The 72,089-nt window shown below is 34.9% G+C and overlaps 1 pseudogene; it reads right to left on the reverse strand.

Moving 5' to 3' along the window:
• Positions 1-29,217: 29,217 nt before the first annotated feature.
• LOC101018901 lies at positions 29,218-31,547 on the reverse strand (annotated as a pseudogene).
• Positions 31,548-72,089: the final 40,542 nt, after the last annotated feature.

The raw sequence follows: 72,089 nt of genomic DNA on the forward strand, positions 1-72,089 counted from the left end.
AACCACAATTAGAGAATTTTACTTTAATGTGTTCACAAATGATTTATAATACCCAATATAATGAGGAGTTCAAAATAACATTATACAATCATAACTATACCTCTTATTACATTGACAATATTCATTTTACATTATAAAGAAACTCCAGACTTCCTTACATTTCTCGAATGGCTCTTAGATCTAATGGGGAAAAGATGCCCCATGTACCTTCTACACATGCTATATACCTACCAGAGCACCTCAAGTGTATCTTACCAATAAAATTGAAAAGTCAGATGAAATGGAGATGTTTTTGCTTATTTTGTTTTGTTTGGCTTTTAATATTTTCAAGATGTTTAGTCTACAATTCTATGTTTTCTTTGTGAGCATTTAAGTTGAATGGAAATGTAAACCCAAATTAGAGGCTGGTCATTTCATAGGGGTTATATGTAGGCTGCTACGAACACAAAACATGGGGAGTTTGCTTTTAATTCCCAGGTGAGTAACAGAAGCAGGGGCTAAAGGCATATCATGTATATACAAGGATAAATTTCAAAGGAGTAAAAGGCGTAATAGTAATAGTAATCTTAATAATATAAGGACCTATGAAGAAAACAAAGGAATTTCTTTTTTATGTAAATCAAGGAAAGTACTCCCATTAAGTAGCATTTGGAATACAGAAGCAATGAAAGAGAGAGAAAAAAAAAAAAAAAAAAAAAAAAAAAAAACAGGATAAAATCATTTACAAGGCAAAGTCATCATAAATAAAGTAAAAAAGAAATAAAAACAAAGTTAAACTAAAACATTTGCAATTAATGTCATAGACAAAGGATAATATTCCAAGTTTAAAGAGTTTTTAATGCTTGAGAATAAAAGAATCAAAATCTTAATGAGATACAGATCTGAGAAAGCAATTCAGAGAATTTTAAAGAAAAATACAAATGCCCTTTAAATTTATAAAAAGATACATCTCAGTCAAAACACGATACATATAAATTGAAACAAAAACAAGATATTAAATCTAACTTATTATTGGCAAAACTCCAATGTTTCATAGCATACTCTGCTGTTTGTGTGTGGAAACATGGATTCTTCTATTCTGGCAATATGAAATGATTATGCAAAATGTTATTTTATAGTGGCATTATTTGTCATAACAAAAATTAGAAACAATCCATAATCCATTAATAGAAACCTGAGTAAGTTATTGAGTATAACCACATATTAAACATGCAGTTGTAAAAAGTAATGAGAAGATTTCTTCTTGTCGTATGGATATATGGTTAAGTTTTAAAAGTAAGATACAAAATTGTATGCAAAGAGTTGTATTTACACATATACACATTTTTAACCACAAAAATAAACATTACATTAACTTTTGCAGAAAAAGCATTTGCCTATAGCCAATGTAATTTCTTGATCAAAACTCTCAGCAAACTAGGAATACAAAGTAACTTCCTAAATCTACAAAAGTATCTACAAAAAACTCAGTGCTTAACATCCAACTTAATAGTGAAAGACTGAATATTTGCCTCAAAAGATCAGAAATAAGGAAGTTTAGTCTCACAACTTCTATTCAATATTGTACTGGAGTTTCTAGTCAGTACAATAAGGCAAGAAAAAAGAGGTACCAGAATAGAATTAGCAATTTTGTGGGATACAAAATCAAAATATACATTTTTATTTTTATACTAGCAGCAAACATTAAAAAATTTTAAATGCCAGTTACAAAAGCATCAAAAATATGAAATGCTTATAAATAAATATGGCAGATTTAAAAGTCCAGTACATATATATATATAACATTGCTGAAAGAATCTAAAGAAGACCTAAGTAAATGAAGAAATAGACTATCCTGATGGGTATAAAGATTTAATATCATCAAGATGTCAATTTAACCCAAATAGACCTACAAATTTGATGCAATCTGAATAAAAAACCAAGCAGGGTTTTTTAAAAAATAGAAAATGACAAATTGATTTTACAATGTCTATACAAATTAAAAGGACCTAGAACAGTCTAACCAATATTGAAAAAGAAGAAAACATTTAGAAAACTGACATTACTTAATTTCTTTTTTTTTTTTTTTTTTTTTTTTGAGATGGAGTCTTGCACTCTTGCCCAGGTTGGGGTGCAGTGGTGTGATCTTGGCTCACTGAATCTCCCACCTCCTGGGTTCAAGTGATTCTCCTCTCTCAGCCTCCCAAGTAGCTGGGACTACAGGTGCCTGCCACCATGTCTGGCTAATTTTTTGTATTTTTAGAAGGGATGAGGTATCACCATACTGGTCAGACTGGTCTCGAACAGGTAATCCACTCACGTAGGCCTCCCAAAGTGCTGGAATTACAGGCATAAGCCACTGTGTCCGGCAAAATTACTTAATTTTAAAACTTACAGTATAGCTACTATAATCAAGACAAAAATCAAGACAGTGTGGTACTGGTATAAAGGCAGATGAGTAGAAAAATAGAATGCAGTAGGGTCCAGAGAAAGATTTGCATGTATATTGATAACTAACATATTATTGTCAAAACTCCAACTCTATGGTACGTATGGGAAAACATACATTTTTCTACTCTGGCAGTATAAAATGATCATGCAAAATGTTGTTTCATAGCGGCATTATTCATCATAACAAAAATTGTTATGACATCAACAAAAGAAATGATACTGGAAAATATGCAAGAAAACAACCTTCAACCGATAATTTGCACCATGTACAAAACATTAATTAAAGATGGATAATAGACCTAAATGTAAAATCTAAAAGTATAAAACTCCTGGAAGAAAACATAGGAGTGATAACTCTGTCATCTTGGGTTATGAAATATTTATTTAATATAATAGTAAAACATAATTTATAAGAAAGACATCTTTTTTGCTTGTTTGTTTGTTTGTAGATGGAGTCTTGCTCTGTTGCTCAGGCTGGAGTGGTGCAGTGGTGTGATCTCAGCTCACTGCAACCTCCACCTCCCAGGTTCAAGCGATTCTCCTGCCTCAGCTTCCCAAGTAGCTGGGACTACACCTGGCTAATTTTGGTACTTTTTTAGTAGAGATGGGATTTCACTATGTTGGCCAGGCTAGTCTCAAACATCTGACCTCGAGTGATCCACCCTCCTTGGCCTCCCAAAGTGCTGATATTACAGGCTTGAGTCACTGCACCTGGCCAAAAGACGCTTTTAAGAGAGAGAGGAGGCTATCCACAAATAGGAAGGATATATTTGCAATGTATAAATCTAATAAATTCTTGTATCCAAAATATGAAGAACTCTCAAAACACAAAGAAAATCAACAACACAATAAAAATGGGCTAAATATTTGAATACTTTCTCAGAAAGATATGCAGATAACAAATATGCACATGAAAATGCTAAAATGCAATTGTTAAGCACATACCTATTAGAATGTCTAAAAGTTGAGAAAACACAATTTTTCTATACCGCTGTTGTGAATTTAAAATAGTACAATCACTTTGTATAACAGTTTCACAGTTATTGAAAAAATTAAACATACACCTATCATCTAATCTGGACATTCTACTCCAATATTTGCACAAAAGTAATGAAAGCATATGTACATACAAAATTCTGTACATAAGTGTTCTTTGCAACTTTATTTGTAATAGCCTTTAACTGAAAATAATTTAAATATCCATCTGCTGATGATGGATAAAGAAATGTGAGTCATGCTTGCTATGGAATACTACTCAGCAATAAAGACATATTAATACAAACAGTATTGATCCATCTCAAAATCATCCTGGCAAGTATCAGAACTCAAACACAAAACACATGTACTATACAATTTCAATTATGTGCAATTCTCTAAAAGGCAAAACTGTAGAGACAGAAAGCAGATCAGCAGTTGCCTAGTAAATGGGCATAGGATGGAGAAGGAGCTGGTGGCAGGAGTGTGGAGGAAAGGATTATACAGGCTTAAGGAAATTTGGGGGCATATGAATGGGCATAGGATGGAGAAGGAGCTGGTGGCAGGAGTGTAAAGGAAAGGATTATACAGGCTTAAGGGAATTTGGGGGCATGATGATTATGTTCATTCTCTTGATTGTGGGGATGATTTCATGGGTGTATAGATGTGTTGAAACTTATCTAATTGTACACTTTCAAAATGTGTAGTTTGCCAAATGTTAACGATACCTCAATAAAGCTGAGAAAGTAAAATAACAAGAAAAATGACACAGGAGCTCACAAATCCAGCTTCCAGTGGCCAGATATAGAACAATCTGATCATTGGAAAGAATAGTAACTACAGTGGATTGACACATATTGAAATAGAAAACCCCTAATTTCAAAATGATACTCATGAAAGAGATAATGGGGAAAAAAGGTAAAAAAAGTTGTTAATATTCATCCTATAGTTTTTCTATGCAAACTGTTTCAGGATAACCAAATCGATCAATCTGAGTATAAAAATTATTACTTATAGAAAGAAATTTTTCAGCTAATAAATGATAAATGTGAAATAACTGTTTCAGGCAAAGTTCATTAATGAATAAAATGTTAGATAAATGACAATCACTCTGTGACTAACCAATCTGTAACTTCCAAATAAAGTAGAGGGAAGGAAGATTCTAAAAGATAATTTAAAAAAGAACTTCTACAGCTCAAAATATTTATTTATGTTCTTGACTGAATAGAGTTGCTTTCAGCTTTCTTACTATTATCTTTGTGTGTGTTAGTATTTACTAAATTACTATACACATTTCTATCTTATATGCTGTAGAAATATATTTTACATGTCTTTCTAATATATAAATAAATATTACATAAAATGTATAATTCTATTTAAATAGAGTTTTGGAATAGAAGTGATTCTCCAAAAGATGATCTATTTATCTTTTCAAGAAAGTGAAAACTTTAAAATTTAGATGCATAAAAGACAGTAAAACTGTGATTTGTTTCCAGAGAATTAACAAAGCATAGAGCAAATGTAATTAATTATTAAATTCAGTAGGAAATTAGATGAAAGTATGACCCGTAATCTAAAAAGTAAAAGTCTGCTAATTAACACTCAGACTCAGAAGACACTTGAAATGGTTTCTTACAAATACAGCTTTATTGTATACGCAATGAAGAAAATCCCGTTTTTGTCAGATTTGCCCTCATTTCTGGTAAATTATATGTATTCAAATACACCTATTTAAATATTTCTATTTAAGGAGCCTAGGAAAATAATTTTTCATTACATAGAATCATAAAAATGAAAGAATATGTTCTTCTGCCTTGTTGGTTTATTTCCCCCATGAAACCTCATTTGATACTGTACTTTAAGTGAAAATGAATGCCCCCAAATAGGTCGTTTGCAAGGCTTTTCTTTCAGTTTCATAAAAATCTGCAGTAATGGGCTCTGGTACAAAGGCTTCACAAATGTAGTGGTTAGAATATTTTTCTTTATTCTTCAAAAATATTTCCGTTTGCTCATTTTGCGTGAAAATTGTGAAAGGAAAATAAATCTTAGGGCCTCCAAATCAGTAAGCTAAAGGGAAAAGTCAAGCTAGGAACTGCTTAGGGCAAACCTGCCTGTTGTTCTATGCAAAGTCACCTCTCTGCTCACCAAGATAAATGCATATTTGATTACTTCTTTCGGAGAGGCTAATCAAAGAATGCAACCATTTGTCTCTAATCTACCTATGACCTGGACACCCCCTCCCTGCTTTGAGTCTTCTGATCTTTGCTTCGAGTCGTCCCGCCTTTCCAGACCAAACCAGTGTTCATCTGACCTATGTTGACTGATGTCTCAAGTCTCCCTAAAATGCATAAAACCAAACTGTGCTCTAACTGCCTGGGGCACATGTGGTCAGAACCTCCTGAGGCGGTGTCGCAGGTGTGCGTCCTCAACCTTGGCAAAATAAACTTTCCAAATTAACTGAGACCTGTCTCAGATATTTGAAGTTCATAAAATCAAAAGTGTTTTTGTATTCTCCTCAGTAGTGCTCAACAAATAAATATGGAATATCATTAGAATAATGAATACTGTTTGCCAATTGTTTAATTTGTGACAGACATATGCACAACATGCTCACCTTACAACAATCTCAGATGAACTTGCCATCTCCATTTTATAGTGGGTGAGACTACACAAAAAGTCTGAGTAGACCCTTCCCCCCCAAAAAAAATCCAACCTCAACTGGGTTAGGAAACACTCTTCAATCACAAACCTACGTGAGGCAATTTTCAGCCACCACTGGGCCCTCACTCCTGGGTGGCAAAATTCATGTTTGTTCCTGACAAGACAACAATGAATAACATACAGGCTTCGCTCCCTACACACGTGGAATGAGGGAGCAAGCAGGTGACATATTATTCAAAAATTCCTCTATCTCACTTAGGCTCCTTTTCCTCTCTTATTAAATGCAATTAACAAGATAGCAGGGTTACTAGAAGAATAAACTTAGACAATGTATGTGAAACATCTGCCACATAGTAGGCACTCATGAAATTTCTGTTCTCCTCTATTCTATAAGTCTGTAAAAAGGAAGAGATTTAGAACAAAGGAAAGAATTCTGAAGGCAAGTTAATTTTTAAAAACATCCAGTGACGTTTATTTATGACCGAATTTCAATTTAAAGAGTAAAATACTTCACATTCTCAGTAAAAAGTCTAAAAAATCACTAGTACACAAAAATCACTCTTAATAAAATTACTTTAATGACTGGTGGTAAATGCGCTCTTGAATATTGGACGATTTGAGAAGAGCAAAGTGCTTTATTCTTACAAGGATCATTTGTTCTGTATTTGACAAAAACGATGAACATTTCATTCTGTTTTACTTTTAAATGGGTATTATTGTCTTTGATATTTGACACTGTCAAGTAAAATGTCACACCAATCAGAAAAGCACATTCATACTTAATAGGTAGACTGCAGAACAGAACGTACCTTTGACTGATTTACGGCTTGAAAATCCTACATAAACAATGTTGATATTTCCGTTTTTACCAAGTATCAGCACAAGACATTTCACAACTGTTGTTTAAGCAAAACACAACTGTTCATCGCTATAAAAAACAGTAGCAAGTAACAGAATGTGAGTTTAAAAAAAAAATACTGCGTATTTACTAAAAACGAGTAGTTGTTACAGTAGTATGTTTTAACCTTTAACTTGGTAAACTTTATGTTCATTAACCATCAAAACATACTGTTTGAATCTGAAGTTGTTGGAACTGAGGGCTATGATTTAGAATATTTTTGTACAATGTTTACTAGCTGTATTTTTATGAGTGAAAGTGATCATTAGCATATGAACCTTGTAAGTATAGATCCTAAATGCTCTTTCTTTGTCAGAGTCTTGAGAGCATCTTCTCCTGAACTTGAATTCTGAATATCTTGATGTTGCTTGTTCTCATTTAAATGTTGATATGGTCAGCAAGTTTAATTGCATAACACCTTTCATATTAAGCTTATTTCTAATTAAGTACTTCAAAATAAAGAACAAACTTTCTAAACATTTTACAGGTCTAATGTTGCTTTACAATCATGTGAAGAGATTTTGAATACCCAGAGACAGTTTCATGTGAAGAAATTGTTCTTATTCTCTCATCTTTAGACTGATGTATTAGAAATTACACCTCTTTCTCTAAGCTAGGACTGCTTTTTATGAGGGGAGTGTGTGTGTGTCTGTATGTGTGTGTATGTGTGTGTGCCTGTGTGTGTCTCTGTGTCTGTGTGTGTGTTGTTGATCAGGTTATCGGGACAGGAATTCAAGAGGAAATACATTCCCTTGAGTTCTGGGGAACTAAGACAGATTTATGGAATGTATTTGTGTGCTCAAGCATATCAAGACCTGCATAAAAACCAGTGCATTCCTGAAACTCAAAATCATTTAGTAATCTCTCTTACATCCCATCTCCTTATCAAGGAGAACCACCCCACAATCATCACTAAAGCTTCAAAAGCCTATCATTTAAAACAAATCTCTAGGCAATCCCTTGTTTTTAATATCAGAGGCTTATTACTTGTGCTTTAAATATAGACACTAATATGGAAATTTGGATTTTAAAAACCTTATGTTTATATGCACATATACAACTAAAGCAAAGGCTGTTAAACATCTTTGACTTTTTAATTGCAATCTCTCTGGGCTTTATGTCTTTAAAAAAAAAATCTAGTAAAGCCAACAAACAGGAGTGTCAAACTAAAGGTCAGACTAATACCTGGGAAGGTGCAGCAATGGATTTAATGGGGGCAAACTGATTAAACTAAGTCAGCTTAATTCAAAGCAGCAGGAGCAACAGATGCTGTTGCCTTTGTTTATTTTCTCTTGTTGCCAGATGGAAAAGGAGAAATAAATACTAGAACAGAGAAGAAAACTGCTGAGTTGTGCTTCTACTCCATCTTAGCTTGCTGCAAGATTTCAATATGCAAAGTGCTCTAGCGATCTAAGCAAAGTGGTTTGTTTTGGAGTGGACTTTCCATCGCTGGTAACTGCCTCTACCTTAGAAATAGAAGTAGCAATAGGATGGAAATCACCTATATAAAGCCCAGTTGTTTTATCTCATGCAAAATGAGGTAATTATAATATATTAGATTTTCTGAAAAGTCTTAAGGCAATTATGAATGTATGCATGCCTACGCTAGACTGTATGTTTCTTGAAGGCAAAGATTCTCTCTTGTTATTACTATACTTTGAGCAACCTGCATTATACACACAGTGGATACTAGTGAGTAAATGGCTAGGATTCAACATGGAATCAATTTTGTTTTCCCAATATTATTGAAGAATTATTGGGTACTCATTTTACACCTGTTGTAAGAGTCCTCTTTTGCACTTCTTTTTGTAATAGTATTGTTGAGGCCCTGTAACCTAAAGTGGCGTCCATTAATTTTGAATTTAATAATTATTTATCCAGGAGTTAGCATAAGCCAGGAAAGTTTAGGCAATGGAGATACAGTAGTAAAGAAAACACTAAAGCTCATGGAACTTATCTTACAAGCAATGAACACAATAAACAAATGAGATAGTGTTTATCTTAGCTTGGAATCCCTAGGAAATGAAGTCAAAGAGTAATTGCTGACTCTTCGGTGAGATGTGTAATACTATGGAAGGAGTGAAGGAAAAGTTCAGTGTGTTAGGAGAGAATGGGAGCAAAAACATGATAATGTGTTATCCAGCTAGCCACTGCTTCACTGTCACTATCGTTCATCTAGGAAGGATCATTCTGGAGAGGATTGAGGGAAAACTAGGGCCAGTCATTGGGAGATAGGAAGGGAAATTATCTGCCTCACTTTAGCTCCCTTATTGTTTTCTAAGCTCTCATTGGAGAAAGTTCCCCCAAGGGAGTTGTGAAAGTGGCAGAAATGGTTAAATCCCGATTTCAGTACTTCTGGAATACATGGTGCCTTGGAGCAGCTGCTGGGGAAGCCAGATCACGTCGTGTCTCATGGTATGGAGCTTCTTTGGTAATGACCATAACCTCTGTAGGTCATATTGGGAAGACATAGGTGCCATTAAAAACACTTTATAAATGCAGTATTTGACCCAGCACTGAGCATGTAGCCCAAATCAGTGGGCTGATTCATTTCCTGGATATATTATTCTCACCTAAGAGGGAGAAGTCTCATTTTTGAGGTTACTCAGGGTCAATCATGTAATCTTTGGGTTGCTATGTGGGCTTTGAAAAAATATAAATTTTATGAAATTTAGTATAGATTTGGCAATAAATCAAATAAATACTTATAAATAAACTATAAACACGTCATATACCAAATAATGTCTTTCTGTCTCGTAGGCATTAAATAAAACCTTGGGATAAGCACTTAATAGCTTACCTTAGTTTAATTTTGCAAAAAAGCATTCTATAAACTCTAAATATTCAAATTCTATTTTAAAATTATTTCCTTAACTATATGTAAACCACATACAATATGTTAGTGCTGAAAGAAAAATAGAAACTGAGATATTCATCATATATCAATGCAAAGCTAATAAATTAACATACGCCAGAAGGTCTCCTTTCTTTTCTATGGCATCTAATTACTCTAAATATATTAGTGCATATATTTGCATAATTGTTTCACATGTTGCTTAGCACTCTTAAACATCCACTTAAAAGATGTACATACTATTCTATATCATTTAATTCATTGAAGATTTCAATTCATCCAACATGTAATTGAAAATATATACAGTATTTGTGTATGCTTATAGATATATACATATATATATTCAAGTGTTAGAAATGCATCGTGTTTGATAATTTGAATATGCAAATTAGCCTTGATGAACACTGAGAGGGCTTTCTATCCTGGCCTTGTTTTTTCAAATATTTTAACTCATTCATCTCCCTAAAAATCTCTTAGAATATTTTATTGAAACTTTCCTCAAATATATTCCAAAGCTTATATGGTGGTCTACAGGACAGAATCCAACAGGAAGAGAGGTCTACTGTGTTGAAAAATTACAAAACCAAAATTAAAATTTAAGCATGACACAAGTTTACCTTCAGAAATATAGATAAAAATGAAGGAGTAAAAGGAGAAAGAAATAATAATACATGTTAATAAGATACTAACATCTAATCACAACTTATTCTCTCATACCAGTTCAATCAACAAATTGGTAGAGAAAATAATGTCAGACACTTAGGAATGCTAAATACTTGTAAACAAATTCAGTTACATATCTTCAAAAAGTTAGGTTTAATGGTTTAGTATTTTATCTGAGAAAATTGGAGACACTTGTAGAATTTAACTAATAACAGAAATAATTCAGAAAATATTAAGAAACATTGTAAACTATGACAAATTACCTTGATATGCCAAATGTAAGAAAAAGCTAAGTATATTCAAGACACATATAAGCAACAACAAAAAAGAAGTACATATATACATAAAAGGCAACTTTTGAGAGTTTGGGTGAAAATCCCAGAAGACACAATCCTGTATGCCATAATGCTGAATGTTGAAATCCTTAAAGATAAAAGTGTCTAAAGTCAAAAATCCCAAAAAGTATAATCCCAAGAGATCAAAACTACAAAAATATAATTCTGGAAAAGTAATGTTTACAAGTTATTTAGAAGATATTTATTTACATTTTTAAAAGACAGTTTATTTGAAAACGTAAAAACATGACAGAAAACTTTATAGGTCACTAAATAGGCAATAACAATGTACATATTTTTGCAAGCATAAACACTCAGGTATACTAAGGATGTTGCATGAGTATAACAGTTATGAGTAGACAAACTGTATTCATAAAGAGACAGGTCAAAAAGCAAAATGTATAAACACATATCACTATGGTTGGTAATTATGTGCAACCGGCCTTATAACTGCGGTCATTTAAATATTCTGATAGATAATCTGAGTCTTTTGACGAGCTTAATAAAAAAATCTAGATGGGTCACCATGACATATGCAATCACCCAAAGAGCAAAGATCTCAAAAAATTCTGTTTTTCACAAATACAGATTCACAAAAAAGGAAATCTCTCCCTGTGCTGAGAAATTTCAAACAGTTTTATGTTTATGCAAAATACTAACACACAAACTCAACGTTGTGATAATGCACTTTTGTGGAGTCAAATCTGCCAGAAATGTATAAAATTAAGTAGAATTCTCTGAAAGTCTAGACACAATTTATACCTTCAGTATTGGAAATGCTGCAAAGATAAAATATATGGCCTAGCAAATTCGTGCTGTGTGTGAATGGGCAGAAGACGTACACAATTGAATAATTTGACATGGATGATTTCTTGTATTTTTCACCTATATTTTCACTTCTATGATCTTCTACACACTTGTTGCACTTGCATTTTAGAGAGTGATTGTGGTCTATTTTGTAAGAATATGCTATCCATTGAAAGTCTGGTTATTGCTCAGTTGTTGCAATTAAGTGATTTTCTGCTTTCACAGCACCAATAATAATCAGCTTTTAAACTTTTATCTTTCACCATTAAGTAGCCTCATACACTTAACATATCACCGCTTTTTTTGTGAGGGGGCAATTTCATGTTATTGTAAGGAATACAATAAGAAGGAATTAGATTTGGCTTCCCCAATATCAAATCAGTATTAGTCAGGGTTTTCCAGAGAACCAATAGGATATGTATATAGATATATAAGGGGGGATATTTTTAGGGGAATTGGCTCAGATAATTATGGTGACTGAGAAATCCTATGACTGCCATCTGCAAACTGGAGACCCTGGGATATCAGTAGCATGGCTCAGTTCAAGTTCAAAAACCTCAGAGTCAGGAAAGCTGTGGGTGTAACTCTCTATTCAAGGCTGAATACCTCAGGACCCAGGGGGCCACTGGTATAAATCTTGGAGTCCAAAGTTCAATGAGCCTGAAGTTCTGATGTCAAAGGCAGCAAAAGTCTGTCTCAGATCTCAGAGAGAGAATTCACCTTCTGTATTATTGTCTTCAGGTCCCTGGCCAATTGGATGATGCCCACCTATACTGAGGGCAGACCTTCCCCACGGAATCCACTCAGACTCGCACCCTAATCTACCCTGGAAACACCCTCACAGATACACCCCAAATAAAGTTTTACCAGGTCTCTACACATTTTTTAGTCAGTCAAGTTGACCCCTAAAGGGAAGTCCACAAGTCCACCCCTTGTCAACTTGGCACCTGTATACATCTCCTTAACTCAAACTTAATATCCAAATAAAGATAATAACAAAGTAATAGTTTTGGCTAACATGATGCAACCACCCTGCATACAACCAAAAACACATTCATCCTTTCCCCAGAATCTAGCTTTAATGATTTCAACGTTCAGGAGTTTAATCTTTCAGCATTGTAATTTTCAGGATTTTAAACACTAGGGATTTTAGACTTTAAGGATTTTGACTTTTTAGGATTTCAACATTATGGATTACGGCATTAGGAATTGTGTCTTTTGGGATTATGATCAATACCAACCTTTTGGAACACGAGTTCCTTAAAAACAGCCAAGTTTATAAGTTTTTAAGATACTTATAGTACTTAATATAAGTATCTGCTATTGATTAAATATTTGTGTCTTCCCAAAATTCATATGTTAAAACCTAATCCTCAGTGTTATTGTATTTGGAGACGGAGCCTTTGAAAGCTGATTAAATCATGAGGGTGGAACCTTTTTAAGTGGAATTTATTCCCTTATAAAAAGAGAATCCAGATAGATCCCTCATCTTTTCTGCCATATGAGGACACAACAAGAAGGCAGCCATCTGTGAACCAGAAAGGGGGACTTCACTAGACACCAAATTGGTTGGCACCTGGATCTTGGTCTTCCCAGTCTCCAGACTGTGAGAAATAATTTTCTGCTGTTTGTAAGCCACCCAGGCTATGGTATTTTGGTAGAGCAGCCTAAACCAAATAAAACACCTGTAAAGTAATCAAATAATGTTATATTGAAAACATAACAGAGCACAGAAGATCCTACGTAAGTTGTTATACTGAAAACCAAACTCCCCAAATGTTGAACTTTGGGAAATTTATGGCATAAAATTCAACAGCTATTTTTAAAGTTTGCTATATAATAGATATTATTTTATTTCCTTAGTAAGAACAGCCATATATAAATATATCCTTTTCCTTATAAAAAGAACACGTCTGTATATGTGAGTGTACACACATACATGTACACACACATATAATATACACATATATACATGTGTACACACATATGTAATACATACACACGCACGTATGTATACACACACGTATATATAAAATAACTTTAACTTTTTAATTTTGGTAGCCTGTGAAATCTCAATAATCTGTACTGAGTTTTGGTAAAACTCAAAGTTAAAAAGAGCACAAGAAATTAGTCTGTAGAACTGTATTATTTACACTGATGTCCGTGGGGACAAATCTTTAATTTCCCAACAGATGGCTCTCCACAATTCCACCATGCATGTCTGACTTTTCCAGTCACATCAGTCCCTTGCTGTTGAAGTCTCTTGTGTCTTACATTATTTTTGTTAACCTACCCTGAATCTAGACTGTTACGTGTTCCCCCAAACAACCATACTGTTTTGGTTGCATATGTTCTTTTGTTGGAAGTATCTAAGAAAAGTTTCCCCCTACCTTGTCCTTCCTCTTTTTTCAATATTTTTAATCAACTGTAATGAATACTGTAGTTCCACGCAGAATCATTTTTAAAAGTCTATCCCTCATACTCCAAATTCTGGAAGTATTAACTGGTGACAGATGATAGCTCTTCCCCACGTTCAGGATTGTCTTTTGCCACCAGGAAATCCCTTGCTCAGCGGCCCCTCACAGCCAATGACAGACTGATAGAAAGAAACAAAAGGTTAGCCTCTGTGTTACAAATTGGCACAAATATATTTTTTTAAATTATCCCATATCCAGGACTCTGAATACTAACTAAGCGTTTTGTCACAACTGCATTGAGGGTCAACTTCACCTTCTGCCCAGTCCAATGTTCCTTACTTTCTTACAAATATGTTACACAAGAACAATCACTCCTCAGTGAATACTCTTCATGCAACTTCCTATCTCAGAAGCCATTTCCAGAAAATCCACTCTAAGAACTTAATGTTCTAAGATATATGGAAAGCAGAGAAGGAACATATTTTGTTACCAGTAAGGATTTTGCCTTAACCATGGCATAGAACTCTAATGAATCAAGCTTGATTGCTTTTACTTATATCGGTGGTAGGTCTAATACTTCAAATTAAGCCTGAAGTTGGTAGACTCTATTGCTCCATTCCTTTTAAGACCAAACTCAAATCTTATTTCTCTCTGCTTTGCAGAATGGAAGAGCCTATAGTAGGTAGAATAGGCCAGTCACTAAGAGGCCTGATCTTGGCTGACTACTCCAAACCTTCGTATGGATGGCATAACAGCCCTTATCACCTCTGAGTTGTTCTTACAATTCCAAGTATATAGAACAAAATAATCTTTAAAAAAGATTGATGGCACATTCGATCATGTCAGATGTATTACGCTGCTATTAATGTTTGGACCTCCAGAAATCTAGTCCACTCAATAAATATGTTTGGATTGCATAAGAAATCAGCACCACTTTTCCTTGGTAAAGTAGAAGTGGAGAGAAAATATGAACTGTTCCTAGCAACTATTGCTGATTGTAAAGTCTATTGCCTAGTGATTTACTTATAGGAACTGATACATTTTAATTAGTATTATTTTTACTATTAAGGTAGATTTCCAGCCAGGCTGTAAGCACCTTTAGAAAAGGACCATGTCCTTCAACTTTGTTTCTCGGATTCAATAATAGCTGTGACATGCTGTTAGGTGTTCAACGCACTGGGTTTTTTTTTTTTTTTAAACAAATAAATAAGACATTTTGATAAAATATGCTTTTACTGAGGCAATTGATAATATTTCAGAAAAATCTAAAAATTGACCCATTTGTATGCTGCTACTGACCTCCTAGCTCTGTACAGCTCTATTCATCAACAGAGTCTAATCTGCTACAGATACAGCTATTTCTCGATTGTGTTTATATTAGAATCTCTATTAAATGTACTCTTAAAGTCAAGATAAATTATTACATATATCTACACGTACAGGTCCACTATAAATGACCAAGAAAATTGTGCGCTACATAGTTTCTTGGAACACCATGTAAATGGCACCTATAAAGTTGTTCAAACAGACAACCCTCTGAATATTCCCTTGGAATGCATTTGAAAAGACATTATGTTATTTTTTCTTACTGTTCATAATGAATTCATGAACAATTCATATTTACTAACAGTGACAAGTGATGTCATTTCTAAATACTCTCATTATACATCAAATTTACCAGAATGAATACTTTGTCTTCTCAAAAATAGAACATGTGCTCATCACCAATATTAGATAATCTTTTGTATTTCCCATATTTCTCAAAGATTATTTACAGTGATTTTATGGTTAAAATTACAATATATTTTTAAGCATCCTGTAATAGAATTCTTCCACTTCTGGAGATGTAAAAGCATTTAAATGAATTATTTTCTCTTTTGTGACAGTTTGAAACAGACATTGTTAGTGTTTGCTTATAGCCTCTCAAGTCTTTCTGTCATTTTCATGCATTACTGGCTCTCAATGTGCTTTCCACCCCGAAAGTCAGTTCCTTCAGTCCTTTACTAGAGTCTTGGCATTAGACTGCTAGGTCTAGATTCGGAAGTGTCTGGAAACGTATGCTTACCCAGGGCAATCACTAACCAAAGCATGATGGTGCAGTGGAATAAATACTCCCATTTTCTTGTTCCTGGACAGGCAACCCCGAAATGCAGGCTACGATTTCTGCAGAGTTCCTGGGGAATTGTGCCAAATTATCTAACAAGGAATTTAGCTAGACATTACACCCTTGTTTAGCTTCCTATATTGTTGTGGGTTTAATTGTGTCCCTCAGAAAGGATACATTGAAGTCCTAATTCCCAGTACTTTAGAAGGCGATCTTATTTTGAAACTGGGTGTGTACAATGGTAAGCAAACTAAAATGATGTTATTAGGGTGATCTCTAATAACTGACTGATAGCCTTATAAAACAGAGGAGTTTGGAAACAGACACACATACAGGGAGAATGCCATGTGAAGATGAAGGCAGAGATGGGGTGATGAATCTACAAGTCGAGGAAAGGAAAGATTATTAGCAAATCACCAGAAGCTAGGAGAAATGTCTGGAACAGATTTACCTTCTCAGTCGTCAGAAGAAACCAACCCTGCCAACACACAATCTTAGATATCAAATATTCAAAAATGAGACAATACATTTGTGTTGTTCAAGCCATCTACTTTGTGGCACTTTGTTGCAGCAGCCCTACGAAGTGAATACACTTCGTTTTCTGCACTACATTCCTATTCCTGCCACTACTCCACCAAGAACATTTCCTACCAAATCATTTTTTATACGAATCTCCATCTCAGTATTTGGTTCTGTGGAATTCAATCTGAGACAACTCCAGGCTTGTATCCTGAATTATTGGTGTATAAAAAAGATTATTAGGAGATAATTGGTGAAGACCAATTGTCTTACTGAACTAAGTAAAATTATTCAGAAATTGATCATTTAGCTTTGATTCTACCTTCCATGAATATTGCACTTTTGTCTCTAAGATGTCACAGTTACCTTGCTAACATATATTCTTTTTCTGTTCTAACAACAGAATTTAGCATTTTTCTCAGTAACTTATTTCTGGATTTAACTTATTTCTATTCTTAAAATTTCTTGGTTTTCTTTTGCATTGGTCTTGGTTTTGTGCCCTGCTTTTCATCTTTGGAAAGCTGCTTTAGATTCAAGCTTATTGTAGATTCCCCCAAACTATCATATGGGATCCACTTGCTGTCTCCTAAGCACGATCATTATGCAGAAGTGTATCATAAAAATGTATTTCAGAAGACTTCAACACTCTTGATACATGCTTTAGAGTTACCTATGAAAATTGTAGGGTCACATCCACCTTTTTCAGCTTTCATAAGAATAGTCTAGAGTATGTCTTTGAGTCTGCTATGCAACTCTGTCCTTCCCGATTCCAAATAGACACAACCACGTTAATTGAAAAGTTTCCATCACTCATATCCTCAGCCAATTTTCTTTCCCCGTCTGAATGAAATCCAGCAATTGCCCATTTGCTTCCTCATGCAAGATGAAATTGTCAGCAAGGTAAATAACAAATTTATTAGATGTCATCCTTTTAGCAGAATTAGATTTCAAACAGATGCTCACAGAGTTCAAGTTCTCCATTATTTGCATACAGATGGTTTTGTGTTAAGTTGGAAATCTTTTTCAAATTTTTAGCCATAATCTTCATTTTGTTCGTGCATGTATGTGTATCAGAGACATTCTTTCAAATCATATGTATTTTATATTTATGTTGTATTTTCTAACAGTCAGATTTTGTTACAACATGAATCCACAACAATATTAATTCTCTTTATTTTTCTTATTTGTAGCCCTACTCACAGACTCTTTACCTGGCTTCATAAATCATGCATGTAACAATAAAGCATAAAATTATAAATGTTCTCAATGTGTTCCTCCTCTGTTACTCTTTTTCATGGAATAAGTTAGAGACATGTATGTTAGTCAGCTTGGATAGTCACAGAAAAATAAGATGGGATGAATGGCTTAAACAACGAAGAATTATTTTCTCACAGTTCTGGAGGCCAGAGGTCCAAGATTGGGGTGTCAGCCTGCTTGGGTTGTGATGAAGGTTGTTTTCTTGACTTTCAGACTGCCACCTTCTTGCTGTGTCCTCACATGGAGAGGCAAGAGAGAGCAAATACTCTGATGTATCTTCTTATAAGGATAATAACCCCACTCTAAACCAAATAATCTCCCAAACACTATCGATTGTGGTTCAGATCTTCACCGTATGAATTTTGGGGGAATGCAAACATTCAATCAATTACATCATGCATTTCTCTTCACATTGCTCTGCTCACCAAGTCGTATTAATACCTATGCTCTTAATACGCTATTGCTATGGTTTGAATATATGTTTCCCCCCAAAATTCATAGGAACCTAAGACCCAATGAGATAGTATTAAGAAGTGGGGGTCTGTCCTCACGAATGGGATTAAGACACTTGTAAAAGGGTTTGAAGAAACTCTCTCAGCCATTTTTACCCTTCAGCCTTCTGCCATGTGAGGAGGCAGCAACCAGTCTCCTTGCCCATTGCTTTGTCATGATAACTAAAATACCAGAAAAATGACATCCTCAGCTATGAATAAAACAGCCAGCTTCCATTTCTTCATTCTTTCCCAAAGTTTTAGCTATCAGTCTGGAAAAATAATTAGTCCACAGATACTCTTAAGTCTTTCAGTTTGAGTTTTTGTTGTATTTTGCTTTGTTTTGTTTTTCCCCCGGGTCTTCAAAGGCCACAGAGATACATCAAGTTTCTCCCAAACAATTTGCTTATTTCAGGTATGGAACAGCACAATTGGATAATGTTGAATATTGCCAGCATGTCAGCCATATTTCAAGTTTATGTCTCTGAGGTCTTAGATATACACATAACCATCCTTTTTTTCCCATTTAATAAAGAAAGACTATCAATTACATTTAAACACAGGTTGCATTTTTTAAAATCATTTCATTATGTTGTCTTGCCAATTAGATTGTAAACTCATTTGTATTATATCTAGCTAATCTATTAAACTATAATAGGCGCGTGCTAGATACCTGATTACTTAACCATGCATGCATTTGAAAAACATACATTAATTCAATGTACTATAAAACAAAGTTTCGGGTCAATTTTGGTGGTACAAATTTGAAATGGGATCGCTGATATAATAAATGAAAGAATATATTTCACTCACCATGGTGCTTTGCAAAAAGCAAACACTTTACAAAAGTTAACCATTGATATTCATAATAATGGTTCTTACCAAAATTAATAATTATTTAATAATAAATTTCTTTCAGTGTGTTATTATTACTATTTTATGATCAGATGTTAAATTTTTGACAATTTAGTAAAGAGTAACTGCAACTTTGACTCTATATTTATCAGAATCCTTAAAGTGGCTGAGGAAGGGAAGTGATATGCTCCCAGCAGCAGATGGGACAGACTAGAAGGCAGAGATTGAAGGCAGGTAGTTTGTAAAGAATTTCACTTTTAAATGTGGATTTTACTCTAATACAAATGTCAACAATGCTGTGTGAAAGAGGAAATGCTTGAGGAATTCTGAATTCATAATGAAGCATCATCTTTCAATGAATCCACTGTGGTCAGACACATAAAACACCTGCTCTCTTTACAGATTCTATGCAGTGCCTGGACTGCCTGAATGTCTTGATTCTATGGTGCTTAAAGCAGAAAATGTCACTATGATTTCAAAGGGATTTAATGGTTAGAAACTGCTATGAATGATAAATTTCCATGTCACCTTAAAATTTCCTAGCTTTGTTAGTTCAAGTCATGTCCTTAATGTAGTTTAATGCTGCTGTTATTACTATTATTTAATATAGTCAATGTATGGACTTAAGAAAACATACTTGCAAGTTTAGCATTTTCCAATCAATATTTTAAATTTATTTGATTAAGAAAAAAAGTGTGCTCTTCAATTTTAAGAATTCTCTCAGTGCTTCCTGAGATTACATTAATGTAATACATTTATCTGTATGTAAAAATAGATTATCTGGTTACCAGAAATAAATTGTAGTAGATCACTGGATTAATTGACATCAGTTTCTCAAGGTAAGATATGACATCTTGCTGACACAATATGGGTAAAAATTCTCAAAACAATTAGACAACATTATAGGAGATGAAATATAGAAGGGTTTAATTTATCATAAATATGAATCAACATTATATTTTCAGTTTATTTTTACAATAAAGTATACATTATATTTCTTTTTTTATAAAATTGTGTTATATTACCATACACAAATAGATTCACATTTGAATGTCTTATAGGGTTCTTAAATATATCAAAAGAAATAAATAAAAGAATGCCATAAGGTTATATCTCCCAGGTAAAATTTCAATACTTGTCTGATAAATATGCATAAACATGTACATTGCTAATGATATATATAGGTCCATATATTTACAAGCATGTGCCATAACTGAGAAGAAAATGTCTTCTTTTGAGAATTACTTTGCTAAAATCAGTGGTATCTTTTACTTCAAATCCAGGTAAAAAAAAATTATGATTACAAAAGCACAGATTTAAAGATTACTTTTAATATTACATAATCTAATCACCTATCATCACAAAAAATAAAAAAACTTGAAGTTCCATGTTTTGGAGCTTTATGTTTTATATCTTGACTCAAGATATCCAAGGTCACAGAGCTAGATTATGATGGAATCATTTGCAGTAGCACCAAGTTTTCTATTTATTTCATTTTACTCCAAAGACCATACTTTTTCTCACAGGCAATACTGTCTCTCTAAAACCAGTGTGTGTTAGCCAAACATGTGTCATCTGCCTATTTAAACACGTGTTCCCTAATTTCATGCAAATACTTGTTCAAAAATTGTGAATATGATAGAACTTCTTAATTTAACAAATATTCTACATTGTGCAAGGCACTGTATAATGTTGGAAAAAATGAATTTGATCTTTGTAGTCTTAACGCTTTCTACCTGAAGTAATGATAGCCTGTGCTATGTGATTTAGTTCGTATGACCTTATTTTATTGATGAAGTGAAATAAGTACAGTTTTTCCCTTTTTACATATGCGGATATACAACTGAAAATGGTTTCAACTTGTACAAATTCATATAATTTACAAATGGTGGACTTAGAATTCATCCTTCCTACACCTGCCTAGCCTTCCAAGGTTCATTCACATTAGAATTCTTGATCTTCTTCACTGATAACTTCAGGACCTTACCAGCTGAAACAGAATAATAGAAATATTATGTATAACCATGTCTTCTACCCAGTTCCTTCTCACTTAATTGAATGTAATTTCAAGCGAAACTACAAGCCCAGGGAGCATGATGCAATTCTTAGCTGCTTGGTCCATAGTACTTCGTTATGTCTCCTTCCTGGCTTCAAAGCTAGCACATAAAGATGAAAGGTGGGTTTCTGAATGATCACAAATTAATAAATTAATAAGTGCCATTGAACTCCATCTTCATGCTGGTCCAGTCCAAAGGACTAGGTTTCTGCCCAGAATCATATGTTTGATAGTTACTTAGATAAGTATTCCAAAGGGAAACCCAGATTGCTGTTAGTAGTGATCCTGGTGAACTACTGCTGCTACTACTTTCTACTTCTATGCTTTCTACTACTACCATTAATTTGATGAGTAAAGTCCTCTTGCTTCTTGCCAGTATCCCTTTCCAGGAAATTTCCAAAAAAAAGTGGCTACAAGTCTATGCAAATTAAATGATATTTTTGTGTCTTTTGAATATTAAATATCAACTATAATTTGTAACCCCTAATATGTGATCTGAAAGCCTCTTTGAGTAAAAGGACATTGACAGTTTCTTGGATTATGAAAGGTTGCCATAGCCGTTGGAGACTACACTGTGACTTACTGCCTGATCACCTGGATTTTATGTGAAGTCATGTGTTCTTAGAAAAATAGACCTTTAAGACACTCCTTTGCTATCTGGCATTTTCAAGATAAGCCTTAGATGTTACAGCCTTATCCTGTATCTATGCAAAGTTTACCCTGTCTCCACCAGCTCTGTGTTTGTGTGCTTACTCTGAAAGGATGGCAAGATTGGCTGTCTAGATGTGGTTGGGCACCTTGGTGTCTCTGCTTCCATAGACTCTGTTCCACTGTTTTGCGTTGGTGGTTGTGGCTTTGTCTTCCTCACTCTAACCGATAAGGCATAGCTGTTCAGAATGGCTTAAGGCTAACTGCAGCATAGCTGGTTTACTTGCAGCTTTGTCTGAATCACATTTTATTTTCTGTTAACTAGATTGAACCACTAACCCACGTCATACTACAATTAATGTTTTATTCTTTATTCCAAGACACTATGCAAAAGTATTCATAAAAAACATTTTTCTGAAATTTAGATACACTATATTTTTAGATTTATCCTGATCTTTAGCCTTGCTAGGCTGCCAAAAGGAGAAATTAAAGAAAAAAAAAAAAAAACTTTTATTTTTACCAGGTACACCCAATCAAGACATATTCATTGCCCTGAAAGGAGATTACAAAACTCATTTTCTATATTTCATTCTCAGTGACTCCATGCTGGTTTTGAATAGTTGTTACTTTCCATAACACAATTGGTTCTGAATTTGGTCTGAGATCAACATCACTCAGTAATCAGTCATTATAAGGAAATTTACTTATCTTCCCTTTTTCCTCTCATTTCATAAATTACTGTTGCTATTGTTAGTTTAAGAAACATCCTGTAATATGTAGCTCTTTTTATTCTTTTTAAAATTCTAGATATCAATTACAGTAGCCTCACTGTCTCATGGGCAAATTCCTTCCTTGTTTTGGGATGTATTTCATTCGATCCAGAATTGCTAAACTTATTCAGAGCAACTATTGCAATCTTTTCACCTGCTTTAAAGTTAAAATTCTCTCAACAGCATTCATTCTATCTTTTCTAGTTCATAGATCACTCACAATGACAAGCAAAGACAAGTAAAATAGAGTTGAGTGTCTTTGCCTTCTCTTTGTCACTTATCAACATTCAATCATTATACCTATCCCTCCCTTTTTTTATTGATTACATTTTTAAAGCCCCTACATATTATTACTTTTTTTCTCAAAATATCTTGCAAAACTTTCTGCCATGAAATTTTCACCCTCTTAGTACTTTTTTCTCTGGGCTTGTCCTGTCTCATATTCTACATATTCTATGTTGGCTATTTACCCCTCTTTACAATTTTCCTACATGACCTTTTATCATTGGAAAATTGTCTAATTGTAAATTCTGGTATCTGATTTCCATAAGCACACAAAATGTCATATTTTAAAGTTAAATTGTGAATGCAGAGTTACATTTGGAAAAGATTGTCTGATTCTCTAATATAGCCGAGAGTAACACTGGCCCTTCAGGAGGCTCAGTTTTTAGCAGCAAAGGTGGGGGAAAGTAGGGAAGAGAATAGAGATGAGGAGGGTGTGAAACAGAAGTTTTTGTTTGTTTTTGTTGTTGTTGTTTTCTGAGACAGAGTCGCTCTGTCACCCAGGCTGGAGTACAATGGCGCGGTCTCAGCTCACTGCAACCTCTGCCTCCTGGGTTCAAGCAATTTTTCTTCCTCAGCCTCCCAAGTAGCTGGGACTACAGGCGCCTACCATCATGCCAGGCTAATTTTTGTGTTTTTAGTAGAGACAGGGTTTCACTATGTCAGCCAGACTTGTCTTGAACTGCTAACCTCGTGTTCTGCCTGCCTCAGCCTCCCAAAGTGCTGGGATTACAGGTGTAAAGAAGCTTTAAGGAATATGCATTTAATAAAAGCTATAAGGGAGAAATACAAAAAAAATTTCAAGCTATGAGATTTACATATATATGTGTATATACATATATATACACATATAAATGCTATATATCCATCTAGTGAATATCTTGACACATAGATCTTTATTAACCAAGAAGAATTATCTTCCCTTTTAAATTGTCCCAGTTACTAGAGTCATTTTTAAATAAATATAGTTTCATTTTCTTGCAATATTAGCTGCTAGTAAATAAAATATGTTTCGATTACTTTCCTATTACTACCAAATAGCTTCTTTTTTCATGAAAGTAAGCATAGGGATAAAAAGTTTTATCCTTCATGTTGTAAGTTTTGCCTTAGATATTCCATTGTAATGTGTTCTAAAATCATTAGTGAAGATATTTTTGGTAGACATTGGAAACTTATTTTCATTTCTTCCCATAAATATGTAACTATAAGTAAATATTTTATGCGTGTTATATTTTAACTATGAATATAAATCAATGGATTTATAAATAAAATATCGAAGCATATGATGAGACCATATGCATAGTTTTGCTTGTATATTTTATGTTTCTTAGTTTACCATCAGTCATGACTGCTGAATACATATTAAGCTAAAGGTTTCTGAGTTTGCTCACAGGGTATTTTATTTTTTAAAAGAAAATTTAATATTTAGCAGTCAGTTAAAATATTGATATTGTCTAAAATTGAACCACATTTTGTTTAAAAGATTTATTTCTCAATAAAATACAAATGAATATTTTTGTTAATTCTGAAAGCTGTGTAACCCAAGTTTTTGACTAGAGCACTTAGGCATATTAAAATACACATTGTTTTGTCATGGCTATTGGTTTCCCTCACAGGGAAGAACTCAGTGGCATTTGCCTAGGGTGCATATTTGCATTGGCTGGCCTGTCAGTAAATTCTAGTTTTAGAGCTGCAAACTGAAGTGTTGCCTGGTTTGGTAAAATTGAAGCTGCAGGTTTGAGCCATTTCAATGATTAGCCTACAAGAAATCTATCAGTCCTGAAATAAAAATGTACTCAGGCAGTACACTTATTCGAATATTAGACTCTAGGTTCATTCAGCAGTCACAACTCTCAAGTGGAAAGTTAATCTCTAGAAGTATTTTGTTCTGTTTTTGTTAGTTTCTATAACAATTGTTAGAAAGTCATATACTCTTTCCTGCCTTAAAGATGTTTCCTGGCTACAAGTACAATCCTTTGCAATGGTATTTTTGAGGGCATGCAAGGAAATATGGAACCTTTATGGACCATTGTCCAGTCTGAATTGGTCATCCACTGTAGGAAGATTACAGATTTGATTTCCATTTGAGTGAAAGTTTGGATTATAGGAGCTCTAAGATCTAAGAGTCCATATAACTGTGATGTTCTTTAACAGGTGTAAAAAATGAGTGGTCAGTGTACGTGTGGAAATTCAAAGAAATGTAAGAAGCTAAGAGTACAAATTATTCAATTTAATAATGAACATCATTATGGACGCCATACCAGTTTAGTTGTTGAGGCTGGCTTTGTCAGGAGCCCAATTCTCTTCTTAATCAGATTCTAGCAGGGGTGAGAAAGAAAGTAGCATTTCTAAAACCTCTGTGCCCAATAAGCCCTACTGCCTCAGCTTTCTTGTTGGAAAGTCAAGAATCCGAGTGAGTGAAACTGTTATATTATTTTTTCATTCCAAACTCTTACTAGAAACCAAACTTTAGAAAAATATGATTAAACTCAATGACTGTGAAGATATCTAACCTAATATGATTCTAAAAATTCTTTCTTATTCCCAAATTTAAGTCCATGCACCCTGTGGTGGAAAGAATCAAGCTCATTATGTTGTTTATTCCAGGTAACTATAAAAAATGGAAACTTCTAAATTTCATACCCAACAATTAGCTACTTTTCTATTCTTTACTACTGTGAGTATAATTGGATTTGAATGAACAGGATAAACATAAGACCAATCTCTTTATGTGGTGGCAGAGCAAAGTCAATAACCTGAATCTAACGTAAGCATTATAAATATACACTTTGTTAAAAATAATAAAATTATTAAGGCAAATATAAATAAACCCACATTAAGATCAGCATTTCATAACTTAATCTCTACATCATTGTTTAATATACACTTTTTTATAATTGCAACATTATTTAATGCTCATTGAAACATTTTCTGTGCCTTTTATTTCTTTTTGGTACTTTTTAAAAATCTTAGTTCATTACTAACATAATAAGCATTCAACACAAGACTATTGGTTGAGGATATTAACAAATATAGTAAGTGAAATAGCTGGTACAACTGTAAAATTAAATTTGAACTATATTTTAAATATTTTCAAGCTATTTAAGTAAATCAAAGTTTAAAAATTCAACAAATTATATCTCAGAGTACTGTGAGACGGTGATTCTTAACCTTCCTACTGTTTAAAGTAAAGATACCCCTTTTCCTGCATGAGGCTAATCCTTTTACTCATACTTGAGATTCTATATCCTCTCACCTGTGTCTAAATTATTTCCACCTCTAATATTTTCTTTTTTTTTTTTTTTTTTTTTTTTTGAGACGGAGTCTCGCGCTGTGTCACCCAGGCTGGAGTGCAGTGGTGCGATCTCGGCTCACTGCAAGCTCCACCTCCCAGGTTCAGGCCATTCTCCTGCCTCAGCCTCCGAGTAGCTGGGACTACAGGCGCCCGCCACCACGCCCGGCTAGTTTTTCGTATTTTTAGTAGAGACGGGGTTTCACCATGTTAGCCAGGATGGTCTCGATCTCCTGACCTCGTGATCCGCCCGCCTCGGCCTCCCAAAGTGCTGGGATTACAGGCTTGAGCCACCGCGCCCGGCCTATTTTCTTTTTTTAATGTATAAAATGCCTAAGATGTGCTTTTTAACTATAGTATCAAAAACAAAAGCGTTTCCCTTCTCTCATCCTTCTGGCCACAATCTATTTTGTCTGATTATTAAACTTTTAATCTAATTCCTCCTTCATAACACCATTGGAACTGATTTATTAAAATGCACACCTGTCTCTGTGTTGCCAAAAGCAAATAATACATTTCCAACCTAATCTGACCTAATCTCTCTATGGTCCTCGAAACTGAAGACCACTCTCATTTATTATGCTATTATCTTTCACCTGGGTCTTTTGGCTGCCATGATATGTCTTTCCTGGGATTTGCCTTTCTTTTTCAGAGTCCTTCTTTGATTACACAGAGTCAGGTTTGTTGGGTATTGTTTTGTCTAAGATTTATCTATAAGCTTTTTCTTCTTTCCTCTGTTTTTCTTTTCTCACCTGGTCTACTTTAATTTTACAGTCCTTTCGCTCGTGACTTCAATGATCTAGAAACCAGTGATTTCTAAATCTGCAACTCCAAGCAAACCTCCCACTAGACCTTAGAAAATGTATTTCTGTTCTCTTAATAGACACCTCTTTATATGTATGTTTAAGTGGTACCTCAGGCTTATGCTCCAAAATGAACTTATAACCCTATAACATCTATTATTTTCCCTTTTTTCATTCTTTTGCTAATGACAAGTGCTCACCTAAATTTATATTCCTCTCCTCGTTCTTAATCACTTAAAATATGTTTCAACCTCCCTTGTGCTTCGGTGTAGCTATAGGACTGATTTACAGCTGATTTAATTTGAGAGGAAGTGATGTGTTCTATTTTCACACATGGTCCCAGACATTCCCAATGCATGCTCCTTCATTTGAATTTTCTTTTAGCTGGTGGGATCTTGTGACAAACTTGATTGCCATAAATTGAAAGCTTGGAAATCCCTGTCAGTTTAGGAACCTAAGTGACTGTTGAACAGAGCTGCCCCACGCAATTACATTTTATGAACAAGGAGTAACCATCTTATTGCACTTAAAGCCATAGTCATATGGGGGAATTAATTTAATTTAAATATCCTGAAACATAGAGATACTTAAGCCCAAAACTTGGATGTCATTACAAATCTTTGAATTTATGTGATCTAATCAATCATGTACATATAGGCACACACATATGTGTGCACACATATAGCTATCTGTTTATCAATTAATCATCTATTTATCCCATTTACCCCCATATAGTCCCATCATTATTTAACTCAGGTCCCCATCTTTTCTTAACACTCTCAATAGATTCTTAATAAGTCTCCCAAAACGCAGCTTTATACCTGCTTACTCCCCATCTCCTTTTAGTCTTTTATTCAAAATAACATTTTTTAAATATGTGCTTAGTTATTTAGCTCACCTACTCAAAATATTTTTGAGAAATGCTGTGTAATCAGTATGTTGAGGAGACATTCATACATTTCAAGAATTACTTGAATTCTGATATTCAGATTTAAGCATGTGAACATATGATGAAACTTTTAAACATACAATTACAGTTATTCATTATAATTTGCTATACTACAAACATTAAATTACAGTTACTCTGGAGCATAAGTCAAAAGGTTTAAAGTAAGCCTGTAACATAACAAAGGAACACTCTCTATAGTATACATGAAAATTAATAGTCCATGTCGAGGCCTCTTTCCTTTGACTTTTAAGTTACCCATCTCTGGAAGTTACTACTTAGGGGCATATTATGGTCCAAAGAGAAAGGAGTAAAAATAACTAGGACTGGTCAAGTTATGTATATGGGTATATATGCGCATGTGGGTGTGGGTGTGTGTGCAGAAGGGAACACGATCCTAGAAGTTCAAGCCCTCGAGAAGCAGCATGTTATGAAAAATTGCTTCTTTAGAAAAGTATCATTTATATCATTGATACCACAACCTAAATTATATTATGCCATCTTCAAGTAACGGTTGAGGCAACAGAATAAATACAGAGGAATCACAATGGAACTTATATAATACAAACAATATACAAACCAACACTTCTCTACAAATTACATTTATTTGTTTCTAATTGCCGGTTAAATACAGTTCTAATTTTATAGATTAAGAATGAAAGTTCATACACTGCAGCCTAGACACATACCTAGCATTTCAGTTCAAGTTTGTTCATGTACACAGATGAAACCAATAACAAGGTTTGGCCTAACAAATGCTAATGGAACTTCTTTTTAAAGTAGTTTTTACAGATATTAAACTTCATCTTGCACCCTGAAGTCATCACACATACAGTGCAGAGTCAGAGATTTTATATTTGCCTTTTTTCTTCATTTAACTTTTGATATGGATTGGCTGTGCCTCCACCCAAATCTCAGTTTGAATTGTATTTCCCAGAATTCCCGTGTGTTGTGGGAGGGACCAGGAGTGGGGGTGGTAATTGAATCATGGAGGCTGGTCTTTCCTGTGCTATTCTCGTGATAGTGAATAAGTCTCATGGGATCTGATGGGTTTATCAGGGGTTTCTGCTTGTGCTTCTTCCTCCTTTTTCCCTTGACACAGCCACGTAAGAAGTGCCTTTTGCCTCCCACCATGATTCTGAGGCCTCTCCAGCCATGTGGAACTGTAAGTCCAATTAAACCCCGTTTTCTTCCTAGTCTCAGGTATGTCTTTATCAGCAGCATGAAAAAGACTAATACAACTTTTAAAACAATACTATAGTTGACTATTGAAGCAAAAACAATAAGAAGCAGTAAGCGTATTATGATTACAGCCCTCCACTCATTCACTGCTGCACATAAAATGCCAACTGTGAGGTTTGACACTGAACACCACCTCTAGGATGATGTTTATAATCCTCATATGCTTCTCCATTGTCATGGTATCATCTTTTCTCATATTTGGATCAAAGTCCACGAGTTCTATCTGATCCATTTCGTCAGTCTCTTCTACTTTCTTCCTCTAAGGTAGGAGTTTTTTCAGCAAAGAAAGTTCATCAGCTGAGAGAAAGCCATTCTCAGGAAAAGTTTACCTTCAATTAGATAATTTGGCAACTCTTCATATGGGCTCCATAAATTGGTATTCCTTCATTTAGCACACCCAAGATGTTTCCATGCTGACAATCTGACCTGGATGAGAGTGATGACTACAGTTCAGTTATTAAGAGTGGAAGCTACGAAATGCTTCAACCAGCTGTATGTCCATACATATGAAAAGTTCTCCTCCTCGTTGAATAAAAACAGCATGCTCCTTCTGATCTAACACAATAGTAATGTCTCCCAGCTCCAATCCTCGTTGTTTGGTCTGTTTCACCACGGAATGTTACCTTGTGGCCATCTTTCATGCTTTTGTCAATATGGACTTGTGCAATCTTCTTTTTGCTATCTTCCTTCCATTGCAGCTTTTTTATCTATCTTCAGGACTGATTTGTTCTCCATGGCCCTAGCACTCTATCCCCACAGATTAAATTTGCTAAACCATTCCAGGTCCTATCTGATGAATTCTTATTTGCATTCCAGTAACTATGCAATTGGGACAGCCCTCTACTGTTCCTTTCTTAACACTTCTGTCTTCACATTTGTCACAAATCACATTTTTTTTTGTTGTTTTATTTGCAGAGCCAGTCTTCTTGCCACACCTTTATATAAATCTTCTAAGGTTATTGACAGCTGACACACATTTTTACCTTTCCTTTCCCTCTGCATACTTCCTCCTCTTCCTCCAAAAATCATATCAAAGATGTCCACAGGAGAGCCAAAAGTGCTACCTGCTCCACCCTCTTTAATTACCTGGTTTTCCTCCTTTGACATACAATTCGCTTTTCTTTGCATCAGAGAGAACTTGATAAGCTGGATAAATCTGCCTAAATTTATCTCCTTCATTCAGGTTCTTATCAGAGTGGTACTTCAATGCCAGTTTCCTATAAGCCTTTTTCTCATGATCTTTTTGAGTGGCATTGGGTTTAACCCCCAAAACATCATAGAAAGGGGGTTCTTTCACCATTTTTTACTGGCAGTGAGTGGGTTGAGGTTGATGTGGAAGGTGTGCAAAGGAACGCACCTAGTAGTTGCGCTCAGATGCAGCAGCCACCGCTCCTCCACCTCTCGCCAAGCATTATGGAAAGTTTCCTCAAAATATTTTAAATATTGTCACATATTTGACCCATCTATCTAGCATGTATTGAGTATTATTACTTATATGTTTATACTTAGGTTGACATATAAATAAGTGCAATCCCTCATTTCAAGAAATGTACATTTTAATGAAAAAAACACATAACTATAAAATAACTGTAAACACATAGATTCTTCCCTTTTTGTATGAAAGATAAAATCCAAACTTCTTGGCATGGCATGAAAGGACCTAGTGAAATTCTAGAAGTTATTAAACAGATGTTTTGGGAGCATTTGGAAGAGAAACCAATGATCGTTTAGGAGCCAGCATGAGCTCACAAAGAATAACTTCTTTTTTGATAGAGTTGCTAGACTGGCAAATTAGGTGAATTTTATAGGCAAACTTTGTTGATTTCAACAAGCCATGTTTATCCTTAGCAAAGCTCTTTCATCGATATCCTTAGAAGAAAATGGGAAAATATTAACTGGCAGGCAAAATACTAGAATATTAATTGCTAATACTTGCTAATCAAAAGTCTTTGTTTGTTACCAAGTTCTTCCCACCTGATCTTACTGAAATTTTCAACAAGTCTTTGAAGCCATAAAAGGAAAGCTAAAACAAATTTAAATAAAGCAAAACTGATGAAAATTATTTTGCTTTTTCTAGCTCATATCTGTGGCAGTATAATCGTTACTAGACACCACTATTTAAAAGGACATCTGCCTCAGTGAGGCTTGTGGCAACTCCATCAAGTGCTAAGAAACACTAAAGACAAGTAATCTAAAGGCAAAATGATAAATAGAAAACAATAAAAATTCTTTTCAAATATTTGAATAATGTGGAAAGGCATAAAATGCAGAAAATGAAATGCAAATCATTTTAAAATAAATATACAAGTAAGCATTCTTAATATTATGAGCATTTTTATAGACATATAAACATAAATAAAACACAACTTTTGAAACTTAGTTATTATTTCATAATGATATTTTCTGATCCTTTTCTGACCCTTATAGTATGCAACCATTTTTTTCCATGTAACTATGTATTTTTAAGAATATACTTTTGACCAGAGAGGTTTTGAGCATGAGAATAGTGTGATCAAAATTGTTCATTATTAGTATTAAACCAGGAGAATTCTGTGAAATGGAATTGATTGTAGAGAAATTGGTGTCAGATGGACCAGTTGTAACCGCACCATCCAAAATGGTAGACAGTAGTTGCATGTGTCTATTGAGAATCTGAAATATGGCTAGCATGAGTAAAGAACAAATTTTTAATTTTGTTTAATTTAATTTAAATATCTACATGTGGTTAGTGGTTAGAATATTGGACAACAGAAATCTAGAACATCTTCATCAACACAGAAAATTCTACTGGGCAGTGCTGGCTCGATACACGTAAGATAATCATGGAAAACAATGATGGGTTAGTGATAGAAAAGAAAGGGACAATTCATATATTAAAAAGAAACATTTAAATGGTTTATTGATGGTCCTTTATATTGATTCAAAATTGGGATTTTAGTGAGCCAAAGAGTCCCTATCTAGGGTGCTGAGCTAATAATGCTTGCAAATAATATCTTTACAGTATACACTTTTAAATTACTTGCTAAAAGGTAAAGATTAAAAAAGCATTTCAGATATACAGTAGCAACAGGTAAATTTAGACCTGTAATTGTGAAATTATTTAATATTTAGTCAATGTTTATTGCATTTGGGCTACTATAGAAGCGCTTAATATATTGTTTTATTTAATTTCCACTTGCAATTCTATGCTACAGTATTATTTCAGTGCACAATATTACTACTATTTTGATTTCACATATGTAGAAACAAAGAAAAAGTTAAATATGATATGGAAATATGTAGAAACAATGAAAATGTTAAATATCATGTGGAAAATTTTGGAACTAGATAACAACAAAGCAGGGATTTCACCCCTCATCTCTTTGACACTAGCATCCAAATTTGTAATTGCTAATCTCTTCTTCATGGTCTATAGGGTACTGCTTGAATAGTCTGATCTAAAACACTCTTTTTTAGGCAAGGGTTAGCGCGACGAGCAGCCACCCAAATATTTGTGATGGGATCAGTTGATACAGACATTTCAAATGCTCAATAAATCTAAATTGATTCATTTTTCTCAACATATAGTCTAAGAACTTACTTGCATTTTTCATTGTAAATATTCAGCATAAATCTATTGAAGCAAAAAAATATAATTAATATAAACTATAAATTAAGATATATAATAGTGTAATACTAATTACTTTAAAATAAAAATTAGTATTGTAAGTCACATTGTAACAACTTTATTTTTGTAAGTTCTGAGAACTCTAAACCTTGTGCATCAATAAAGGTTTCATCATGAATATACTATTTAAATTATTATTTTTTATTTGACAATTGTATATATTATATATTTTTGAAGTACACTGTGATATTTTTATATATGTTTGCGTTGCAGAATGATTAAATTAAGCTAATAACAAATCTATCACCTTGCATATTTATCATTTTTTGTGGTGAAAATAGTTAGAACCTACAACTTGGAAACATGCAATGAGTTATTATTTATTATAGTTACTATTCTGTGTGACAGATTACTAAATCTTATTCCTCCTGTCCAACTGACATTTTTTTATCCTTTGATCAACATCTCCTTTTGTCCTGTTCAACCCCTCTACCCCTCTGAGAAACACCATTCTACTCTCTATTTCTATATATTGGTAGTTTTTAGTTTCCACATATGAGTGAGACCATGCAGTATTTGCCTTTCTGTGACTGGCTTACTTTATTTAGCACAATGTTTATGTATGTTGTTGCAAATGACAGAATTTTCTTCTTTTATAAGGCTAAATAGTATTCCATTGTATGCACATGACACATTTTCTTTAATTCTTTATCCAATGAGGAACACCTAGGTTGCTTCCACATCTTAGCGACTGTGAATAATGCTGCAGTGAACATGGAAAGGTAGATACCTCTTTGGCAAACTTATTTCAATTCTCTTCAATGTATACTTGGAAGTGAGATTGCTGAATCATACCGTAATTCTATTTTTAGTTTTCTGAGGAAATTCCATACTAGTTACCATAATGGCTATATTACTTTACATCCCCACCAGTGTTGCACAAGAGTTTCCTTTTCTCCACACCTTTGCCAACACCCGTTATATCTCATCTTTTTGATAACAATTCTAAAAGCTAAGAGTTTGTGTCTTGTGATTTTAATTTGAATCTCCCTCATAATTAGTGATCATGAGCATTTGTATGACTTTTTTGGGAGCTGTCTATATAAGTTCTTTGCCACTTTTTAATTGGGCTCTTTCTTTTCTTGCTATTGAGACATTTGAGGCTTTTTTTTTTTTTTTTAAGATTAGTCCTTTATCAGATGAGGATGAAGGAATGAAACATCTCCTCCCAGTCTGTGGGCTGTCTTGTCACTCTATTAATTATGTTCTTTGCTGCAGGGATGCTTTTAGTTTGATGCAATCCCATTTGCTTATTCCTGCTTTTGTTGCTGTGCTTTTAGGGTCTTATCCAAGAAATCTTCACCCAGGCCAATGTCCCCTATATTTTCTTCTAGTAGTTTTAGAGTGTCAGGATTTATGTTCAAGTTTTTAATCCATTTTAAGTTGATTATTGTGTATGGTAGGAGATAAGGGTCCAATTTCTTTCTTCTGCATGTGGTTATCCAATATTCCCAACACCATTTATTGAACAGATTATTCTTTCTCCATTGTGTCTTATTGGCACCTTTGTAGAAAATCAATGGAGCATAAACACATAAACATGTGAGTTTATTTCTGGGTTCTCTATCCTTCATCATTGGTCAGTGTGTTAGTTTTTATGTCAGTGACATGCTGTTTTGATAAATATAGCACTGTAGTATGTTTTAAAGTCGGGCAGTATGATGCCTCCAGCTTTGTTCTTTTTGCTCAAGATTGATTTGGCTATTTGGGGTCTTTTGTGGATCCATATGAGTTTTAGGATTGTTTTTCCTCTATCTGTGAAAAAATGACATTGGAATTTTGATATGGACTGCCTTCAATCTAGAAAGTGCTTTTGAAAGTATGGACATTTTAACAATATTAATTCTTCTAATTCATGAACATGGAATATTGTTGCATTTATGTTGTAATCTATTTCAGCAATGTTTTATTGTTTTAAATATACAGATCTTTCACCTTCTTGGTTAAATTTACTTCTAAGTATCTTATATTTTGATGCTATTGTGAATGGGACTGATTTCTTATTTTTTTTTTCCAGATATTTCCTTGTTAGTGTAAAGAAATGAAATTGATTTTGTGTGTGTTCATTTTGCATCATGCAATGGTACTGATTCATCAGTTCTAACAGTTTTGGTGGAGTTTTTAGGGTTATCTATGTATAAGATAATATCATGAGCAAATAGTGGCAATTTCACTTCCTCCTTTCCTATTTGGATGGTATTTATTTATTTACTTATTTATTTATTTTCTTTCTTTCTTTTTTTTTTTTCTGTCTAATTGCTCTGGCTAGGACTTGCGGCACTATGGGCATCCTTGTCATGTTTCTTACTCTAGTGAGAAAAATTTCAACTTTTAACCATTGAATATGATGTTAGCTGTGGGCTTTTCATATATAGACTTTATTGTGTTAAGGTACATTCCTTTTATGCCTAATTTGTTGAGAGCTTTTTATCATGAAATAACTGTGAATTTCATCAAATGTATTTTTCTGCATCTATTGTGAAGATCATATGGTTTTTGTCCTTCATTCTGTAAATATGATATGTCACATGTAACAATTTGTGTGTGTTGAACCATCCTTTTATTTCAGGGATAAATTCCACTCAACCATGTTGAGTAATTCTTTTAGTATGCTGTTTAATTTTTGGTTTACTAGTATTTTGCTGAAGATTTTTGCATTTAGTTTATCAGGGACATTGGCCTGTAAATGTCCTTTATTTGGAGAGTTTTTGTCTGGCTTTGATATCAAAATAATGCTGGCCTTACAAAAAAATCTTGGAGGTATTCCCTCCTTTTCAATTCTTTGGAAAAGCATGAGAAGGATTGGCATTATTTTTTTCTTTATATGCACAACTAAATTAGAATTCTTCCATAAAGTCATCTGGACCTAAGCTTTTTGGGATAGTTTTTTTTTTTACTATTGATTCAATCTCCTTATTCATTATTGGTCTATTCATTGTTACAGTTTTTATTTCTTTTTGATTCTGTTTTTTTAGGTTCAGTGTTTCTAGGAATTTATCCTTTTACTTTTTCTCTTTTTTTTTTTTTTTTTTTTTTTGACGGAGTCTCACTCTGTCACCAGGCTGGAATGCAGTGGTGCCATCTCGGCTCACTGCAACCTCTGCCTCCTGGGTTCAAGCAATTCCCCTGCCTCAGCCTCCCAAGTAGCTGGGACTACAGGCATGTGCCACCACGCCCAGCTAATTTTTGTATTTTTACTAGAGACAGGGTTTCACCACGTTGGCCAGGGTGGTCTCGATCTCTTGACCTCATGATGTGCATGCCTCAGCCTCCTAAAGTGCTGGGATTACAGGCATGAGCCACTGCACTCAGGACATTTCTTCTAGGTTATCTGATTTACAGGCATATAGTTGTTCATAGTAGTCTCTTATGATCCTTTGTATTTTTGTAGTGTCAGTTTTTATGTTTGCTCTTTCATTTCTGATTTCATTTTTTTATGTAATCTCTTATTTTTATTTATTTATTTATTTATTTTGAGATGGAGTCTCATTCTGTCGCCCAGGCTGGAGTGCAGTGGCATGATCTTGGCTCACTGCGACCTCCGCTTCTCCAGGTTCAAGCAATTCTGCTGCCTCGGCCTCCTTTGTATATGGGATTACAGGCGTGCACCACCATGCCTGGCTAATATTTATATTATTAGTAGAGATGGGGTTTCAATGTGTTAGTCAGGCTGGTCTCAAACTCCTGACCTTGTGACACACCCTCCTGGGCCTCCCAAATTGCTGGGATTACAGACATGAGCCACTACACCCAGCTGTAATCTCTTATATTTTCAACTTTGTTCCCTCATACACGTTTTTGCCCCAGTCATTTAAACTTATCACCATCTTTAATCCAACTCCAGAGTGTCCCACACATGTTAATACATACTTTGAATTAATAATTTATTATACACTTTCCTTGTAAAAAAGGATAAAAGATTTTTCAATTACATCAAAAGTAAATTATTAAGGATAAAAATTTTTTGAAGGGTGACATCTTTAATGAAATCATTAGACTTCTTTTTCTGTCCTTATTTGCTGTTAACTATTGCGTAGACCATACTCTGTAGGATTTGCATCTTTCAGAAAGTCTGTTTCATATGGATCTAATCATTAAAACATGCATTTGGTTGGCAGAAACTTCTACTATTTATAGATAAACCCAGAATATAAAAAGCAATTCACATTCAGAAAAAAAGAGGTGAATCAGATGTTTGTTGATGTTATCAAAGATAGTAGTGACACTCTTCTATCCAATATCCACAGAAAAGGAGCTCCCTTTCTCCTATCAGAAATAAAACTATAGACTATGCAGAGAAAAGAGCATTATAAAATTTGCTAGAACAAAAAGGGAACCAAGGGTTTTGAGATTCTATAGGAAATGATACTTGGAATTGATAACGAGAACACTAGATAGGCAGGTTCTTAAAGTAGGGGAAGGTATTATTAAAATAATACCTAAAATAATTAAAAGAGAGGGAATAAAGACTTCTTAATGTGAGGGCACACTCATGTGGGTCTCATTTTGTAAACCTATGTCCTTGCCACCTCCAGGTAAACTCAAACAAGTTAAAGCAAAACCTAATTTATTGACTTGCCTTCCCTCAGCGTCACATAATTTTGGTACAATTCCAGTATGCTTAGATAAATAAATATTTAAAATTGTACTACTGTTTACTAGTGAAAATTAAAATTGTTTTTCCGAACTTAAGAAACAGGCAAGAGTATACAACTTCATGATTTTTAATATGTTTAGGAATTTTCTGATAGTCACTTGGGGGAAAAATAGGAAGAAAGAAATTTGTAGCTGGAATCTCTAATTAGCCCTATCTGACATTGTTAGAGAATGGAATTTTCTTGCTCACAATGTGTGATCAACAGCCACAGATGCATTGTTTATTATTTGGAGTCCACTATATCTGACTAAGAGCCACACGTTCATTGTTTATGATTTCTGATTAATGGTTCACACATGGCATCCTCAGGCACTGGCTCCAAGTTGTCATGACCTAGGTTAAGCCATATAACAATAAAGGTAAGACAATTTTCTGTCCGGAAATATAAATCAGTAGTCTGGATTTCATGAACTTATGCAAACAACTTATTTCATGGGTTCTAAAATTATTTTCCCATACTCTTTGTCAAAACATTTCACACTTTAGTCTTCTTGCTGGTTCCCTTGTTAGCAAAACTTTCACACATGCTTAAGATAAAATTGTCTAAGACATTTGGTTTAATAATGGGTATTGTGCATGGTAGTTTGCAGAACAACTCCTGGATAGTTCTCTAGGGGTCATAGGAAAGGTCATTGGCTGTAACTTCAGTAAACATATTTTGATTGCAAAGAATAACCTTCTTCACACTGACCACCTAGTAACGCCGTTCCATGTGACAACATAACCAAAAGCCTTGTCCACTTCTGTATATACACTCAACAGGAATAGAGTTCCCAGATCAACTCTAAGATAACCAGTTAAATTTGAATTTCAAGTGCATTTTTAAGTATATTAGGTGCATGGGACATACTTATATTTTAAAATTATTTATTGATTATCTCAAATTCAAACTTAGCATGCATGCACTATGACAATACTAGTTGTACAGACAGAGAAGGAAGTAGCCTAGATACAGGTTATATTACTTGCTCAACAATCTTTTCAGAATAGAAGTTCTTTAAGAGATGTATTTAGTTGAAAAGTAGGGATAGGTGGAGCTCAAGATATTAGAACAGAAACAGAGGCACCATAAGGGTAGAAAGCAGTTTGTAGGGGTTAGAATTGGTGACTTCCTTCATGGGGAGATTCAATTCTTACAGAAATGTGAATAGCATATTCAAGCATGTACCCTGCTGCATTGGTGGTCCACATATTACCAGAAACAAACCAACACATAATAATCTGCCTGTGTTCAACTATATACTAGCTGCTAAAAATGGAGGCACTTAAATAATTTCACATGGAAACGATGAATTCAAATCAAACTAGACTTGATTCAAATTGCAAATATTTTCTTCAGTTAGCTGGGAAAAATAGACTATATTATCTAACCTTGCCAAACCTCAATCTCTCATTTTAAATCAGGGAAGCAATTCTTATCTAAGGGCTGTCAGGAGTTTTCCTATAAGTAATACACTCACGTTAGTGCCTGAGTTAATAAATTAAGTACTCAGTGCAATTTACCTAGTATTTACTAAGTAGACGTAGCTATAAAATATAAATAAAATGATATTGTGGCAATATTTTTTATCTAAATAAATATTTCCAACCAAACAAGACTTTACCTTAATTTAACACAGTATCCTTTACTCCTAGGACAGTGATTTGGGGCAGAGTAAATATTCAAAACCTATTTGTTGAAGAAATGCATGTACTCAGATAATTCAATTTAAGCATTCGGCTTTCGTCTTGTGAAAACAACTTAGAACCATGTTCTATCATCTTACCTCAGAAGATCTTTGCCTTTGGGCCCAGAAAAATTGTTTGTATAAAAATTTATTTTAATTTGTATACCTTCTTTAGAGATTTCCACTTCAGCTGGTCTGATTACACTTCAATTGTTTAATACATAATAGAAGTTGCAAAAACTCGTCTGTCGTTATGTGTCAATATATTATGTGGAAAAAAATATTCTATTTTTAACTTTGCCTTATGGAATTTTGTAGCTACCTTATTCACAAGCTATTGTGAACATAAAATGATAACTTTTCATTTACAGATCAACAAATACATTATTATGGAAAGAGAATTTTTACTATAATTGTGTAGTAAATTATAACCAAATTATTGCTAAAATCATTGTTTTAATAACGTAATTATAATTTGCATTACTCATAATAAAAAAAGAAAATATTCATAAAATAAAATGATTTCTTGCTTCCTAATTTCCACATTTAATTTTTTCTTGCCAGCATTTATGTATATGTTGACCATAACTCAGTAGCTAAAAAAGATAAAGGAACTTTCTCTTTCACATCAACAGAAAGAGACTTCTAAATTAAAGATACTTTTTATTTCCAGTCTTTTCATAATAGGAAATTATGATCTATTATTTCACTGGGTTTGGGCTTTTGACAACAAAAGTAAAAACAGATCTGGTAATTCTGAGAATTAAATTGTGTGGATGGGCAATATTAAATTCTGTACCAAAAAGAAAAAAAAAGAAACAGCTAGAGAGAAATTCATATTGATATGAGACAAATGTTTTGATGAAGGCCTAGAAAGAGAAGAATAGACAGTAATCAAGCTAAGTATCATTCATGCACTATACACAGTGCAACCAAAAACAGATGTGAAAGGCTGATGTGAGAGTAATACTAGATAATAAAGCTATTCAATGCCAACTCCCATTTACCTGATTATTACTGGTTCTTTGATTGAATTATATATAAGAAAAGTATGTTGGTAAAGTACTAAATGTATTTCAATTATTAAATTTGCCATCAATCCATTTCCAAAAATAACCAACTGTCAGCATTTAAGTCACCTATAAAGGTCCTGAGTCAGAAGGGCACACTGCAAAGAAAAATAAACCTATAAGTAACAAAGGCTATATTATTGAAAAATAATAATAATCACAACAGTAGTTGAGCACTTTTTAAATGACTGTTCTTATGCCAAATACTTTCTTTTCATTTTCTTCTTTACTCTTCTCAGAAGCCTTGAGCTAAGTATTATTGTCATTTATGTTTTTATAGATAAGGAAACTAGCTTAAAGAAGTGAAATAAATTAGTAAATCTCACAGGAGCAAAAAGTACAAGAGGCAAGATCTATATATAGGTTTTCTGACTTCCACACAGGTACACTACAGGTTCTGCTAGCTGGTGAATGTTCTCATCAGTGGAATGGGGTAAATGGTGATACCCAGGTCTGGGAATTACCGTAGTAACAAATGAGACGATATTAGAAGCTTGTGAAAATTGGGATGTCTAATACCAATATATATATTTTTACTATTAGCAAAGAGCAAGCTAAGGCAATGGGTTTATTGAAAAAAATATGATAAAGCTTAGGCTTTATGATGCTTACAGTTGACAATTTCATAGATAATTAAAATAGATAGTAGTATGAAAGCTTTAAAAGAGTTTACGGGAAGGAGAAATTTGATATAAAGGACAGCAGTCGGGAAGAAAAAGAGAAGGCTCAAATAGCAGGTAAGAAAACTTGTATGGGACAATTTGGGACAGTGTTCCAGGGCTAAGTAGAAAATTCAAGAGAATATATGCAACTCAGTGGCTAAGTGCAATATATGACAGCTTCTAATTCCCTATAGCTTTACTAATATGGTTTAGTTTTCGCCAATATAACAGGTGAAAAGTAATAGATAAAATATATTTCTGTAGTTTTATTAACTTTTTTAGTGATTTTGCACATCTCTTTTAGGATTACATTTTGTAATTAATTTTCTGTAAAGACGTCTGTCCATATCTTTTTTCCTTTTTGCTATTGGTTTGTCAAGTATTTCTTCTGTGTTAGTGGGAGAGGCTTTATTAGGTGTTAGGATATTACTCCTTTGTGATATGAGTTGCAAATATTTTTCTAATATTTGTCTTTTGGCTATGCTTACATTGATTTTGCTATGGAATATAGACACACGCACACACATATATACATTTTATTTATTTCGAGTTGTGCACTGTGAAGAGGAAAAAACCTCCATTCTGATATTTATATATATATATATATATATATAGTTTTATGACTTCTTCTAGGATTTTTGTGGTTTTATTTTTACATTTAAATATTTCACCCAAATGGAATTCTCCCTGGAGTAACAGTATGAAATAGGATTTAAGTTAATTTATTTTCCATGGGTCTACACAATTGCAGAAATAGCACTTATTATGAAAATAATACTTTATCTTTCACTAAACTCCTGCATGTATGTGGGTATATTTGTAGGTTTTCTCATCTTTTACAGTGATCTATTAATTTATGCATCAACATCAGAGGGTTTTAAAAAGTGTTATAACTTTATAATATGTGTTATAATGTGGTAATGCTAGTCTTTCAACGGTATGCTTTATTTTCAGAATTTTTATGGATACTTCTACTTGCTTACATAACCACAAGAACTTTAGATTTCAATTTTGAGATGCAAAAATCTCTTATTTTTATTTGGGAATTCCCTTAAATTTGCTAATCATCTTAGAAAGAGTTTCAGCTTTTTAATTTTGAGCCTTCTGCTTTTCAAACAGCACATAAAATATGCAAGTAGCATAGCTAAGGTCTCTGGACATTTTCTCCCTCAATATCTGCATCCAAGACATAGTGAAATAAACTTGATCATCTAGCCTGATCATGGAGGCCCTGAGGTTTACCCTGATTGTGTCACTCTCAGCACCTGTATAACAAAAACTCACTTTATTCATATTAGCAGTCTTGGGCTCAACATGCAAGAACGAGATCAGCTTACAGTAGAGACTGGGATATACCCTCAGGTCCATGAGCTGGAAGGAGAAAGGGCAAGAGAGGATTGGGGTCCAGAGCCAAAGAGGACTGAGGGAGACAAAGGCAGCTGAGAGAAAATGACCCATTGTCAGAAGCCTTACCTAAAGCCAAAGAAACAAACCGAACTAAATCCCCAGCAACTGCATTGAGGCCAGCAGAAGAAGTGCAATCAGGTGGCTTTGCAGGAGCAGCATCCACTTTTTCTTGGGCATTCTTCTCACAGTGTAGTTAAATGTACAACAGCACGCCCTAGTCCAATTGTATTACTTATTTATTGTCTATCTGCCACACTCTAGAATATAAATACAGCAATGAAGAAATTTTCTAGTTTAACTGCCTTAAATCTTCAGCAAACAGAATACTACTGAGCACTTAGTGCTCACTCCAAAAATATTTTTGAAAGAAAACTCAACAAATACATATTGAATAGATAAATGCATAACAAATGCATGAACAAAGGGAGTAATGCCCTGCTAAAAGTATTATCTCTTATTATTGCCTTTCATCAGTTGATTAGTGAGATGGGCCATGAGAAAACAGAAGAGGAAAGCCCAAAAGGGCAGAAGTGTGGGCAGACAAGTGTGTAAAAATTGAAGCCAAACATGCAATTATTCTTTTCATTGAACTGCATTATGTTTAGCTATGTGGTCTACGTAAAGCCAAAATTATTACTTGATTGATTTTTTTTCTATTTTTTTTAAGTTGTCTATATATCCCTGACCATGGTATTTACCTGACAGAAAATTTTACTCCAATTTTACTAGGAGTTTTATGATCACTTAAGACCTTGACCTTTCACCATCCCTCCAAAAAGTAAATTAGAGTCAGCATTGACTTTGCTTGTTATCATTGAAAAAAATATGTTCCAGATAAAACTTTGCTTTCAGTGGCTAATGCAAGTTTCTTATTCATGTGTTCATTATGAGTGAACTTGACCATTGCAATAGTTTCCATAATCGCTTCCCTACCGTTAGAACAATTTTTGATGATATCACCCTCATGCTTTACTTGCTTAATTAGACCCTAGTGCATCAATGAGTCATTTTAACTTTCTTCTGCAGAGACTCTTCTTGCCCAGGGCTAACCCCTGTCTCTAAGTTTTATGCTGTTCTTCTTAGCCAAGGCTTTTTATGTTTGAGTACAGTTGCTTTCTAGACAATGTAAGATTTTATTGATAACACAATGTATCTTTACCCATTTATTTAATACTGTCTGAGTGGGGAAGGGATTTGATGTTTATTGAATAACTACTATATATAAGGTTGTGTCATGCATGTCACATTCATGGTTTACTTAAAATTAAGATACTATTTTTCTTTTAGTAAACTAATAAATAATTGTTCACTGTAAAAATTTCAGGGATGTAAAAATGTACAATACAAAAAACAAAATTAACTAAATTTCTATCCCAGCCCAGATTTAGCCATTTTTAATATTTTGAGGTATGATGAGGTGGAAAACCATAGTTTTTATATAGGTTTTCTATAGGTATATTTAATACATGTATACAGTTGTGTTCTTATCATCTCATATAAAGATGTCTACCATATTTTGAGGATTTTCTCATTTTATTAAAATGTTTTTGAACCATGCTATGTAATGACAAATTCTATTGCAAAACATTTATGCTTTTTCTAATGGGCAATTAAAATTGCAATTGATGGATTCAAAAGCATGAGTTCAAACAAAGAACAAAAAATTGGGGGGATACAATCTAACATGGGTAATATTCTCAGGATATGGTGCTCATATGTTAGTTTAGTTTACTTTAAAAACTATTTTAAAAGTATGATTTCTTATCCTGTATGAGAATTTTGCAATGGTCTGGCTCTGTGTCCCCATCGAAATCTCATCTTGAATTGTAATCCAAATTGTAATCTCCACATGTTGAGGGAGGGACCACATGGGAGGTGATTGGATCCTGGGGGCAGACCCCCATGCTGTTCTCATGATAGTGAGTGAGTTCTCATGAGATCTGAAGGTTTTGTAAGGAGCTTTCCCTACTTCACTCTGCACCTTTTTTTCTTGCCACCATGTGAAGAAGAATGTGTTTGTTTCCCCTTCTGCCATGATTGTAAGTTTCCTGAGGCCTCCCAAGCCATGCAGAACTGTGAGTCAACTCAACCTCTTTCCTTTATATATTACCCAATCTCAGGTATGTCCTTATAGAAGCATGAGAACAGACTAATACCATTCTCTATAATAAAGAAAATTATGAACCAAGTTTTATACTTTAAATAACTGATTTGTCAGTAACTAACTTACCTTCCATATTCCAACATAGACGATGTGTGTGTTTGTGTATGTGTGCTGGATGTAAGTAAATTTACAAATTATCAGCTAATCCCTTCCATCAGCTTAAGTGGGCAGTGATGGAAGTGTAGTCTTGTCCAATAGCATTAGATTTATAAACGTGGAGCTCAGTTTTGTATGGTGATTGAAGATGGGCAAGTGTGGAGTCATAAACATATTTAAATCCAGGATTCTTCAAACTCTTGCTTAAGTGTCTGCTCTGTTTATTTTCTCAGTGGGACTCAGATACTCTTGGGGTATAGTATTAGCCAAAAGTTAGTATTATAGCAGTCAGCAAATATAGAAGAGCCATTTTTTTTTTCCTCCAGGACTTGCATGGATTACAGCCCAGAGTTAGCAAGCAGGACAGAGGAAGTATCCTCTGGCCCTTACCACATCTATCTTTTGTACTTCACTGAGTCCATTCAGTATATGAAAGGATCAAGAAAAAGAAGTAAGAGATCAAGTTGATGCAGACCTCAGTGAAGGGTTCATCCCATATGAGAATTTTCACTTGTTTATTTAGGTTTTTTTAATTATTCATAATTTAATTTGTTTAAAAAGAAAAGTTTAATTTGAAATCAGTGAGAAGATTTGAAAACTTAAGAGACTACATATAAGAAAATACTCAAGATACAGAAATTATAGATGAGATGGAAAACCTCTCCACCGAAGAAAGCGACTGCAGAATTTATTGGTAGAGGCTTTAGGGACCTGGAATAACAGGGAACATAATTTATGAGTTTGTTTTCTAGGACACTGTTTTGATAGTGGTGGCAGTAAAACTTTCTTTGAGATAAATTGGTAAAGCAGAAGGTTAGCTTCAATGTAATGCTGAATAAGACTTTGTAGACATGTTCTTAGCAACCTCAGAATGAGACTGTCATTTGTAGAGCTTTATGTGTGACCTGCCTCAGAGAGGCCAGTAGTTCCTAGAGTTTATTCTGAGATAATTATTAGGAAAATTCTAAATTACTCTTGGGCAAATTATGAGCATAAACCTTTCAATTGGATAATTGTTTCAAACAGCCAGTTTTTTTTTTTTCTCTAGTAGTGTTTAAAACTTGTCTCTCTTCATCACTGTTATTTTCTTTAATATTTATAAGTAGATGCTGTGCTTGATAAATCAGGCAGTTCTCAGGAATAATCCAGGTTGATTAAAAAAAAAATCCAGAATGAAGACATTACAAATACAATGAAGTGCACACAGGGTTATTTGGCAGCGTTTTGGAAAATCTGACTCTGACAGTTGAGGTTTCTCCCCTGCCGACTCCCTGTATCTACTGAATAGAAACAGAAGGAATTAAGAGAAAGTGTCAGGAAAAATAGAAGCTGTTTGATATGACAGATTTAATTAGCTGACATGAGTACTATAATATACTAGCACTTTTAATAACATGACCTTCACTTGTTCCTCAGGGGACACAACATAACAAAGAGAAAGTATCTTTCCTCTAAAGTGACAGCTGTTGATAATGTTCTGTATTTACACATTTTTCTTCCCTCTAAAAAGCACAACATCTCCTTAACTTTGTGATGTTCCTCTAAAGTTAATGGGTCTGAATTCACATTCCTAATAATTCAGCTTTTGCACAGTAGGCCAAGGTCATTGCAAAGTCAGGGGAACCAGGATTTGTTCCAAATCTAGGACTTGGAAAGGCCACAGAAGAGGAATAAAGTGAAAAGTCACTGAGTTAAAAGATGAACGTTGATCCTAGATTACCACAAAAGTCACCTAAATATTCTCCTAGTGTCTGTGCTACCTCCAGATTCTCAATCTACCTTGGCCTGCCAACAGATTTATTCTTCCTTAAACACATGTTTGATCACACTGGAGCCACATGTAGTGTTCCATAGCTTTCTATAACTAAAGGATAAATATCACTTCCTTCTCCCCCTGGCCACTGCTTTTCTTGCCACACTTCCACACGCCTCAATTATGGAAAGTCCCCACTTCAGCCAGGCTGCTGTAAGATCTCTCAGTCTGACATTACAGCCTCCCCATCCTTTCTCATAAAACCACTCTCAAACACACCTATGAAATGCTTATCTGCTTCTTCATACACATACTTTTCACTGATATCTTCCCCAAATAGTCTAGGAAAAGTGATTACTTTTCATTCTAAATTTCTGCAACACTCTGTATTTATAGTTAATAACGTGTTTTACATGCCATATCCAGTTTTCTGAAGCCAGGGACAATTCCTAGTGCTTGAACTCTTATTATTTAGTAACCCTCCAGTGGTTATATAAACAATCACTGGTATATTTATTACTGTCTTAGTCCATTTGAGCTGCTATAACAAAATGCTATAAACTGGGTACTAATAGAGTACATGAGCCATGGCAAGAAAAATGACAGAAATTTATTTCTCACAAGTTCTGGAATTTAGGAAGTTCAAGATCAAATCACTGGCAGATTCAGTGTCAGGTGAGGGTCTGCTTTGTAGTTCATACATGACGCCTTCTTCCTGTGTCCTCACAAGGTAAGAAGTGAGCAAGGCAACTTTCTGGGGCCTCTTTGATAATGGGACTAACTTCATTTATAAGGGTTCTGCACTCGTGACCTAATCACCACCCAAAGGCCTCATCTCCCAACACCATCACATTAGTGAATAGGTTTCAGGATATGAATTTTGAGGGTACACAAACATTCAGACCATAGCAACTAGCAAGTGTGAATAGTTACATGAACTTTGAGGTATGGACAATATAAATAACGTGGGGAACGTATTCTAATTATCTACAAATTCGTACTCAACAAAGTCATGAGAGTCACTCAATAATCATGAAGTTGGTGCCTCTCTACTGACCTGCCAGTGTCCTTGCCTTCTTGCTGGGTCTTCCCTGTGTCTTGTTTCCTAGGACAGTAGCTGGACACCATTCTCCATAAAAACCATATCATCAGCTCCCATAGAATCTACCTAATGTCCAGTCAGATATGCCTCGTACAGACCTTTCTGCTTAATGACTTTTTTAGCACCTGAAACTTTAAAAAGCTGGATAAAATAATTTAGAAAGAGTAAATCTACATTGTGGATTGAATCTTCTTTCTTTCCTTCCTTTCTTCCTTCCTTCCTTCCTTCCTTCCTTCCTTCCTTCCTTCCTTCCTTCCTTCCTTCCTCCTTTCCTACCTTCCTTCCTTCCTTCCCTCCTCCTTTCCTTCCTTCCTTCCTTCCTTCCCTTCGTTTTTTGTTAGAGATGGGGCTTCACCATGCTGCCCAGTCTGGTCTCGGACTCCTGGGCTCAAGCAACCCACTCGCCTCCACCTCCCACAGTGCTGAGATTACAGGCATGAGCCACTGCAGCTGGCCTGGACTGAATGTTTTAGAGCCCAGTGAACAATTAACATATAAAGAAAAGTAACTAACACTTACTGAGTATCAGTGTATTCTAGGCAATAAGCAAGCTCTTTATGAATAGTTATTATTTACTCGCAACTTTTAACAATGAGGAAATTAAAACTCAGAATGATTAATCAGCCTACCCAGTCACACAAAGTAGCAAAGCTCAGATTTCTGCTCGATATGCTGGTTTTAAAATAAGTTTCTGATTATTTTGAGTAAATAGCTAGGTGATGTGTGACTGAGTCATGTGATAGATATGTATTCAATTATTTTAGAAACTCTGAAACAATTTTCCTAGTGGTTTTATAATTTTACAGTATCGCCAGCAGTTTATGTTTTCCAGTGCCATCACATTGTGCCAGAACTTTGTATTTTCTGTCATTTAAAAATTTCACCCACTATACTAGGCATCAACCTAAATAATAGACAAACAGAGATTCTCCAAAGGTAATCAGTTTATTTAGGAAGGAGCAGAAGCATTGCCATGCAGAGTACGTGAGCCATGGCAACCATAAGCACATTCAAAGAGGTTGAGGCACAAGCAGGCTTTTAAAGGCAAAAGGAGGAGTCCCTGTCAGTTATTTTGCAACAAAGGGAACGATGGTTAGAGGGGCTTATTGCAGGAGTTGACTGTCAGCTCATGAGTGGTAACTGTATCAGGCACAGGTTCTTATATTTATGGTAAGATGTCCTTGTGACTCATGTAGCAAGCTACAGTTTGGAAAATCCTTGACAAAAGTTTTTATTACAGGCTTATGTGCATAAGAACCTTCAGAGAGTCTTTACAATAGTTCTTATCACAGGCATGCCTGCATGAGGGTTTTCCCTTTCTAATCTCCTGACTTTATTTTGAGTTTATCACAAGTGACTCCTTGTTTATATTGATAACTTTCACATCGGTGTGGATTAGTATTTTAACGATACTTGTAAGTGCATTCTTCTAGTGACAAATTATATTGATCACTTTCTCACATGCTTATTAGCCATTCATGTATTTTCTTTCATGAAATGCCTGCTCAAACCTCTTGGGCATTTTTATTGGATTGTTTGTCATATGTCCTCACAAAGACTTGAACATGAAAGTTTTAGCTATTTTATTTATAATTCCAAAAACTAATAAACATACCAAATGTTCAATAACAGTTGAATGGAAAAATAATATATAGCTATATCCGTGCAATGAATAATAGACAATAACAAGAAACAAGTGATACATACAGCAAAATGAATGAATCTCAGTATCATTGCACAGGATGAAAGAAGTGACACCCAAAGAGAAATACTGTAGAATTCCACCTATATAAAAATAGAAGAATAAACAGCCAGATACAGATACATAAATACATAATTTCAAAAAGTGCAAATTAATTTATAGTGACACAAAGCAAATTAGCAATTGAAGGAAGTCTTAGTTAGAGGACATCTTGAGGGTGATAAACATGTTTTTTTATTTCATTGCAGCAACGATATTGAAGAGGTCAAACTCATCAAAATCTGTCAAAACTCATCAAATTGTACACTTTAAGCAGTAGCAGGAATTATATCTCAGGTTAAAAATAAAGAAAAAGATAGATAAATAGACACATAGGTAGACAGATAAATACATACATACATGCATACATATCAGAGACAGATCAAACAAAATAAGATTCTAGTGCTATCATTCTCACTGTGTCAAAAGAGACTAAAGTGTCTCTATCCAGAAATAGCTCTACCCTGAATTTGATCTTATCTGTTGCTACCTTTTGTATCCTGTTATTTCAATGCCATTTACTTATTTTCCTGTAATTCCCATAAACTAACATATTAAAATTCTGTTTTTGATTGCTCATGTTTAGGACATCAAGTTCAGTGTCAACATTGTTTTTAAAGTTAAAAGGTATTCTTTCTCTTTTTGTACTATATACTAAAAATACTCCATTTCAAGAATGGTATTTAAGTGGTATTTAAATACTTCATTTTAAGAATGGTATTCTCTGTTAATGGGTACATATAATACTCCTGAGAATTATCAGGAAATGGATTTCCTCTGCCATTTACAGTTCCAGGATGAGCAATTCTATATTCATAATGACATCAACAGGAAAAGGACAATTTTTAGTTTCAGCATTATCTTTAAAAAAAAAAAAGAAAGTCATCCCCATCATTCAGTGATTATTGATAAGCTGGCAAAGAAATAAAAATAGTAAAACACTAACCCACCTGCAGCCTCCTGAGCCTTAACAGTCTTGTTTTCTTTTGCAGATATACTGGCATCATAAAAAAATATCTTTAATGTAAAAATGATTTTAGATTCCAAAGGCAAGAGTTTCTTATGATGAGACTCTTGTATCACTGAAATAACTTCATTTCTGTTCCATCTTCAACTCAAGGGCCAAGTTCTGCTCACAAACTGTATCTATCTTCAGAATGCAAAATACATTGCCAGAATTTTTTAAAGAAACTATGCAAAACATTAATATTAAACCAGTAACTCCAAACTAAAGACAGTCTTTGTCACCTCAAAGAGATTGATTTCATGGTTATTATGACAGAAAATATGGAAACAAAAACAAAATAACCAATAGCTCTCTTCACACTGTGTGAGATATCAACACTTTTTAACATGTACAAAAAAAATTCTGAAAAATATTTAGAATTGTTAATTTGCTTCAGAATCAGAAACGAAGTGTAATACATTACACAGGCCAGTATTAATGCCCCAGCATCATCACAACACTCTCTTCGTCTCATCTCTCGTTCCTATAAAGTTATAATACCTGAAGGAAAAACATACACAAGAAGAAATTTAACTGCAACTGAGCGAGGACTCTGGCTCAATCATGACATTTCCAAAATGACTGTTCAACCTGATTCCTAACTTAAAGGAGACTGGGTGATTTCCACATTTTCACATGTAGCCATAGGTCAGCAAATCATTTGGAGGACTACCTCTAATAAATTAGGTGCAATAAAGATATAAAAATTTCCACAAGTTAAACTTGGGTTCTTGTATTTTATGATCCTAATACTTCAGCTGTCCTCATATGATCTTTCTGATTAAAGGAAAAAAAAAAAAAGATTCAGCCAGTCGCCGTGGCTCATGCCTGTAATCCCAGCACTTTGGGAGGCCGAGGCGGGCGGATCACAAGGTTAGGAGATCGAGACCACCCTGGCTAACCTGGTGAAACCCTGTCGCTACAAAAAATACAAAAAATTAGCCAGGCGTGGTGGAGGGTGCCTATAGTCCCAGCTATTCAAATGGCGTGAACCCGGGAGGCGGAGCTTGCAGTGAGCCAGCCTGGGCGACAGAGCAAGACTCCATTTCAAAAAAAAAAAAAAAGATTCAATTTATCTGCTCTACCTCTGAATGGAGCGACAGTGCCTTTTTCTTTCAAAAGATATCCATAAATGTCTGCATTTTATGGTTAACAAGTTTTCAAATTACCTCTTCCTTAAAATGGCTCTTCTGTCTAGACCATAATATTTTTAATGCTTTTAATGGAGAAAATATTATCTTCAAAGGTGCTGAGGTACCTGGTAAGATCAAATTAAATTCTGTAAAATGAAACGTATTTTCATTACTTTATAGTATTTATACTGAAATATATAAATATTTCAGTTTATACATTTTTTCAAAAGGCTCTTTGCCTCCATTCAAAATATCTTGCTTTAATATTTCATAAGAATATGCACATGTTGTTTCGACTGATGATGACTTCTTTCCTAAGTTTAAATGATGCAAAATGACAGATTTCATCAATTTTGTTTCATTTTAACAAAAATATACATTTATTCAATTAAAATATGTTTTTTATTCCTAACTCGAAAAGTTTCAGAGAAAAATTGAGGTAATTTACTTTTTAATAGTTACAGGCTATTTGTAATTCATTATGGCAAAAAGTATACAGCTCCATTTATGATGATGAAATAAATTTCTCTTTTAAAATAAACTTATTTAAGATTGTTTATCAATTCTAGTAGCCTTTTGGCAGAGTCTTTCATAGTGTTCTAAGAATAGAATGATATTGTCAGAGAAGAAAGATAGTATTACTTCTTACTTTGCTATTGAGTGTCTTTTATTTCTTTCTCTTGCCTGATTGCTCTAGCCAGGACTTCCAGTACTATGATGAACAGGAGTAGTAAGAAGGGCCATTTTTGTCTTTTTCCAGTTTAATAACGATTTTAGTGAGGTTTCAGGACACATAATTAATGTACGATAATCAATAGTATTTCTAGAATGCACATTTATGCACATAATGTCCAGGCTTAGAGTCAAATCAAGAACACAATGCCGTTTACAATAGCCACAAAGAAAATGAAATACCTTGGAATACATCTAACTGAAACACTGCTAAAAGTAAACAGAGATGACACAAATAAACGGAAATATATTCCATGTTCATAATTGGAACAATCGGTATCATTAAAGTGGTCATACTGCCCAAAGCAATTTAAAGATTCGATGCAAGTCTTGTCAATCTACCAATGTCATTCTTCACAGGATTAGAAAAAAACAACTCTAAAACTCATGTGGAAACAAAACAGAGCCCAAATAGCCATGGCAAGCCTAAGTAAAAAGAACAAAGCCAGAGGCATCACACTACCCAACTTCAAATTACACTATAAGGCTACAGTAACCAAAACATCATGGTACTGCTACAAAAAAGGGCACAGGTCAATGAAAAAGGATAGAAAACTTAGAAATAAAGCCATACATCTGATCTTTGACAAAGTTAACAAAAACAAACAACAGGGAAACAACTCTCTTTTCAATAAACAGTGCTGGGTTAACTGGCTAGTCATATGCAGAAGAATGAAACTAGACTTTTACCTTTCACTCTATACAAAAATTAACTCAAGATAAGTAGATTAAAGATTTAAATGTAAGACCTCAAAATCCTAGAAGAAAACCTAGAAATTATCCTTCTCAACATTGGCCTTGGCAAAGAGTTTCTGGCTGAGTTTCCAAAAGTAATTGTAACAAAAACAAAAATTGACAAGTGGAACCTAATTAAACTAAAGAGCTTTTGCACAGCAAAAGAAATGATCAATAAAGTAAAGAGACAACCTACAGAATTGGAGAAAATGCTAGCAAACTATGTGGCCAATAAAGGTGTAATATCCAGAATCTATAAGAAACTTAAACAAATTAACAAGCAAAAAATAACTCCATTAAAAAGTAGGCAAAGGACATGAACAGACACTTCTTAAAAGACTTACAAGTAGCCAACAAACATTTGAAAAAATGCTCATCACCACTAATCATCAGAGAAATGCAAATCAAAACTACAATGAGATACCATTTCACACAGTTCAGAATGGCTATTTTTAAAAAGTCAAAAAATAACAGATGCTGGTGAGGCTGCAGAGAAAAGGGAATGCTTATACACTCTTGGTGAAAAAGTAAATAAATTTAGCAACTGTGGGAAGCAGCTTGGTGATTTTTTGAAGAACTTAAAATAGAGTTACTATTTGACCCAGCAATCTCATTACTGAGTATATTCCCAATGGAAAATAGATCATTACATCAAAAAGACACATCCACTCAAATGTTTGTCGCAGCACTATTTGCAGTAGCAAAGACATGGAATCCGCCTAGGCATCCATCAGTGGTGATTTGGATAAAGAGACTGTGGTATATATATACACCATGGAATACTACACAGCCATGAAAAAGAATAAAATCTTATCCTTTGCAGCAATGGATAGAGCTGGCGGCCATAATCCTGAGTTAATTAATGCAAGAGGAGAAAACCAAATACTGTATGTTCTCACTTACAAGTGGGAGTTAAAAACAGAGCAAACATGGACATAAACAAGGGAATAAGAGAGACTGTGGACTACTAGAGTGGGGAGAGAGGGAGGGAGCCATGGGTTGAAAAGCTACCTCCTGAGTACTATGCTCACTATCTGGGTGCAATACACCCATGCAACAAACCTGCATATGTACCCCTGTATCTAAAAGTTGAAATTAAAAAACAATTAAATAAAAAATGTATTCAAGTTGAAAATAGCAGATTTAAAATATTGCATGAATAATTGTAACGATTGTGAGCAAATTATAGCCAGAACTGTGACATGGTACAAAAATGATGGGAGTTTAAAAAACAGAGTTTAATGAAAGTCTTAATTTTAAAAGAAAACATACATATATATGTGTACATATATATGTATATATATATGCCCTATCAAAAGATTTCTCCCACATGTGAAGATATTCCAAATAATATTGTAGACTTTCAGAATTAAGTTTTAAACTCTACTTGCACTAGCATAGTTTAAAATTCAATTCATGTTTCCTCCTTTGCTTTTTTTTTTTTTTGAGATGGAGTTTTGCTCTTGTCGCCCAGGCTGGAGTGCAATGGATAGATCTCGGCTCACTGCAACCTCTGCCTTCTAGGTTCAAGCAGTTCTCCCACCTCAGTCTCCCAGGTAGCTGGGATTACAGGCACCCACCACTACGCCCAGTTAATTTTGTTTTTTTTTTTTTTTTTTTTTTTTAGAGACAGGGTTTCACCATGCAGGCTGGTCTCAAACTCCTGATCTCAGGTGATCCACCCGCCTTGGCCTCCCAAAGTACTGGGATTACAGGCATGAGTGATCACTCCCAGCCCCTCCTTTGCTTTTGCAAGAGTAGATTTCAGTACCTTCCAGTTTGCAATACTAGTTTCAATAACTAAAATACACTAATGTTTCAAAACAGAAGTTTTTAGTGTTTCATTTGTTGAACATTTTGATGCAAAGTATTTTCTTTTATGTATTTATTTTTAAACAATTCATGTGAGATTTATTCATTTTTGTTGCACTTAGAAATGCATTGAGCATTATGGTAGCACACCTGGAAGAAGAAGCAGATGGAGTGGATTAAGGAGAGAACTGATGTGGCTTAGTCCTAGATTCTCCTGCCCCAAACCCTAAGCACATTAACTGGAAAAGACAACACAGATACACACACACACACACACACACACACACACACTATGGGAGAATAGTTGTGTAAGCCTCAATAAGCAGTGACAAAGTCCCCACTGACGACACGTCTACAAGTATATTAATTGGTAGAGATTAGACATACAATTTAGATTTAAAATTTTTTTAACAAAAACAAGTAAAGTTAAACTTGTTTGTAAATTTTGACAACCACAACTTGTATTTGATTGGTGTAATATATCATAACTCATTGAGATACTTGCACCAAAGGTAATTCCAAGTACATCAATGTTTCATAGGTTTCTGAAATTAGTACAGACAATATGCAGTTATGCTACATTCTACTGAACTTAAAATTCCTATTTTCTTCACATATTTTTATTTTCAGTGATGAACTTTTTAAATGAATTTCTAAAAGGATTTACAGTAATGTCAGACATATCACCTTAATCAAAAAGAATATTCAAAAGTTTTATATCTTTTCTGAGTTGGAAAGGGAAAAAATAAATTATGACTAGAATTAATTTATATTGTTCTTTGAAGCTTCTGATGATACATATGAAACTCAACATTATCTAATTGCTCATGAAAGTTTTCATCCCCTAATGTAGCCAATACAATAACAGCTATCACTTTTTTCACTTTTTCTATGTGCATAAAAACTTTTGGTACAAAAATAAATGAAGTTGAAAATCGCACTGCCACATAAATTTCATGTAAACAATACCGTAATTTTAAAAATAAGTGAACTTAATTTAGAAGAATAGTCATTTGATCCCAATGAAAAGTCATCCTTCAGGATATGTCAATACACCTTTTGCAGCTTCTTGTATTAAATTATCGTCAATGAGCACAGCTTTTTAAAAATAGCTGCTAATTTCTGAAGCAGATGTTGACCCTGCTGCATCAGATTTATGTTTCCTGGTTTTCCTGTGGTCCTAACCTTTGTAGCTCGCAGCAGGTTTTAACAAACATTTTGTGCAACTTATACTTTCATCTTCATATTTCTTTTGAGAATGAGATAAACAGTAGGAATTAAATTAATTTGTTATTAAACACATACTTTGTTTCTGTGAGCCCATTTCTGCCAAAGTGAAATAAAAGTGAAATAAATAGGCTGAGATCCAGGAAATGCTGGTACATCAGTACTAGTCTCTATATTCTTATGGCAAAGCTGCTCAACCTCCATTTCCCATACAAATTCCCACATATTTGGGTCAATGGGGACCGAGAGGCTTCTTGTACCTAGCAGGCAATTGTATGGGTCAAGGTATAACAAGCTGTTGCACCAAGTGGCCACCAGGGGCAGCAAAGTGGAAGACTGGAAGAAGAAAGTGTTCCCACCCTCCTGTGTTAGAGGACTCTTCCTTTTAACAGAGAACATCGTAAACTTTTTTTTTTTTTTTTGACAGGGATCTGTTAACCATGTTTTATCTGAAAAGGATTGGAAAAAGAAATATAGATTACCACTGGCTGTGTTTCATTCCGATTATATTTTAGAGAGTGCTATTTACACATGCAAGTCTCATAATAATAGAAACCATTGGCAAAAACAACAAGCAACAGTTGGGAGGCGGAGTTGGGGAAGCATCAAACAATCTAATGTTGTACTTAGTGTATTGCAGCTATTAATAACATTTGGTTTTAAAATCCCCCCAAAACACTGGGACAGTGTTAAACAAGATAGGATGAGATACCGGGACAATAGGTGTAAGCTGTTTCTATCCTGGGAAAACTGGAATATGGACACCTTAATAAGACTCCAAGCCTGAACTCTTCTCTAACTAGTTTAGGGTTTGTAATATTTTTTGATAAGCCCCTCCCTTGAAAAAGATTCAGTCTAACCAAATTTCTCCCAACTTACATATTAAATCCAAATCTGAATGGCTTCTCTTATGTCTTTTGCCTTGCAAAATTGGCAGCACTTACATTAAATAAAAGTCCATAAATTTCCATATATTTCATGTTTCAATTGATCTTGGCCATTAACATAATAAAAAGGAAAATTCCTAAGGATACTTCTCAGGATTTTACATCAATGTTTGGCAAATTTACATACATTTATGTTAAAGTCTTGGCTGATTATTCAGACATTTTCCATAAATCTCCTTTAGTCTTTTTAGAAATATACTATACATGCTGCATCTCTAGGGATTATAGAATAAATTTTATGTTTTAATAGAACTTATCTAAAAGGTTAAATTTTAATTAGAGTCAAATACAGCAATTCTCTAGTTATTTGAGAATCCTTCTGGAATGCAATTCCCTTCTGGGATTAGGGACAATAAGAATAAATATATGTTAAGCCATGAGCAGAGATCTGCATTGCTCCTAACATAGTTGCTGTTACATTTTTCTTTGTTCTATGCTATTGCAAACTGGTGGGAATACTGATACTTCTTTCAGTTGCTCGAATTTTATCAATATAGTGAACATTTATTTATAGCCCCACTCTTCTGGCAGCAGCTCTGGTCTCAGTCAGAGTGCAGAAGGTTTTGGGTAAGGATATAACCACAGAAGCTATACTGTACAGTTTTCTCAAAGTAGATAGGTAGATGAAAGCTGGTTGATAGATATAGATTAGATTCATTAATTGATTTGCTTCAACCAATTTGCAATGGATTTTTTTTTGAGATGGAGTCTTGCTCTGTCGCCCAGGCTCACTGAAAGCTCCACCCTCCGGGTTCACACCATTCTCCTGCCTCAGCCTCCCGAGTAGCTGGGACTGCAGGCACCAATCATCATGCCCAGCTAATTTTTTTTTTTTTTTTTTTTGTCTTTTTAGTAGAGACAGGGTTTCATCGGGTTAGCCAGGATGGTCACAATCTCCTAACCTCGTGATCCACCCGCCTCGGCCTCCCAAAGTGCTGGGATTACAGGCGTGAGCCACTGCACCTGGCCTGCAATGGATTTTTATCACTTGCAACTGATAAAATTCTAATGATAATATGACTATATATTGTGAAATAGTGAATATTTTACTATATAATTCTTATTTTAATGTAATATGACTCTTCCCTGGGAGAAGAGCAGAACTATAATGTAAAAAATAATAAACTTTGCTTTAATTTCTATTCATGATACTTTAACTCAAAACTTAAAAACATTGTTTTTTTTCATTTTGTCCTCATGTACATTAATTCTCTTATTAGGTAAATAGAAGAGAAGAAATATTTTCATAGTATACTTCTAGACATCGACACTCACATTCCTAATGAATCGTTATGACCAATTCAATGTTTCCTTGTAAATTCAGACTTTACTCCCAAACATATGTTTTGATCTACACTATGAACATTGGGCTATTCATGTAGAAAAATAACCTGCTGTTTATTTGTTGGCTTCCTTTTAATTTACCATTTCAAAGACAAATTGTTATACATGTTATTTCCCATGTCCACAACTCCTTACCATATAAATACTTGAGAATCTGGCAGTCACATTTTTTCCAAATGGACAGAAAACATTATACAATTGCAGATGGATTGGTTTGAATGCAAGAAGCAGCCAGCAACTGCCATTCATGAGGATTGTATACAGCCTAGACCAAAGTGTATCCAGTATTTCTGTTATGAAATTGCCTTGATTTCTTTCTTTCTTTCTTTCTTCTTTCTTTCTTTCTTTCTTTCTTTCTTTCTTTCTTCTTTCTTTCTTTCTTTCTTTTTTGTTTTGTTTTTGTTTGTTTTTGTTTTGTTTTTTTTGTTTTTTTGATGCTGGGTCTCAGTTCTATTGCCCAGGCTAGAGTGCATTGGTGTGATCTCGGCTCACTGCAACATCTGTCTCCCGGATTCAAGCGATTCTCCTGCCTCAGCCTCCCAAGTAGCTGGGATGACAGGCACGCTCCATGCCCAGCTAATTTTTGTATTTTAGTAGAGACAGGGTTTCACCATGTTGGCCAGGCTGGTCTCGAATTCCTGACCTCAGGCGATCTGCCCATCTCGGCCTCCCAAAGCACTAGGACTACAGGCGTGAGCCACTGCACTCGGCTGCCTTGATTTCTTAAGCCCCCAAGAACTGTTAAGATTTTTGTACCTAGACAGAAGTAGAATAAACCATTTGGTTCAGATGATGGAGCTATGCGTGCAGAAGCAGCAGCAGCCTTTGCTCATACAATAGAGCTAGCAGCATTAAGGGTTTATTAATGTACAAGTATTTCACAAAAATAACTCTGCTTATAAGATGTGTTGATTGAACTGATTGAAATATCTAGAAGACATGTCACGCAGAGCACACATTATGGAGATTTTGCAACACTGAATGGGAAAGCATTAAAAATGTAAAAGGAAGAAAAGTTGTGGGTTTCAGAAAGAATAGTTTCCATTAAAGGACTGCCCGACTGTACTTTAAAAAAAAAAAGAAAGAAACAAACATTGTGGTGTTTAACATTTTCCTTCTGTTGTCAATATTCCTTATATTTATCTATTGATAGAGTCATTGTCTGCCTCATAATGCAAGCTCTGAAAGCTAAGAACTGTTTCTTTCTTCTTTCTTTCTTTCTTTCTTTCTTTTTTTTTTTTTTTTTTTTTTTTTTTGAGGCTGAGTCTTGCTCTGTCACCCAGGCTGGAGTGCAGGGACGCGATCTCGGCTCACTGCAAGCTAGCTCTGCCTCCCGGGTTCACACTATTCTCCTGCCTCAGCCTCCCAAGTAGCTGGGACTACAGGTGCCCACCACCACACCCGCCTAATTTTTTGTATTTTTAGTAGAGACACGGTTTCACTGTGTTAGCCAGGATGGTCTCGATCGCCTGCCCTGGAAATCCACCCGCCTCAGCCTCCCAAAGTGCTGGGATTATAGGCGTGAGCCACCGGGCCCGGCCTGAAAGCTAAGAATTGTTTCTATAGAGCTTGGCAAGGAGCCACATTGACATGGATATTTAATGAATGTCCTTTGATCAAAAGGAAAAGAGAAACAGGAAAATAGGGGTAAAGAAAAGTACATAAGAACAAACAAAGCAAAAATTTATTGCTTTACTTATTTGTAAATCAAGGGAATGAGAAATATACTATTTTTTCTATTCTATGAACTAATGTTCAAATAATCTAAAGTGTTACTTTTTAAAGTGTGTATAAACAACTGACATAAATAATGACTAGGTTGTAAAAAGTCATTTATTATCTACCTAAGATCTAAGAACTATGCTGACTCAAATTTAATAACCCAGGAAAATCTTGATGCTGCCAGCAGGTGCTTCCTCCATTTGACCCTGAGAGTATCGTGGTGGTTTGATGTATCGGAATACGCCTTTGTCAGCCTCCTCAGGTTTGATAATACTATATCAATTTTGGCTTGCAGACAAGTTTGCCATATCATATTTAGCTGTCAATATAGATGACCTGAACTCTAGTTTTTGTCAGGGCACATAATATCAGACTTGCTACCGCCTAATGTCAAAAGTTGGGTTAAGAGAAAATAACATTTAGGAAGGATTGCCTGAAGATTATATGGTCTATTTCTCTAGATACCATAATTCCTATGCCTTTATTTAACTCATCAGATATTTATATAGATGAGGACTATTGTATTGGTTCCCCATAGGACTAGTTTTATTAAATTGTGATTTAGTATAATTCCAGTAGCATTACAGTATAAGAAACAGCACTATACAATTCAAAGCTGTGTTTACCAGTAGTTGGAAATGAGGATTTTGTTTGTTAGGTTGCAGCGTCCTCCTTGGAAGCAACTTGGAAAACATAGTTTGCTCTCTACAGACGCTGTGACTCATATGCTTATCCTATTTTCTCTCCTACTTTTCTATTATAGTATAATGTTAGAGTCAAACTGTGACTCAAATTTTTGTGTTCTAGCCTCATTTCTAGATTTATTTATACCTCTATCCTTGCCACCTCTTTATAACACATATTTCTAATTTACTATTTTGGTGAATTTTATGCATCTTGCGAACTTTCCTAATCTTCTCTGGAATAATAACGCACATAAATAAATAATTTTACCAAGACTTTTCTATATTCTTTGAACACACCATATCCCTTGTGCTCAAATATTGGCCAAACATTCTAATATCCTGGGAAGGCTAGTATCATGAAATATGAACATCATGGTTTCAGCTTACAGCTGACAGCAAACTCTCTTATCTTTTTAAAATGTTTTTCTCTCCCATTATCCTCTATTTTAAAAAAAGAGGTGTCTTACTCCTTCCTAATAAAGGTTAATTTCTATTTTTCTGCCATTGAACATCCATAGTCTTTCCCTTTCTCTTCCCAGATACTCTACTGAAACCTCTTCTATCTCAATTACAATATGCTCAGGACTCCTTTATATTAATGGTAAAAACCACAATTACTGTTGCACCAATCTAATACAAAAACACAAACAAAAACTTTCCTTGTCAGGTTTTCTCATATATTTTCCTCTTGCTTTTGGTTATAATTTCCAACAATCATCTACATCCTGTGAATCTACTTCCTACTACCACCCCGTTCCTTAATCCCTTACTCTGTAGCTCCAAACTGAACACTGAACCTTTCATGGAAACCTCCTGTAACTTTCTGATGACTTATCAAGCATAATGGCTTGTTCTCTGTATTCTTTGTATTTGACATTTTCTGTGGCCATTGATTTTTCTCTTACTATGAAAAATCTGTATCTTTTTCATTTTGTAATTTTGTTATTTTTTAAACTGGTGCTCCCTTTCTTTCTTCTCATTCTTATTTACTGGTCCTTCTTTACTCCTCACTAAATAACAAAAATAAACTTAGTAATATTTTTGAGCACCTACTCTCTGTTACTGAACTAAATACGTTTTTTGTTTGTTTTTTGATTTTTGGTTAAACTAGAAAGTTTCTTTTTTTTCTCTTCAACATTTTTTTTTTTTTTTTTTTTTTTGAGAGTCTCACTCTGTCACCAGGATGAGTGCAGTGGCACCATCATGGCTCACTGCAGCCTCTGCCTCCTGGGTTCATGCAATTCTCCTGCCTCAGCCTCCTGAGTAGCTGGGACTATAGGTGCGCACCACATTTTTGTATTTTTAGTAGAGATGGGGTTTCACCGTGTTAGCCAGGATGGTCTCGATCTCGACCATGTGAACCGCCTGCCTCAGCCTCCCAAAGGTCAAAGTGTGCCATGGTGGTTGCTGTACAGATCATCCCATTGAAGAATATCTTATCACAGAATAGCCAGGCATCCATTAGCTATTCTTCCTGATGCTCTCCCTCCCCTGACCTTAACCCCTCCAACAGACCCCAGTGTGTGTTTTTCCCTCCCATGTGTCCATGTGTTCTCATCATTCAGCTCCTGCTTATAATTGAGAACATGCGGTGTTTGGTTTTCTGTTCCTGTGTTAGTTTACTGAGGATAATGGCTTCCAACTCCATCCATGTCCCTGAAATGGACATCATCTTGTTCCTTTTTACAGCTGTATAGTATTCCATGATGTATATGTACCATTTTTTTAATAATCCAGTCTATTATTGATGGACATTTAGGTTGATTTCATGTCTTTGCTATTGTGAATAGTGCTGCAGCGAACATATATGTGGATTTACTGTTATAATAGAATGATTTATATTTATTTGGGTATATACCCATTAATGGGTCAAATGGTATTTTTGCCTCTAGGTCTTAGAGGAATTGCCACACTGTCTTTCACAATGGTTGAAATAATTTACATTCCCACCAACAATGTAAAAGCATTCCTTTTTCTCTGCAACCTCATCAGCATCTGTTTTTTTGTTTGCTTGTTTGTTTGTTTGTTTTTGTAATAGCCATTCAGACTGACGTGAGGTGATATCTCATTGTGGTTCTGATTTGCATTTTTCTAATAATCAGTGATGGCGAGGTTTTTAAAATATGATTGTGGCCAAATGTATGTCTTCCTTTGAGAAGTGTCCATGTCCTTTTCTGACTTTTTAATGGGGTTATTTTTTACTTATAAATTTAAGTTCCTTGTAGACTCTGGATATTAGACCTTTGTCAGATGGATAGATTGAAAAATTTTTCTACCATTTTGTAGGCTATCTTGTCACTCTGATGATAATGTCTTTTGCTATGCAGAAGCTCTTTAGTTTAATTAGATCCAGTTTGTCAATTTTTGCTTTTGTTGCTATTGTTTTCAATGTTTTTGTCATGAAATCTTTGCCCATATCTATGTCCTGGATGGTATTGCCTAGATTTTCTTCCAGGGTTTTTAAAGTTTTGGGTTTTATATTTAAGTCTTCAATCCATCTTGAGTTAATTTTTGTATATTGTGTAAGGAAGGGGTCCAGATTCAATTTTCTGCATGTGGCTAGCCAATTCTCCCAGCACCATTTATTAAATAGGGAATCCTTTCCCTGTTGCTTCTTTTTGTCAGGTTTGTCAAAGATCAGATGGTTGTAAGTGTGCAGTCTTATTTCTGAGTTCTCTATTCTGTTCCATTGGTCTATTTGTCTGTTTTTGTACCAGTACCATGCTGTTTTGGTTACTGTAGCCTTGTAGTATAGTTTGAAGTCAGGTAGCGTGATGCCTCCAGCTTTGTTCTTTTTGTTTAGAATTGTCTTCGCTACTAGGGCTCCACTTGGTTCTATATGAATTTTAAAACAGTTTTTTCTAATTTATGTGAAGAATGTCAATGGTACTTTTATGAGAATAGCATTGAATCTATTAATCACTTTGGGCAGTATGGCCATTTTCACAATATTGATTCTTCCTAACCATGAGCATCGAATGTTTTTCCTTTTGTTTCCTCTGATTTCTTTGAGCAGTGGTGTGTAGTTCTCCCCGAAGAGGTCTTTTACTTTCCTTGTTAGCTGCATTCCTAGGTATTTTATTTTATGTTTATTTTTTGTAGCAGTTGTGAATGAGAGTTCATTCATGATTGGTTCTTTGCTTGCCTGTTATTGGTGTATAGGAATACTAGAGATTTTTGCACATTGATTTTGTATCCTGAGATTTTGCTGAAGTTGCTTATCAGCTTAAGCTTTTGTGCTGAGTTGATGAGGTTTTCCAGATATAGGATCCTGTCATCTACAGAGACAATTTAACTTCCTCTCTTCCTATTTAAGTACCTTTTACTTCTTTCTCTTACCTGATTGACCTGGCCAGAACTTCCAATACTGTGTTGAATAGGAGTAATGAGAGAGGGCATCCTTGTCTTGTACCAGTTTACAAAAAGGAATGCTTCCAGTTTTTGCCCATTCGCTGTGATAATGGCTGTCAGTTTTCATACATGAAGTATTTCCCTTCAATACCTAGTTTATTGAAATATTTTAACATGAAAGAATGTTGAATTTTATTGAAGGCCTTTTCTTCATCTATTGAGATAATCATATGGTTTTTGTCTTTAGTTCTCTTTATGTGATGAATCACATTTATTGATTTGCATTTGTTGAACCAACCTTGCATCCTGGGGACAAAGCCAACTTGATTGTGATGGATGAGCTTTCTGATGTGATGCTGGATTCAGTTTGCCATATTTTGTTGAGGATTTTTGCATCAAGGTTCATCAAGGATAATGGCCTGAAGTTTTCTTTTTTTGTTGTATATCTGCCAGGTTTTGGTATCAGGATGATGCTGGCCTCATAGAATGAGTTAAGGAGGAGACCCTCCTTTTCCATTTTTTGAAATAGCTTTAGTAGAACTGGTACCAGTTCTCCTTTGTACCTCTGGGAGAATTCAGCTGTTAATCCATCTGGTCTTGAGCCTTTTTTAGTTGGTATGCTATTTATTACTACCTCAATTTTAGAACTCATTATTGGTCTTTTCAGGGATTCAGTTTTTTCCTGGTTCAGTCTTGGGAGGGTGTGTATGTCCAGGAATTTATCCATTTCTTCTGGATATTCCAGTTTATGTGCATAGAGTTGTTTATAGTATTCTCTGATGGTTGTTTGTATATCTGTGGGATGAGAGGTGATATCTCCATTATCATTTGTGATTCTGTTTATTGGTTCTTCTCTCTTTTTTCCTTTATTAGTCTAACTAACCATGTATATATATACATATTTTTTTTTTCTTTTTTTAAAAACAGATCCTGGACTCATTGATATTTTGAAAGATTTTGTGTCTCTATCTCTTTCAGTTCAGCTCTAATCTCGGTTATTTCTTGTCTTCTGCCAGGTTTGGGGTTTGTGTGCTCTTGGTTCTCTATTTCTTTTAGTTGTGATGTTAGGTTGTAAATTTGAGATCTTTCTAGTTTTTTGATGTGGGCATTTAGTGCTATAAATTTTTCTTTTAACACTGCTCTAGCAGAATCCCAGAGATTCTGTTACATTGTCTCTTTGCTTCTATTAGTTTCAAAGAACTTCTTGATTTCTGCCTTAATTTTATTATTTACCCAAGAGTCATTCAAGAGCTGGTAGTTCAGTTTCCATGTAGTTGTGTGATTTCAGGTGAACTTCTTAATCTTGAGTTCTAATTTGATTGTGCTGTGGTCTGAGAGACTGTTTGTTATGATTTAAGTTCTTTTGCATTTGCTGAGGAGTGTTTTAATTCTGATTATGTGATCAATTTTAGAGTAAGCACCATGTGGTGATGAGGAGAATGTATATTCTGTTGTTTTTAGGTGGAGAGTTCTGTAGATATCTATCAGGTCCACTTGATCCAGAGCTGAGTTCAGGCCCTAAATATCTTTGTTAATTTTCTGTCTCAATGATCTGTCTAATAATGTAAGAGGGGTGTTAAAGTCTCCCACTATTATTGTGTGGGAGTTGAAGTCTCTTTGCAGGTCTCTAAGAACTTGCTTTATGAGTCTCTAAGAACTTGCTTTATAAGAGGGGTGTTAAAGTCTCCCACTATTATTGTGTGGGAGTTGAAGTCTCTTTGCAGGTCTCTAAGAACTTGCTTTATCAGTCTACATAATGATTATATGTATACCCTGTATTGAGTAGACATATAATCATTAGCTCTTCTTGTTGAATTGAACCCTTTACCATTATATAATGCCCTTCTTGTCTTTTTTGATATTTGTTGGTTTAAAATCTATTTTATCAGAAACTAGGAGTGCAACCCCTGCTTTTTTCTGTCTTCTATTTGCTTGGTTAATTTTCCTCCATTCTGTTATTTTGAGCCTATCTGTATCTTTGCATGTGAGATGGGTCTCTTACAGACAGCATACTGATCGACCTTGGCTATTTATCCAGCTTGCCATTCTGTGTCTTTTAATTGAAGCATTTAGCCCATTTACATTTAAAGTAAGTATTGTTATGTATGAATTTGATCCTATCATCATGATGCTAGCTGGTTAGTTTGTAGACTTGTTTATATGGTTGCTTCATAGTGTCACTGCTGTGCGTACTTCAGTGTTGTATTTGTTAGTGGCTGGTAATAGTTTTTCCTTTCCATATTTAGTGCTTCCTTCAGGAACCTTTGCAAGGCAGGACTGGTGGTGGCAAATGCCCACAGCATTTGCTTATCTGAACAGGATCTTATTTCTCCTTCATTTATGAAGTTTAGTTTGACCAGATATGAAATTCTGGGTTTGAAATTCCTTTCTATAAGGATGTTGAATATTTGTCCCCAGTCTCGTCTAGCTTGTAGAGTTTCCACTGAAAGATCTGTTAATCTGATGACCATCCCTTTGTAGGTGACCTGGCCATTCTCTCTGGCTACCCTTAACATTTTTTCTTTCATTTCAACCTTGGAGAATTTGAAAATTATGTGTCTTGGGGTTGGTCTTCTCGTGAGGTATCTTACAGGGGTTCTCTTCAGTTCCTGAATTTGAATGTGGGCCTGCCTTTCTAGGTTGAGGAAGTTCTCCTGGATGATATCCTGAATTACGATTTACAACTTGGTTCCATTCTCCTCATTTCTTTCAGGTACCCCCTATCAGTTGTAGGTTTGGTCTCTTTATGTAATCTCATATTTCTCAGAGGTGTTGTTTGTTACTTTTCATTTATTTTGTCTACCCTTGTCTGCCTGTCTTATTTCAGAATGATAGTGTTCAGGCTCTGAGATTATTTCCTCCACTTGAACTATCCTGCTATTGATACTTTTGATTGCATTGTGAAGTTCTTGTATTGTGTTTTTCAGCTCCGTCAGATTGGTTATGTTCCTCTCTAAACTGGCTAGTCTGGCTGCCAGCTCCTGTATTGTTTTATCACGATTCTTAGCTTCTTTGCATTGGGTTAGAACAGCAAATTTTGGTATTACCTACCTTCTGAAGCCTACTTCTGTCAATTCAGCCATCTAAGCCTCAGTTCAGTTCTGTGACCTTGCTGGAGAGTTGTTACAGTCATTTGGAAAAGAAGAGTCACTCTGGCTTTTTGAGTTTTCATTGTTTTTGTGTTTATCCTTTCTCATATTTGTGGGCTTTTCTACCTTTGATCTTTGAGGTTGCTGACCTTTAAATGGGGTTTTTGTGAAGTCTTTTTTTGTATGTTGTTGTTGCTTCCCGTTTGTTTGCTTTTCTTTTAACAGTCAAGCCACTCTTCCGTAGGGCTGCTATGGTTTGCTGGGGGTCTGCTCCAGACTCTAGTTGCCTCAGTTTTCCCCTCACCTGCAAGGATCACCAGTGAAGGCTGTAAAACTGCAAAGATGGCAGCCTGATCCTTCCTCTGCAAGCTCTGTTCAGAGGGTTACTGACCTGCTCCTGGCCCAAACATCCCTGTAGGTAGCTGGAGACCCCTGTTGGATGGTCAGACCCAGTCAGGAGGAACAAGATGAGGGACTCACTTAAAGAAGCAGTCTGGCTGCTTTTTGTTAGACTAGGTGTGCCGCACTGTGGGGACCCTTTCTCATCTGGACCATTTGGCCTCTCCAAAGCTGACAGGCTAGAATGAGTGATTAAATTGAATGACAGAGATGGTGGCTGCTCCTCTCCTCAGGAGCTCAGTCCAACGAAGAGATCAGAGCTGTCTGTATAACCCTGGCTGGAGTGACTGAAGGTCCTGCCCAGTGAGGAGGAATGGATTGGGGTCCCACTTAAAGAAGCAGTCTGGTCACGATTTGGCAAAGCAACTGTGCTGCATTGTGGGAGGCCCTTCCTTTTCCAAACCATTTGGACTCTCCAAAGGTGGCAAGCTAGAACAGTTGAGTCAACCGAACTACAGAGATGGTGGCCACCCTTCCCCCTGGGAACTTGGTCCCATCTCAGACAGACTCCATCCTGTTGTCTTTGGCTGGCTGGAATTCCAAGCCAATGAGTCTTAACTTGTGAGGTTCTGTGGAAGTAGAACCCACAAAATGATGCTGCTTGGCTCCCTAGATTCAACCCCCTTTCGAAGAGTCTGTATGGATGGATGTCCCACCTTGCCAGGGATCCTGGGGCCAGAATATGTAAAACTCTTGGGTCTCTGTGTGCCTGAGTGGCTGCACTGCCAAGACTCCACAGAGCTCTGTGTATCAGACCCAATGCCCTTAATGTATGGGTTCATGAGGGGATCTCCTGGTCCACAAGTTGCAAAGATTTGTGGGAGAAGCATGGTTTCCCCAGTGGGTTTGCACAATTACTCACCACTTCCCTTGGCTGGGGGTGAGGGTTCCTTTGGCACCATGCAGTCCTGGGTGGGCTGTCACCCCATGCTGCTATTCTTCATTCTCTGTGGGTCAAGTTGTTTGCTTAATAAATCCCAGTATGAGATCCTGTGTATTTCAGTTGAAGGTGCTGAATCAACGTCCCCCTTTCATTCCTCTCTGTAAGTGCTTCAGACTACAACTGCTTCTAATTGGCCATCTCGGACCCTCCTTTCTATGCTGATGTTGTTTGGATTTCTGTCCCTGCCCAAAGCTCATGTCAAATTGTGATCCCCAGTTTTGGAGGAGGGGCTTGATGGAGGGTGATTGGATCATGGAGGTGAATTTGCCCCTTGCTGTGAGTAAGTTCTCACAAGATCTGATTGTTTAAAAGTGTGTAGCACCTCCTCTTTCGCTCTCTCTTTCTCCTGATCCAGCCATGTAGGATGTGCCTGCTTCCCCTTTGCCTTCTGACATGATTGTAAGTTTCCTGAGGCCTCCCTAGCCATGCCTTCTGTACAGCCTGGAGAACTGTGAGTCAATTAAACCTCTTTTCTTTATAAATTACCCAGTGTTGGGTAGTTCTTTATTTTTTCATTTATTTTTATTTATTTATTTATTTATTTTTGAGACAGAGTCTCACTCTGTTGCCCAGGCTGGCGTGCAGTGGCGCGATCTCGGCTTACTGCAAGCTCTGCCTCCTAGGTTCATGTCATTCTCCTGCCTCAGCCTCCCAGTAGTTGGGACTACAGGTGCCCGCCACCATGCCCAGCTAATTTTTTGTATTTTTAGTAAAGACGGAGTTTCACAGTATTAGCCAGGATGGTCTCGATCTCCTGGCCTCGTGATCTGCCCGCCTTGACCTCCCAAAGTGCTGGGATTACAGGCATGAGCCATTGTGCCCAGCTAGTGTTGGGTAGTTCTTTATAGCAATGCAAGAATGGACTAATACATATGCATTATTGCTTTTAACCTCATATGAACCCTATGAGAGACTTGCTGTTAATATTTTCACATTATAAATGAAAAGCTTGAAACTCTAGTTAATTAACTTGTCTAAGGTTGCACATGTATTGTCTGATAGAGGTTGGATTTAAGCTGTTTAAATTCAAAAGCATATATTTGTAATCCTTTTTTATTTTAATTTTTTCAATCTTATGAATACATAATAGATGTATATATTTATGGGTTACATGTGATATTTTGATACAAGCATACAATGTATAACGATAAAGGCTGGGTAATTGGGAAATTCATCACCTCAAACATGTATTATTTCTTTGTGTTGGGAACTTTCCAAATCTCCTCCTCTGGTAATTTTTAAATATATAATAAACTGTTGTTAACTATAGCTGCCCTATTGTGATACCAAACACTAGATTTTATTCCTTGTAACTGTATTTTTGTACCCATTTTCCAGCCCCTCTTTGTCTCCCCCTCCTCATTACCCTTTCCAGCCTCTGGTAACCACCTCCATGAAATCAATTTTCACTGCCTCCATGAAATCAATTTTTTTTTAAGCTCCCACATATGAATAAGAACATTGACCTTAATTACTACTATATGTGGCCAATTAATGTTTTATATTTTTTCTTCAATATTTTCCCTTTGTTGTTAACCACTCTCTTCCTTTTATCTATCTAGTATCCTTTGTATCCAAACACCCATGTCAGTCATTCCAATTCTGACTCTCTGAATAAAAGAAGAAAGTTAAAATGTACTGACTGTCCACACACTTTCCTATCATTTTTGTAAACAATAATAGTTATCACTTATTGATTGCTTCATGTCTCTAAGGCACTGTTCCAAGCATCTTCCACACAATATCTTCAGTAGCCCTCTATAAAATTCTTGAAAATAGATCTCATAGTACTGGATTTACATTCAAACATGTCAATGGTATTCTGGGCAATATCTGCTAATTCTTCTTATGCCTGATTTGCTTCATTACCATAGGTCTCCTGAGTTGGAGTATTTGAATTTGCCACCCTGACTTAGCCAATAAGTACTCTCATTTGCTCTCTTTTCCACTTCATTTCTTCTGCCTGAATTCATCAGTCTCAGGCAGCTTCGTTTTTTGATGATTTATTAGTTAAGATGTTTTCAAGTGCAACTTTAAGAAGTCAACTTTAAAATAAGAATGTATTTACTTACATTTCTGAAAAGCTAAAAGGAGGGTAGGCTCAAACATTTTTGTATCCTTTGGCTCTAATTCTTTTTGATTTTGGAGGCTCTGCCTTCCAAAGTGTTAGCCTTGGTCTTATGCCAGCTTCAAAAATAACCACAGGCATCAATCAACCACAAGTGCCTTCTTCTTCATTCATATCCATGAAGCAGGCTGTTCCTTCTTCTTATCACCAAACTGTATCCTGAGTTACAACTATGTTGAACCATCCTGATATTCTTGGGCACAGCATTTACTGGCTGACTTGGACCTGGGTTCCTTAAAGCAATGACCACGGCAAGAGGATTAAACTTACTCTGATTTTTTCACAAATCAGGCCCACTATGGATACCCTGGTGGGGACGATCTAAAATTATTACACAATGTGTAAGGGTGTAATGTAATATATGACACTATTTTCTTTACCTTTTCCATGAGCAGAATCCCATCTTTTACACTTTTGGAACTTGCAATCATGTAGCACAGCATCTTAAATATAGTAGGTATTCAACATATTATTTGTGAGCAAACATGGAGCAGCTTGACAGTTTGGGAAGCAAAGAAATGTAAAATTAATTGGTTAGTGAATACTACGAAATCAAGCACGATTTTCCATAGAGACACTATACATATGAAGCTTATATGTCAATTCTAAATGTATTATTTGTTAAATAAAAACATATATCTCTACAGCATAAAGAGATTTGAATTGCTAAAGGAGGTTATTACTTTCACTATCCATTCAGAATTTTGTAAATAAAAGATATATTTTTTCTACATTACTTTTTAAAGTGGCATTAAAAATCCTACAAATAAAATATTAATTCTGAATACTGGTGAAAATAATTTACATTACTTTAAATCACATAATTTAAATGTTTACATTTTTCAAATGTCATATTGTTTATATGTATTTGGAATAGTGACAAACATTTATCCAACTGTGAAATCTATTCTCTTGACAATAGTCTGAGGGCAATAAAGAGTTATTGAATTAAGTTGAATAATTCCACTTAGAAGTGAACTCTTCCTGTTTCTTGATGAAAAAACTAAACTTAAAAAATTATCTATGTTACCTGTATCAAAAGTTTATAAAGAAATTCATAGAAGAAAAAATAATACTAGCCGAAGATGATGCATTAGTTTTTATGCTCTACAATACAATAAAGTCTTTTCGGAAATATTTTCTAAAGGATTGAGTATTTGAGAGCTACATATAAAAATAATTTCTTGGGATATCCATGGATGTTTTATTCAAAAGGATTATGCTGTTGTACAATTCTTCAGCTAAAATGGATATCTAAACCTTACCATCCAAATGTACCCTTGATAAAAATGCAGTTATAAAAAACTTCTTCTTTAAAGTGCTAGTCTGTGTAATTTAATGCCAGGCTCAAAGGAGAAAACATAATGTAGCTTTTACTTGAATCTCTGAAGTGGTGCCTGTCACAGCAGCCACACAACATCCTTGCATGCATGCTAAACAGGTTGGAATGATGATATTCCTTTGGCAATGGCAGATCTCAAATGAGTCACACCTGAATCTTTTCTATGATCCGAGTTTTAAAAATACTACCTGATCATTCATTA

This window comes from Papio anubis, chromosome 15 (genome assembly GCF_008728515.1).
Source record: "Papio anubis isolate 15944 chromosome 15, Panubis1.0, whole genome shotgun sequence".
NCBI lineage: Eukaryota > Metazoa > Chordata > Mammalia > Primates > Cercopithecidae > Papio > Papio anubis.